This window comes from Eschscholzia californica, unplaced genomic scaffold (assembly GCF_041429995.1).
Source record: "Eschscholzia californica isolate CP2 unplaced genomic scaffold, dmEscCali1.0.p SCAF_2, whole genome shotgun sequence".
Taxonomy (NCBI): Eukaryota; Viridiplantae; Streptophyta; class Magnoliopsida; order Ranunculales; family Papaveraceae; genus Eschscholzia; species Eschscholzia californica.
Window position 1 is genome coordinate 15,886,234 of NW_028238309.1, and position 72,089 is coordinate 15,958,322.

The 72,089-nt window shown below is 37.3% G+C and overlaps 2 protein-coding genes and 1 long non-coding RNA gene across 5 annotated transcripts; 2 read left to right on the top strand and 1 right to left on the bottom strand.

Annotated features, from left to right (window-relative positions):
* Positions 1–16,644: 16,644 nt before the first annotated feature.
* LOC147556514 (RNA-binding (RRM/RBD/RNP motifs) family protein) lies at positions 16,645–20,333 on the top strand. Its single transcript, XM_086664507.1, has 9 exons — positions 16,645–17,207; positions 17,293–17,472; positions 17,568–17,643; positions 17,943–18,081; positions 18,228–18,342; positions 18,938–19,029; positions 19,222–19,291; positions 19,380–19,462; positions 19,905–20,333. The coding sequence occupies exons 1-9, from the start codon at positions 17,109–17,111 to the stop codon at positions 19,996–19,998; spliced, it is 948 nt and encodes a 315-aa protein (XP_086520633.1). The 5' UTR covers positions 16,645–17,108; the 3' UTR covers positions 19,999–20,333.
* A 12,845-nt stretch (positions 20,334–33,178) lies between these two features.
* LOC147556515 (uncharacterized) lies at positions 33,179–35,123 on the top strand. The gene is made up of 2 exons (XR_015235101.1): positions 33,179–33,236; positions 34,007–35,123. It is a non-coding gene; the product is annotated as an uncharacterized LOC147556515 (long non-coding RNA).
* Positions 35,124–36,088: 965 nt separating this feature from the next.
* On the bottom strand, positions 36,089–52,953 carry LOC147556516 (general transcription and DNA repair factor IIH subunit TFB1-1-like). 3 transcript variants are annotated; one of them, XM_086664508.1, is made up of 21 exons: positions 52,671–52,953; positions 51,703–51,813; positions 51,407–51,485; positions 50,894–50,964; positions 50,235–50,298; positions 49,163–49,307; positions 47,872–47,947; positions 47,174–47,269; positions 46,254–46,298; positions 45,758–45,814; positions 44,042–44,197; positions 43,771–43,833; positions 42,691–42,814; positions 42,472–42,528; positions 42,231–42,358; positions 40,032–40,223; positions 39,841–39,954; positions 38,660–38,737; positions 36,995–37,042; positions 36,535–36,603; positions 36,089–36,359 (listed from the first exon to the last, which is right to left on the bottom strand). In XM_086664508.1, exons 2-21 carry the CDS (start codon positions 51,784–51,786, stop codon positions 36,264–36,266), a joined length of 1,842 nt encoding a protein of 613 aa, XP_086520634.1. In that variant the 5' UTR covers positions 51,787–51,813; positions 52,671–52,953; the 3' UTR covers positions 36,089–36,263. The 3 variants fall into 3 exon arrangements, with proteins under 3 accessions (XP_086520634.1, XP_086520635.1, XP_086520636.1); XM_086664509.1 differs by having other exon boundaries at positions 51,703–51,824; positions 52,671–52,938; XM_086664510.1 differs by having other exon boundaries at positions 51,703–51,851; positions 52,671–52,915.
* Positions 52,954–72,089: the final 19,136 nt, after the last annotated feature.

The following is a 72,089-nucleotide window of genomic DNA, read 5'->3' on the forward strand; positions in this document are numbered from 1 at the left end:
ATAAATTTTAGGTCTTATAAACCGAAACAGAGAGCAACATAAAGTTCATATTTAAATCCAAAATCCAACATCCGCTAAAATTGATGAATCTCTAATCTGAACACATTGATTATATAGCCTAGAAGAAAACTTTCATTGAAAACACATGGATTTTTTTCAATCTTTTACAAAACACATCAAATCTAATTATAATAGATATACATGTGATTTTACTAAAAACACATGGATAACAATATATATATATATATATATATATATATATATTTATACGAACGAATATAGGTTGAACATGTTCACGATTAATGAATGGGAACAGGTATTAGGATATTAAAATACAAAATTTAACTTTTTTTTTAAATACATGCCTTTTTGCTACGACCAATTCCATCATAAATAAACAACCAACGATCAATTTCTTCTGAACATTTAGTTATGCTAAAATCTATAGCAAAAGGTTTAAACTAGTAGCTACAGAAAAATATCGTAGCAAAAAATTCGTTACTAAAACATTTTGTGACGGTAATATCAATTTTGAGCCGAAAAATCCTTAGCAAATGTTTAAACTAGTAGCTATGGAAGAATATCGTAGCAAAAAGTTCGTTGTTGAAACCTTTTGTGACGGCAATATCAGTTACGAGACGAAGGCCGTAGAAAAATATCTTTTGTTACGACTACTGTCCGTAGTTAAAGGTCGTCTGTTTTGTAGTGAATGTTAGAGATATTTTTAAATATTAGTACAGAGAGACAAACATGAGGTGTTGCCACGACTATTAATGGCCACAGCTTTTTAAATATTAGTTTGCAAGTTGGAATCCAATGAGAATGAACAAATGAACAGATGATCCAATGAGTTGTTGATTAGTAAAGTAAAGATCCAAGGGTAATTTTTTTTTGAGAGAAAGCCGAATTGCATAAATAAAACCATCACAAGGATAGAAAGTTTACATGAGCATAATAAAATTACAGGGACTAAAATGATTAAAATTGCAAAACTTGGTTTAAAGTCGAATTTGCCAACTCGTGAGGGACCGAATTGGCTTCTCTATAACAGTGGGTTATAGACACGGATCACCTTCCCATTTCGCCACGTAGATTATCAGGATCATGCATTAGCCTCCACGAGCAAGCATCCTGACCGTCCAAAATTAGGTTAACCATTGATAGAGAGTCCCCTTCTAGATCGAAACTATAAAGTCCCATCTTCTCAGCCAAGCATAACCCTAGACCAAAACCCTTGAGTTCACTATATAATGGAGAAACTGGCGAAAAAGCTACTATTAATGAATCAACTATTTCTCCCCTCCAATCTCTTGCCACTGCGGCTGTTGCAGCTCCATTGCTTCTATACGCACCATCCACATTTATTTTAATTCTTCCTGAGCTCGGTGGTTCCCAAATATGTGCCTGCAAAACTGAAGAGAAATGAGAACGAACAAGTAATAATGGGTTTGTCTTAAATCCAAGGTAGTAGTCCTCCAAATTCTTTCCAAATCTACATTTGAAGCTCTGAAATGCAACTCATTACGACCTTTCCACCAATTCCAAAGAAGATAAGTGTATTTGTACCATGTTTCCTTTGATTCATCTCCTTTGTTCAATAGATGTTTAAGATTTTCGATATAGTTCACATTCAGATATAAAAGATCAGGGTCTTGAATCTGTGAAAGAAGTGACCTAAACTTTGAGCATGTCCCAAATAAATGATAAGAGGTTTTAATCTCATCTGTTGAACACATTTGACAAATCTGACTAACATTTGGTAACCTAATCCCAATATTAGATAACGTAGCTATGCCATTATGCACTATCTTCCATATGAATAACTGGATTTTAGGTTCCATCAGGGTCTTTTTCCATAGCTTCGACCATAAGAAGTCTGAAATTTCAGTTGATAAGATCGGTCTCATTTTGATGGTTGAATAGTAAGATTTTGTTGTAAAATTACCTTTATCAGTATTCTTCCATATCAATTTCTCTCTCTCATATGTTGTTGGTATGGAGAGGTTAGTAATAGCTGCGATAGAATCCTGCTTGAAGTATTGTTGTAGGACATAGATATTCCACTTGTTTGTATCTTTGTCAATCAAGTCACCTACCCATGTAATGTTCGCTGGAAGCTCTTGTATTAAAATTGGTTTATGATTTATCATTTCAGGAACTCAAGCATCTTCCATAATCCGAGTGTCTGTCCCGTCTCCTATCATCCAGATAGTATTATTTCTCATGGTGATTCTGGTTTGGAGTAGAGATCTCTAGAAAGGAGAGGCAGGTTTGTTCTGATCTACCGTCCAAAAGTCCCCTGTTTTGATATATTTTGATTTCAATAATTTCATCCAAACTGCCAGCTTGTTTGTTAAAAACCTCCATGCCATTTTAGCTACTAGTGACTCGTTCACTTCATTTAGAGAACGTATGCCAAGACCCCCCATGTTTCTTTGAGCTGGTAATAAGATTTCAGTTAATAAAATGAAGTTTTCTGTCTTCGACTCCATGACCCCACCAAAAGGACCTTTCTTCCTTTTCTAGTTCTTGAATAACACCTTTGGGTACCATTAGATACCTAAAAGGATAGACACAGAGAGGATTTAGTATGGACTTTATTAGGACAGTTCTTCCAGCTTGTGAGACCAGATTTTGTTTCTAACCGATAGTGTTTTCTTAAATTTATCCTTAAACCAATCAAAACTTTAGATTCTATTGCCCTGTTTGAGAAGAAGAACTCCAAGATATTTTGATTGATCAGTCATAATTGGTGCCTGAAGTATTGACATATATTGGTTTTTAATTGTAGGTGGGACTCCAGGGCTGAAGTAAACAGAAGATTTGTCGTAGTTCACTGCATCTCCTGAAAAGCTGGAATAAACCGACATGAACTCAAGAATCGCATTAAGATTATCGTTAGTAGCTTTACCAAACATTATTAAATCATCAGCAAATAATAGATGAGAGATAGAGGGACTCGAGTGATTAATCTTGTAACCCGTAAATAGACACTTTGATTCATAATGAGAAATAAGTAGGGATAGTGCCTGCGACGAGAGGATAAAGAGGTAGGGCGACAAAAGACACCCTTGTCTCAATCCTTGAGAGCCCTTAAAGCTCCCACGTAAGTGGCCATTTACCTGAATTTTAAAAGTTGGAGTGGTAAGGCAAGAACGAATGAGCTGGAGGAGCCTTGCTGAAAGGCTTAATGCTTTAAGGATTAAATCCAAAAATTGCCAGCCATGTCCATTTTGAGTGAAAACCCCCCACTTTTGGCCTTAGCCCCATGCATAGAGTGTAACAACTCTTGTGTGATTACTATATTATCAAGTATTTGTCTGTTTGGCACAAAAGTGTTTTGGGTCCACATAATATTATCTTCTAGAAAAGGTTTTATACGGTTAGCTATTACTTTTGTGATGAATTTGTAAATGGAATTGCAAAGTGATATGGACGAAAATCAGAAGCGCAACTCGGATTCCTGGCCTTACGAATTAAAGCAATGGTTGTAAAATTAAGGGAGGAGTCGATAGAACCAGATCGGAAAATACTTTGAATATAAAGTATTAGTTTGTTTCCAATTTTGTCTCAATTATGTTGAAAATAAGTGCAAGGTAGACCATCTGGTCCTGGACTTTTATTCCCTCCCATGTTCATAACAACTCCTTTAATTTCCTCTGTTGTTGGGATTCTTGAGATGGGGTTGATGTTCTCGTCTGCAATCACTTTATATGCATTGAGAACTTCCATTGGCGGTTGAATACCTGGTTCAGTTGTAAACAAATTCCGAAAATTTTTTGTTAAATCATTAGCTATTTCAGCCTCATTTGAACTAACGTTACCCGATTGGAGTCTCATTTGATGGATTCTGTTTTTTTGACGTCGAATGGACATGGTTGTATGAAAAGCTTTCGTATTGCGATCCTCGTTGTTCACATTTGGTCTTTTCCACTTCTTCCAAATAAATAATCTCTCTGGGATTGAACTTTCTATTTCCAAAGTTGTAGTAGTAGGGTTTAATGCTTGAATATCTAATAATCTCTTATGGAGTGCTTTAAGTCTATCACGAAGCATATTGAAAGATCTTTTGCTCCATGTTAGAAGAGACAATTTAACAGTTTGTGCCTTTCCATAGAAAGAGCCAGTAGCTTGATCCCAATTATTATCAAACGTATCATTATAATCCCGATCCTTTGTCCAGAACATTTCGAATCTATGAACTGTCGGTAATATATAACCTACCACTTTCATTTTGAGTAATATCGGTGCGTGGTCGCTAACATATCTGGCCAAATGAAAACCCCCAACATCAAGGAATTGAATAAGCCAATCTGATGAAGCTAATGCTCGGTCCAATCTTTCTTGGGTTAGATGATAACGATCTCTATTATTTGTCCAAGTGAACGTTGGCCCATTTAATCCTAGGTCAATAAGACCACTTTGTTGAATAAAGGATTGGAAGTGATGCATGAAAGGAGCCGTTTGTGAGCTTCCACGTTTTTCTGAGCTGTTACCTATGGCATTCATATCACTAATGCAAACGAAAGGATTAGTAACATTAGATAATGTCGACTGTAAATTGGTCCAAAATAACTGTCTATCTTGGATTCAAGGAGGACCATATATAGTAAAGAGGTCCCACGAACTATTAAGATCATAATCTTGAACAGTGACATGGATTAAGTTCGAATCAGAATAGTTAATAGACACATTCAATTCATTTGTCCAAAGAAGAGCAAGACCACCCCCTCTACCATTCGAGGGAACCTGATGATTATTATTATTATAGCATAGATTATTAAGAAAAAAAAAATTACATAAATAGGAAAGTTTAGTTTCGGATAAAAAAAACTACTGCAGGCTTAGAGGCCCTTAGGAACTGATGGAGGGCATTCTTTGTCGGATTGTTCACAATTCCCCGACAATTCCACGCGAATACACTCATTCTTCCATCGGCTTTGAGGTAGTCGTGACCTTTTTCATTAGTTTGTCCAAAGTGTCATGCGAGTTTTTGGGTAGATCTTTTACCTTCTTCCTCGACGGTGCGATCTAGGGATAGATCTGTGTTAGTACCACAATTAATATGAGACTCAAACTGAGAAGTATTGGTAGGACCCTTCGAAGAAAAACGAGTTCTCTTTACGTTAGTGATCTGATCCAAAACTGTACCAAAGTTAGAATTAAGAGTAGAACAAGTGCCAGTCCCATATTCATGGTTATCACCGCCAGGGGCCGATCCTAAAATGCCGGAGGAGGGAGAAAAGTTTGTTCCGGTGAAGGAATCTAATTCTCTTCCATTTCCTATAATAGACAGAGGAACTTTAAAATTATCAGGATATTTAGGGTCCATGGCAAATTTAACCAAGGAATATTGTTCCTCGGTTAAGTTTAATTTAAGCATATCCCCGAATTGTAAAATTACAGGGCAAAGTTAATTGTTTGGCCTATACGACCACAAGAAGAACAAAAACGAGGTACCTTTTCAAATCGCAATTTAACCGAGATTAGTTGACTGTTGGACAATTTTAGGTTAACCCTTTACGGTAGTGGATTAGCGATAGGAACTTTAACTCGAACCCTTCCGTAGACAGACTATTTTTGTATATCTTCTGGAGTAGTAGCCTTGTAATTACCGATTGAGGAAGCCAACCTATTAATAGAGGTGTTGAGGTGTCTAATGGGAATTCCATGCATTTGAACCCGAAATCGCACTTTATCGAAGGTACGATCAATCTGGGCTATGGAGGCATTACATTCCTGTAAAATAATAAGTTCATCCATTATAACCCATGGGGATCGATCAATGGCTATTTCGAGTTCCATTCCCGTGGAGAATCGAATAAGAAAGTGATTTTCTTTGGTTTCCGTGAGGGAAAACTTGTTAGGGCCATACAATACTTTCGATAAACAAATCATAGCCTGACTGATGTCAATACGTTTGTCACTACAGAACTTTAGTATGCCATGCTTTATGATCGTAGGTTCCAAACTTAGTAGATCAAAGCTGTCAACTGTTTGAATCGATGGTTCCTCCGTTGTTAATTCCGCAAATTGTTGTAAGAAATCAGAGTTAGTGGCATCCATTGAGAAGGAGAGAATATTGTGGGAGAGAAAAGAGGAGAAAATAAGGATGAAAAGAGACTTAATCGTGCCTAAAAAAACTAATCAGGTAAGGGAGAGAAGAGAATCACGGCAAAACCGACTAAGTAACTGTTTATAACTGCCCGTAACCACCCTATAAAGGTGGCGCCACCTAAAAATCAAATGTCTCCACCAGACTAAAGAATCGCATTGCTCGTCTCTCTCTCTCTCTCTCTCTCTCTCTCTCTCTCTCTTTTTCTCTCTCTCTTCTTGTTGTGTGTAGTTCAACGTTGCGGGGTGGTTGTGATCCAAGGGTAATTACAGAGAGGGAAAGAGAGATATGGTAAAGTTGTTAATTTGTTTTTATTGGAGGTTATTAATGGCCACAGCTTTGGACATTCAAAATATTCTCATGAACATAAAGACCTTGGTCGATTAAAAATTAAATTTTTTTTTTGAGTCTACAAATAAATATGTTTGTTATTTATTTCTTAATCTTTATTTTTATTGTTGCCATGACTGCTTCCATTTATCACCACCACCACACAACCACCACCATAATTATATCTCTCTCCTCCCCTTATTTTATCTCTAAATTCGACGAAGGAGATTTATTTCACTGGAGCCCTGTTACCGATAAAGGAGGCGAATTCTTCCTTCACTAGCGAAGGGGTTAAACCCCCATCTCACAATACGCGAGAACCCTCCTATGAGTTAATCCCATGCATAGGGGGACTCCCTTCTCAGGGGCATGAGTGAGGGAATGCCAAAGATGAGCCGCACAGGGCCTTTCTCACCCTAGGGCCCCTTTTTAGCAAGAGGGAGGTAAACATCAAATAGGTGTGAGCCTATTCATATTTCAAGTTTAAGTAGTTGGCAAGTTGGTATGGGCATGGGTTTAGCATAGCATACGTCATGGATTCGAATCTCATTATCTACATATTTCTATTACATTTTAAATGACAACTCTTTGGCCACTCTAAGCTATTTGGGTCAGGCCCACGATATATGGGCATTCCTCTTACCAAAATCATGGGATATCCTTGCAACGATCTATGTTAACTATTTAATGAAACTTGGGGTTTGGCCTACTTATTAAAGGCCGCGGCTTTGGGGAATAAAGAAAATTCTCCGGGGAATAAATTCTCAAGGGAATCCAGATTCTTTTTAAAATTCTCCGGGGAATAAATTTTTATGGGGAATACAAAATACATTTTTTTGAAAGTTTTCCTCCATCTCATCACCTCTCTCTGCCACCTAACCTTCTCGCCACCTCATCATCATCTTCTCCGGGAAGGTCGCCGGCCGGCGACCTTCAAACATAAAAAAAAAAAAAAAAATTATTTTTTTTCCCTCTCCTCTTTCTCTCTCTAAAAATTTTTTTTTTTTGAAACACTCTTCTCTCTCTCTCTCTAGATCTGGTGAACCAGATCTGGTTCACCAGATCTAGATGGTCTGTGAACAGACCTTGTTGAAGGTCTGTTCGCAGGCCATTAGAGGTCTGCGAACAGACCTCAACAAGGTCTGTTCGCAGGCCATTAGAGGTCTGCGAACAGACCTCAACAAGGTCTGTTCGCAGACCTTTAATGGCCTGCGAACAGACCTTGTTGAGGTCTGTTCGCAGACCTCTAATGGCCTGCGAACAGACCTTCAACAAGGTCTGTTCGCAGGCCATTAAAGGTCTGCGAACAGACCTTGTTGAAGGTCTGTTTGCAGACCTATAATGGTCTGTGAACAGACCTTCAACAAGGTCTGTTCACAGACCATCTAGATCTGGTGAACCAGATCTGGTTCACCAGATCTAGAGAGAGAGAGAGAGAGAGAAGAGTGTTTCAAAAAAAAAAAAAAAATTAGAGAGAGAAAGAGGAGAGGGAAAAAAAATAAATTTTTTTTTTTATGTTTGAAGGTCGCCGGCCGGAAAATTGGCCGGCCGGCGACCTTCCCGGAGAAGATGATGATGAGGTGGCGAGAAGGTTAGGTGGCTGAGAGAGGTGATGAGATGGAGGAGCCTTTTTTATAGCATCTTCTAAAATTAGAAGCCCCTTAGGAATAAAAAGAAACATAAAAAGTCAATCTTATTTGACTAGTTTTAAGAAAAATCTTTATTCCCCGGAGAATTTTCTTTATTCCCCAAAGCCGCGGCCTTATTAAATGCTTATACCTAGTTCTAGCTCAAGGATAACCCAATGTAGAGAGAACAGATGGGGAGGATAGAGAGAAAAAAAGGGAAGGAAAGAGAGATGAAGATAATGAAGTGGTAACGATGGAGATGGCCAGCAAAAGATGGAGATGAAGAAGAAAGGAAGAAGATAGAGAAAGAAAAAAAAAAGGTTATTTCCCAAATAACCCCCAACTTTGTGACCGGTTTCCTGCCTAGCCTCCTACTTTGTCAAAATACCTAGATGGCCCCCTTTTTCAGTTTCCGTTATAACAGCGTTAACAAGTCATCACCTCTCTCTCATCCAACTCATCGCCTCTCTCTGCCACCTCACCTTCTCGCCACCTCATCATCTTCCCCGGCGAAGGTCGTCGGCCAGCCAATTTTCCGGCCGGCGACTTTCAAACATAAAAAAAAAGTTTATCTCTCCTCTCTCTCTAAAAAATATATATATATATATTTTAAAATCTCTCCTTTCTCTCTCTAAAACTCCGACGAAGGGAAACCCCTTCGCCAGTGGTGAGTCTGTTCGTTGAAAATATAAATTTCATATATCAGATACGGATTCAGATATTATTTATCGGATATCTGCTTATCGGATACAGATATACCAATAACCGAACCGATAAATATCTGCATCCGGTAAGTAATATATAAATACAGTAAAATATAAATTTTATTCAGGGTTAATTCTATATTGGCCCCCTAAAGATGACCAACTGACCAAAATGACCCCCTAAAGATGACCAGCTTCCAATATGACCAGCTTCCAATATGACCATCTTTTTCGTTTTTCCTTGTTTTGCTCCGTTAGATGTTAGCGAGCTGACAGTTTCTTACCAGATTTACCCCTGCCCGTATCTACACATGTCTTTGATGACGCAAAAAAAAATCTTTATGGACACAAAGTTGTCAAATCAGTTTTGCTTTTTTTTTTTTTGGTTAAAGAAATTAATTTTACTTTGGATTTAGAACAAGCAAAAGTACCTGGGAATGTATCATAATTAATTACCTCATACAAACCCATTAACACATGATATACCATACTCCTGAACACTTTAATTGGATTCACAACAAGCAAACGTCTCTCTCTTCTCTCACACATCTTGATTTTCTCTCTCTATCTAGTTATCTTACTTAATAGTTGGAGTTAGGTTTAAGATAAACCTTGTTGAGAAGGAAAGGCGGAATTATTAGAAGAGATATTAATCAACATATGGGCCTCCAAGTCTGGCATGAAATCAACTAGATATAGAACCAATTTGACCAAACTCTTACCCCCCCCCCCCCCCCCCCCCCCCCCCAAAAAAAAAAAACATTACACCCTCTATCTCTCATATATATATATGAAAATCTTCTTTGAGTTGTATCATAATTAATTATCTTTGTCTCAACCCAAGTCAATTATTTCCTATTCAAAATCAATACTAAATTTTTCTTTCTCTCTCTCACACATCTTGATTTTCTCTCTCTAAACCCTCTCTCTCTCTCATATATGAATATCTTCTTTGAGTTGTATCATAATCAAATATCTTTGTCGCAATCCAAACCAATTATTTCCTTTTCGAAATACCAAATGTAAGCAACCAAAAAATTTCTTAATTTCGAAATTGATATTCTTACCAAAACCAAAAATCTCTCATTACAGTAACAAATTGTTTATTAACACATTCATCCCATCATAATGATAACCCACCCAACCAGACGCAAAATTCTCTCACTAAACTCTTTTTTACAGAGTAATGATGAAGATGAACAAAGAAAGGAAACAAGTATGGGCGAAAAAATGTCCCAACACGAAAAATTGAAATTAAAACAAACAGACAAGTTACTTTTCAAGGTTTATGATGGTTTTAATGGATATTTTGGGGGTATTTATGGTGAGTAGTTGAAAGTGGTATTCATTGTTATATTTTGGGGTATCAGAATTGAAAGTAAACTTGATTTGACAACATTGGGACCATAAAAAATTTCTGTGCGTCATTAAAGATATGGGTAGAGACGGGTAGGGGTAAATCTGGCAAGAAACTGCCAAGCTCACTAACGTCTAACGGAGCAAAAGACGGAAAAACGAAAAAAAGGGCCATATTGGAAGCTGGTCATCTTTAGGGGGTCATTTTGGTCAGTTGGTCATCTTTAGGGGGCCAAAATGGAATTAACCCTTTTATTAATAACAATATATAAAATGGATGGTTGAGATATATTATTTGGATCTAATGGTTAAAAACTTAAACTTAAAATATAAATTTCCTTTTGGTTTCGGATATCCAATATTATCCGATATTCGTTAACATTATCGGTGTCGGATTCGGAATTGATATATAATATCTGTCGGATAATTATCAAATATCGGATAGCTTATCGAATATGGATATGCCTATATCTGATCCGACAAGCTACCATACAGCTCTTATAAGACTGTCACCACTGTGCGGACCCATTAAGAGACCAGCCTGGGTAGTTGTCCGGGTTGGATTTTTTAGTTTTGTCTCTTACTCTTGTATATCAGATTATCGTATATGTTCTTATCCACGTCTTATATAACACATCAGTGTTATTGGTAAGTTGGTTAAGTTTTTGTAATTAAATGTATCTGTAAGTTGGTTAAGTTTTTGTAATTAAATGTTGAGGTCTTGGGATCAAACCCATTATTTTTCTTTTTCTCTACTTTGAATAGAGGGAAATTGGTCCGGGAAGGTAACCACGAGTTATATCATTCATTGATCGGGACGGTCGAGCATTGAAACTCCCTATTCATTAAGCTCTTGGGCTTAACTAGACGGGTTAGTTTAAAAATTCTAGTGCCCAAAACTCGCCCAAGCCCGTCAAATCTTTCGGGTTTATTGGGCATCGAACGGTCAGGTCTCGGGTTTTCAGTATTCAAGAAAAAGGGCGCTCCAGACACCAATATGTATATTTAAATATGCAAAATTATCAAAGTACATTTAATATCTAAGAATTTATTAATTTATTGTATACATTATTTTGTCGTGTCACTGCCATATTTTGTCACTTTGGTCACCACCACCATACAACCATCACATTCACCATGTACAACCACTGCCGCTGCCACTACCACCACCATACAACTACCACATCCACGATCTACCACCATTGCCACAGCTACCGCCGCCGCCACCACCTATACGTATTAATGTATATGTGTTATTTATAATGAGTATAATATATGTGTTACACATACTATATATATGTATATAAGGTTGGGAAAAAAAAAATCTCAGAACTTGAAACCCGTCATGGACAACTAGAATCTGTTAAACCCCATAAACACTCGGAACTCGAAGGCAGGTTCAACGTGTTCGACCTGATGAAATAAATGGGTCAGACTCCGTTTTTGAAGTGTTATCCAACATCCCACTCGAGCCCGACCCGTTACTATTTGTCTGACAAAACATCACGGTGAGCTGGTAAAAAGATGTATAAAATTATCTAATAAATTCTTAAATATTAAACGTACTTTGAAAATTTTAAATATTAATATACTGAGCCTCGAGGTAGGGGTGGGAATTGGTCTGGGTCTGGGTTGGGTTGGTCGAGCTTATGTCATTCACCGGGTCGGGTCGCCCGGGCTTTGAAAATCCCGATCCATTCGGGCTCTCATGCTTAATCAGATATCAGGTTTTCACTATCCAAGAAAAGGGCACCTCAGGACCAATATATAAGAATTTATTAATTTATTTTACACATCCTTTCAACGAGACACCATATTTTGTCACTTTGGGCACCACCACCACACAACCATCACATCCACGGTCTTCCACCACAACTATATGTAGTAAAGTATATTATTTTGTAGTTGTACTAGGCATAATCCCCGCCCTACGGGCGGGGAAATGCCTTTTAAGCCAAATATAGAAGCGATATTTGAATATTTAACTTTGCTCTTTTTCTCCGCGTTTAATATTTTCTCATTGTAATTTTTAACTTTTCAGATCGTCTAAATATATGTGTAGTATTCTAGAAGTATAAGACGTAATTATCTTAAGGTATTTAAGGTTTAATTTGAGCCTACAAAACCATTTGACGTTCTTAAATCTGTTAAGAAAATATATTTCTTGCTACCGTGATGCTCATTACAACATAAATGATGAAATTTTTCCATACCATTGCTTAACGAACATACTTGATTTACCACGTGCATCTGAATCAACATCAGCCGTGTCCTATCAATCCACCATATACAAGAAAATCACGAAACTGTATCAAACTTATTCAAAAATATGAACAACAATTTACATCGAAGTAAATAGAAATGTTCCTTTTGATCAGATTATCTTGTTTGACATATATTGATATAAGTATGTTAGGATTCTGATTAAAAATTTAAAGATCAAAATACCTGAAATCGAATAACATTTATCCATTTGTTACCTGTGGAGTATTATTTTTTACTAAAAGGGAAAGATAAAATAAGTTTTTCAGCATAAAAGATCGAGTTAACGCAAGATGCTAATTAAATGAAGTTCTTAGACCGATGTTGTTAGTCCTATTTATCCACCCTATAGATGAAAATCACAAATTTTGATCTAATATAAGCAAACTAAGATGCACAACCATGACGATCAAAGTAAACAAAACTATTTGTTGTGTTAAATTATCTTGTTTGACATATATACGCAAACTAATATGAACAACCATGACGATCGAATAAAAACCTAAATCTAATTGTTACTTAATTAGGTTGAACTCCTGAAAGTGTCATATGTTCAACATAAAACAAAACACCAACAACATTTATAGTAGCTTCATTTAACGTTGTTCATGATTCAAAATCTCTTTGTGGTATTTCAACACACAGTTCGTGACATTTACCCATTCACCACAAAATGAGTAATGATTGAAGATAAAATGTTGAATATAAATACTATCATTAAAAATAACCAATTTACGAACATGGGTTTGAATATATTGCACTTGTTTAATACATCTAAAACAACAAAAGGAAATGTATAATTATTAGGAAAAACTGAGTTTTTAAGTATATGGATGTAAATGGTTTTAAGATAATTAGAGTGAGAGAAAGATCGAAAGAAAGAGTTACAAATAAAAACAAGGATAGAACATGAGAAAGATATAAACTACAAATGGAATTATGCAAGAAAGACTTATGAGAAAATATATTTACCTGGTAAGTTGGTTTATCATGAATAAGCTCTATGTAAACCAAAATTACAGTCAACGGTCTAAAGAATGAACAAACTAATTTGTATGTAACATTTAATCAAGGAAATTCCAACCATAAGTTCAAACAAATGGCTAAAAATTGAAGAAGAACACGTACTGAACTTAATTTGTGACAACTCCATAACTAAACTAATTAATTTCTTAGGAGGGGATGGTAATAAGTGAGAGTTTCAGATAAACGAAAAGTAATGAAGAAGCTTGCAGGGAAAGAAAGAAAAAGGTTGCGAAAGGCGATGAATTGAGAAATTACACTGCGGGAGAACCTTGTAGGGGTGTGTTTTAATTTCTTCGCAAGAGATGCACACTCTTGATTAAAGAACAAATGATATCTCTAGTGATCCTCCTATAACAGATGGCTTACCCAGTTTTAGTTTCTACCTTTTACTTGGCAAGCTCCTAATTTTTAAAGTTTCAAGGAATCTAATGCTTGCAACATTTTCAACTTTAACAAGTTAATAGGTCTTGTCAAGATATATTTGAATGTTTCCGTATTTGTTGCTCATTTTGCCAAGGTAATTTTGAATGTTTCCGTATTTGGTGTTCTTTTTGCCTAGACTATATTACAAAACAAAATGGTCTAAAACAACAAGAAGAAAAAGCTTAGTATAAGAAATTTTAGTTGCGTTTGTTGTACATAACAATTTCGCTAAACAAAGAGTCTCACTGACACGGTAAGATGGGTTTAAGATACGACTACCAACCTGGATAAACCTGCAACGATAGGAAAACAATGTTTAGTATAAGGAATTTAAAGTGCAAAAAAACAAAAAAAAAAAAGATCATATCTTCTTTATGCGGCGGCTAAGTTTACCTCTACAAAATTTCAAGTAACTGGCCACACACTCTATCGTCTTCCCGTTGTACATCTTAGTAATTGAATCCTTCTCTACGAGTTAAAGTGGTAAGCCTAGTGGCGGAGGATATTAACAAACATATTTAATCTTTAAGCTAAAAAAATGATAACTCAATTCGAATTGAAAATCTTGATATGTACTTCACTAATAGGATCTCTATTTTTCTTATCTGCATACTTCAACTGTAACAAAACAAGAAGCTGAAGGATTTGGTGCCAAGAAATTCGAAGAAAGAATTGTCATGCATGCAATGAATCAAAGACCAATTTATTTCACGGGAGAAAGGAGAAATAGAAATTGTTCACTTGTTCGTAATTTTTTGTCATTCTAAATTGGCGATGAAGAAAGTTTTGTTAGTGTGACTTTGAATACTTGAAAATTGTGTTTAATTTTGAGGAGAAATGGAGTTGGGTTCCGAACTCTCGGATTTACAGATTTGGGATTCATGAGAGAAAAAAAGGAGGAAAAACCAAAAAATAATGACAACGTGGGAATTTGATTTGTGAGAAATAAAAATTGTTCACCTGTTGGTCATTTTTTGTCATTATAAACTGGTGATGACGACAGTTTTGTTAGTGTAACTTTGACTACTTGAAAATTATGTTTGATTTTGAGGAGAAAGAGAGTTGGGTTTCAAACTGGGATCTACAGATTTGAGATTCATGACGGAGGAGAAGAGGAAAAGATAAAAAACCAAAGAGTTGTGACAACGTGGGAATTTGATTTGTGAGAAGTGGGACATTTGAGAGAAATGAAGGACCTATACGGTTGGATTTTACTCGAGGTGGCGTATTATATGGTATGATTTATGAAAGTGGGAAAATAGAGACATTAGTCTCGCAGCATAAGAGTTAACTCGATCAAACATATATAATTTTTTAAGATTTTTAGTTCATATCATGTTATACATGGAAATCAATTATTATTTCAAGGTTCTTACGAGTTAATTAGTATTAATTGTACGACAACCTCCTAGTATTCTCCTGTAAAATTTTTCACATGAGTTGGAAGCCTTGACCCTATTATCATTATTTGTCCATGCACCAACAATGAAATTTGTAATTCATCGATTAAAAATTCATCTAGATCTTTTGACTCTTCAATATAGCATTCGACATAACAGGGATTTGGAGTTATTGATATAACAACTATCCATCAGAACATATTTAATTTTTTCACTTCGAAATTTTCCCAAGCAGACTGTGCAAAGATAGAAAGATGTAGTGAGAAATTTTGAATGAAGTTTTATATATGAGAAATTTCATATGAAGTTTTATATATTCTAAAATCCAAAGAAACTAAATGGCCGGTGTTTCAAGATTGAAAAAACTAAGGGAGAAATAGACAAATTAGAATAAAATTTGATATATGTGGGAGGAGTAAGTAGATATTAAAATGAGAAATAATTACAGTGAAATTAAACTAAGGGAGAAATAGACAAATTAGGATAAAAATTTGATATAATGTGGGAGGAGTAAGTAGATATTAAAATAAAAAATAATGGAAGAGGGAGAGATAAAGATGGAGGGATAATAATTATTAAGAAATTAAAAGTAATTTAATTCATGTCCTAATCACATAATCACATATCATAGGTCCAATCATATTAATTTTGTCCTAATCACATATCCTAGTCACATTCTTTTGTATTAATTGTGTCCCAGTCACAAGGATCTGTTTTGTATAATAGATATATGTTATACATACACACAATGTACATAGGTATTAATGAGTAAATTAACAACATTAATAAACGGGTTATGTCAGACAAATAATAATGGGTTGGGTTCGGACGGGATGTCATGTAGCACTTCAAAACCCAAGCCCAAACCATTAATTTTACTGGGTCGGTCGGGCTGAACCCGTTTTCGGGTTTCAGGTACCCGCGGGCTCTAAACTTGGATGCCCATGACGGGGGTCGGGTTCTCGATTTGTTCCCTAACCCAAGGTGTCCGTTTTCTGAATAGTGAAAACTCGAGACCCGATAGCCTGATATTTGGTAAACCCGAAAAATTCGGTAGCCTTAGGCAGGTTTTGGACATTAGAAGGTTAAAAATAACCCGCCTTATTTAACCCGAGATCCCGAATGGACATGGTGTGTCAAAGCCCTATCGTCTTTACCCGATGAATTATATCAAACATGGTCACCCGATCAGGACTGATTCTCACCCCTACACATACAAACATACACACATACAAACAATATACATAGGTATTATCGGACAAGTGGAGGATATTACTTTTTTCGGAAGGTTGACTACGCATTCATTACAAATGCATTGATACATCATTAAGATGTGATACGAACAATAACCGCTTGAATTTAAACAATCTAAACTACCAGGTGTAAAGCCCATATAAACTATAGGTCTAAAGCCATCAAACTACTTTATTTATTCTTTAATAACTCAAGTTCAATAAACAATTAATTTCTCCTCCACTAGGAATCGAACTTTGGACCTCCAAAGTTTCAGAGTACATGCCTTACGAACTGAACTATCAGTTGTTGGCAATGAATGACATTGTTAAGTGGGTTATGTTAGAAAAACACTAATGGGTTAGACGGGATGCCGGGTAACCTGTTTATTTCATTGATTTGGTCAGGTTGAACGTGCTTTCGGGGTGTCCGTGGACTGTAACGAACTCGGGTGTCCACGGCAAATTTGGGGTTCTCTTACTTTTTTGGCAGCTGCATTTGGGAGTATAGCCACCCCCAAATCGTTTATAAACTCGGCCGAAAAACACTGTCGCCTTCTTCACAGTTTAAAAAAAAGGACCAAAGCACAAAGGAAACTGTAAAACCCTAAAAGCGATTTTCTTCTACAATAATGGCAGGTCATCCTTATCATCAACCATGGCCACCTCAAGCACCACCTGTTCCTCCTCCAATCTCTCTAGATAACCATAATCGCAACCCCATCGAAGAAGTATTCTTTCTTCTCTTTATTTTATGTGTTCTTTCTCTTTCATGCCCTAATTTTATCACCAGTTATCTCAATTCCCCTTTTTCAGGTCCGTACAATTTTCATATCCGGGCTTCCTGAGGATGTGAAGGAGAGGGAATTACAGAACTTGCTTAGATGGTTACCTGGTTATGAAGCATCTCAGTTGAATTTCAAAGGTGAACAACCAATGGGTTTTGCTTTATTTTCTAATGGGCAACTAGCAATAGCTGCCCGAGATGCTTTACAGGTAATTCTCTCAACTGGCAAGGTCTTAATAATGTTTCTCTCTAGGGTTCCTCTCTAGGGTTTCTTTGGCATTCTGATCTTCTACCTTTCTTGCAGGAAATGGTTTTTGATGCAGAATGTAAGTCTGTTTTGCGTACAGAGATGGCAAAGAAAAACCTTTTTGTTAAAAGAGGTTAGTTTTAAGATATTCTTTTCATAAGCAATATAAATTCCATTAGAATGTTTAATGAACTTATAGTGAACCAAGATTGATAGGAATTTAGTCCGAAGAAACTGAAACAATGACTAATTGACTATGATCCAATAAGTGTCTAAGCACATGCTTAAAAACTGTTAGAATTTATACTACAAAGTTGTTCACTTTTTCCTCAAATGTGTGTAACCATGGACATATGGGTATCGTTATCCGAACGGGTGTATAGTATAATGCACGAGGAATGGCATGTCATTGCTATCTTTTTGGAATTGTAGGTGTTGTAGCCGATTCAAATGCATTTGATCAAAGTAAACGCTTGAGAACTGGTGGTGATTATACACACACAGGTTATCCAAGCCCATCCCCTTTTCATCCTCCCCCTCCTCCTCCTGGTCCTGTTTGGGGACATCAAGGGTAAGAATATATTTTAGGCTTGGAGCATGGATTTTGACATCGAAACTTCTGTTCACAATTTATTAATGATTAACTTGTTATCAAGTATGCAAACTCATTCTAGCTGTTTTCAAGTCTTTATATAACCCTGATGTGATATTTGCCAGGTTCATGGCTCCACCTCCTCCGCCTTATGATCCATATGGAGGATACCCAGTCCCTCCAGTACCGATGCCTGCCCCTGCCCCATTACCACCACCCGGTGGTTATGCCCCTGTTCAGGTGATGGTGTACTCTAGTTCTCACCCCCATGGAAATTGACTTCTTGTCTACTTTCTTTCTTAATATAAGTATGTAATCATCGAAAAAAATGCTTGTATATGTACCATGTTGGACGTGCACAAAGTGTACTCTGTTGTCAAAAAAATGTTTTTCTTGTCAAAGAAATGATATATATATATATATATGTACATATCCAGTGTTCCAAATGAATAATAAACCACAATTAATTTCGCTTTTGCACAAGAGGTGTACACAGATACAGTTTGGTTGAAATCCTGTTTTGCGAGAGATTTTTAACTTGATGTCCTCCGGATCTCACAATGAGAGCTTACACTTTTTAGTCTTGGTCAACTATTTCTACAAACGCTCAAGAGGTTATGATCTTTATGTTCAACTTTCTCTAACTTGGTGATGGATATACATTATATCTTTGTTTTTGTGTCTTCGATTACATTAATTTTAACATATAAATGAAATTACAATGTTTTATTTGTAGATAAAATGAATTTGCATATATTGTTGTGGAAGTTATAAGAAGCTTGTCCATAATGACTTTTTATGTAAAAAGATAGTTAACAGGTCAACTTTCCTGCAGAACACAAAAGACAACCCTCCTTGCAATACACTCTTCATCGGCAATCTTGGAGAAAATATAGTTGAGGAAGAAGTTCGGGGCCTTTTCAGCGTGTATGCTTCTTTTCTTCTCTACTTAAATTACTCTTGAAACCGTGGAATGCTTAAATTAGACTTAAATATTCTAACCACATGATCGGTTAACTTCATTGGACTCCGACATCTCTGACTTGGCCATACAATACTATATCCTCTGATTCTTTAAGTAATCCATTTATCGATGTATTGAACTATCTGGTTTTGCAGACAACCAGGGTTTAAGCAAATGAAAATTTTGAGGCAGGAAAGAAATACTGTTTGTTTCATTGAATTTGATGTGAGTAGTCCTAATTATTCAGTATTATTTGTGTAGAATTATATGTCCAATTGCTACATCTGATGGTTTATTTGGTTGCTCTGCACAGGATGTAGGCAGTGCCACGAATGTCCACCAGAATTTGCAGGGTGCTGTCATCCCGAGCTCCGGACGCGGTGGAATGCGAATACAATATCCTTTTATTTTCTTATTCATTGTTTATTTATTTTATTATTTGTACTATAATCTTTATATCATCTTAATCTCATGTGTCGTGCATTTTATCGTTTCGCTCGTAAGGTACGATAATATTATGGCAGTTATTACCCATAGAATGTGAAGTTATTACCCATAGAATGTGAAGTTAGTACATCTTGAGTCATGTTAATCTGAAATTTGGACGTGCAGTACAAAGAACTGTTCTGAATTGCATTATTTAGAAAACTATTGCAATCATGCTCATATAGTCTCAAATTATTTGGAAAACAATAAGGCCTAATTTTAAAACTAACGTCATATGTTTTTATTTTCGGATTTTTGACAATCATTTCTTTCCTATTTCAGGATTTTGTATGTAATATTTTGGTTACGAAACAATTTTTATTCTTTAATGTTTTCCTTAACCTATGAGAACGTTTTCGAAGAACCCTTACGGGAAACGGAAGGATGGAATTGGAGGGAACATGGGCTTTGAAGCAAATGGAGCGGCTGTTTCCACTTACCATTAGTCGAAAGGGATGCACTCTCTGCCCTTTTATGCTCTCATGGGAAGTAGGGAAAATCATGTTAGATGCATCCCATGCATCACATAATCAAGTCATCACCATCAGCATGTTTATGAGTCATGACGTCGTAATTTATCATCGGTCTTTGTTATGCCGAAGATTATATATTAGTGAAATGCATTTACTGGCATCTGAAAAACCTGGATGAATGAGGCTCATGTTTTATTATTCTGCGTAAAATGGTGCACGTGTAGTTAAGTAGTTGTTTTGTGTGTTTTTATTGAGGTTTTGGGGTTTGTTTATTTACAGTTTGCATCTATGGACATTTTTTAGTTACATATCTCCATGTCCACTCGTTCTCTTTTGGACCTCATTTCATGTCGCATGAAGCTGTCCTATATCTTAGGACATCTAAGAGACTCTAGTAAATTCATGTATTCGATTCCTAGTTTCTTATCACCCATTACAATCATCATCATCATCTCGACCACATTTCCATACCGAATGCATCCATCCATCCATTACTTTGGTGAAGAACTAATGCGATGTTTTTACCATCGAGGCCAGAGAATGTTGTGTTCTTTTGCAGGATCAAAGAATTCTGAGCTGTGAAGCGGGGCTTTTTCTGCGGGTTTCACGTTGTGCAAGTCTACCAAGTCATCGCGATAGATATTTGCCCTTCAAAATTTAAACACATGGTTTGTAGAGCCTAACCTCACTACTTTCTAAAACATCCGTGGATAAGCTTTACTTGCTTTTTCAACAAGTAGTTTGCAAGAATATTTTATCTTTTATCCTCGCGTAACTTAAAGTTCTTACTGTCTTCTTATGTGTCCATATCGTCTTCCTATGTGTCCATACCTTCAAGGAAGTACGAGATGGCTTAAAAAATAAAAGTGTGGTATTCTAGAGATGGCAGTGAGTTTTTCTATATTTATAAATCACCGAATTGTTAAATATGAAGGTATATTATGTAGGATAATAGTTACTGCCTATATTTACGAACAGTGAAAGGTGCAAATCGACTTCAAACATTTGCTTAATTTTACTGGTAATTGTATGGTGAGATATATTTAAGATACTTTAAGAAATTTTTCAAAAAAATATTAGTTGCACATTTTTTATTGTTGATTCGCAGAGAAAGTTGAGAGAATATTGTTTGATAGAGTTCTTGTTCTTGAAGTATTTAGTTAAAATTGGTCTAACAACTAATATGAGAAAGATCTAGCGTTAGAAAATTCCTGAAAAAGAGAACTCTTGAATGTTCATTAGATGAATTCTTATAAGCTACCCTTGCCGAGAAAATTTTATACTAGTGTTCATGTTTTGATATTATAACAATGTAATTTTGTACTCCTGTTGTCTCATTTTGTTTGGGTGTTATTCCTTTTAGGAAGTCCTAGAAGGTTTGTCCACTTACTGTAAATAAGACTCATTTATTACTAGTTTTATTGACGTTTCATAATCTATCTGTACTTTTAATACTAATAAAAAGTTTCAATTGGTTCTACACCACTTCCAATGTAGTTCTTATTGTAATACTTTAGAACAAATATGGGTAATTTAGGAAAAAATAATTAATTAGGAACAATAAATGAAAGAGGAATGAGAAATCCTTAATAAGTTGGAGATCGCAAAAGGTCAAACGAAATGGGACGGTCAAACAAAATGGGACAGAGGGAGTACTATAATGTTCCTATTTTAAAATCATAATGTGAAGATCCAGCTGAGAATTAATTAAGTTCACATTGTTTAAAAATATAAAAATGAAAAAAAGCAAAACCCCAAAACATCGTACCAAAAAGTACATAATAGAGAGAAACAAATTTTTAAGCAGATTTTGTTAGAGATCACACATAAATCGAAAATTGTGAACAAAATAAACGAAAAAGAATACGAATTGATACCCACACAGAGTGAGAGGATGAAATTTTTTTTATTGATACTCATCTTAGCGTATTAGTGAGACCAATTTAAATTATATACTTCAACAAAAAGAATCTATAATGTAGTATTCTCTCACCTTTCTGTGCGAGTAATCATTAAAAATATCTAATAAACTGTTAAAAATTTTTCTCGAAATTTTCAAGCATAGTTATTTTTAAAGCATCTTAAATGTTTCTCATTATACAATATTAGAACAAATTAATCAAATGTTTAAAATGGGTTTTCGTTGTTCGTAAATACATGCAGCATCTTCCAGTGTATAACATAATATGCATCATTTCATGATTTATAATGTACTAGGGTATAGCCCGTGCCTCCGGCACGGAGAACAACATATACAAATATACGAAAATAACATCAAGAAAGAAAAATAAAAATTTCACCTTCATGCACAATGGACAACTCTCGTTAATTATCAAAATAGATAAATCTTTATCTTTTCCTGTCAAAGAGATAGAAAATATCCAACAGGGATGAGAACAAATAGAGCAACAAAAGCTGGTTATTGGAAAGCAACAGTAAAAGATAAAGAAATTTACAATAAAATGAAAGTTGGATGTCTTGTTGGTATTCACCTGTGCCTCTGACACGGGCGCTTTCGTTAAGCATTACATACGATATAAAGTTGTTGACCACCTGTTATCAAAAGACATTCAGTCCGCAAAAATAGACTTTTGTTATCACAATTGTCTGAACCAAATCAAATGTTTGAGAGTATTAAAATATTGAAATTAACTAAAAACTTATAATTGATTGGGACTGTTTTACAGTTTGCAAAAAGTTATTTGTAACTTTCAACAAAAAGAACTCCTAAACACAATTAAAAGGTCATTCAGTTTAGTGCAAATACCACATTTCTCTACTCCTATGGATTGGAGGAAATACCTCAAACTCGCAAACACTAAACTGCATTCTTTGTCATCCTCCTCCAGTTACTCCTAAACACAATTAAAAGGTAAAAAAAGAATCCATACAAGTATATTAAGCCCGTTACCTATGAAGTATGAACCCCAAAATGATCAAAACAGTAAAAGAAATTTATGAAACATCAATGCAAAAACTGCCTAGTTTAACAACCTCCTATCCATTTCTTCCACCACCTGGAAGTCAACTTGAGTTTTGTCACGAAACATCTTAAGATTTCGGAAGCCATCATATAACTCCCCCTAATTTCGACAAAAAAGGGTAACACTTGTCAAGTACCTTTATGTTTGTTACATGGATATTTTAGGTATGGATTTTAGTGTACCAATAGAATAGGAATCTAAAGGCACAATAACAGGGACATGACGGGTAAATTTTTTAGAAAAAAGCTAGCTGTAACTTTTAATTTTCTCTTTCCAAGCCGAGTTCTATAATCAGCTCCAAAAGCAACCCTCTAAATTCTTCTTAGTCACTATATTACTTCATATGTCAAAAAAGAAACCAAGTTTTCTAATTTTTTATTAGATTAACCAATCCAGAAACGTAACTAAAACTAACCTAAGGTCTTATAATGGAACATAAATTCACACCGAACACCTGCACTATGAAATATCATAACATGAATACTCAACATTTAATTTCCTCCAATCTATAGGAGTAGAGAAATGTGGGATCAGTTTTACCTTGCATTAATCAAAGACCAAACTTCCATCATCTTCCGTGGTCTCCACATGAAACTGCACAAGAAAAAAAAAAATGTAAAAACTCATTACCAACTTCATAATGAATTCAAAATATATATAATAAGACCTGAAGTACTAAAATGTAGTTATGAAAGAAATTAAGCTTAATCCAAAAGCTTGGAATCTTCGGAGTTTTGGAGTTCAACTTGAGGTCCTGAAAGGTCTTTCAGGATCATGTTTCCTTCATTCTTTTCGGCTCGAATAAATTCCCAATAGACTTTCACTGATTCATCTATTATCTGTAATAACATAGTACAAGTAATTCCTTCCTTCTCTGTCCTTCCATCTTTATCCTTTGGATCCTGTGCATTTCAATGAAGTTAGCCTTTGAAAAATCGATAAAAATAGTGAAAGCAACCGTAAAATAAACCAAATATTAAGAATCTTAATTTCCTATCTCAGATATAAGCTTTCTCTATGTAATAATAATGAGAAAGACAAAGTTGCCCAATATAAACTACTTTTAAATCATGTTCTAACTCTTTAGTGGTCTTCGTCGTTGACTCCATTTCGAGTCTTTTAGGTTTTGAAAATCAAAAATTTCGTGAAAAAATTGATGTGAGAGTTCGAGTTCCTGATTTTCTTGATGAAGTTTTATGAAATTGATCATTAAGCTGGAGAAAACCTATAAATTATCAACACACTTTAAAGATGAGATAACAAATGATCGAAGTGTCTGAATTAACACTATCCATCGTCAATTCAACACCAAATGAATAATGAGGTCTACGAAAATCATGGATATAGATATAGTTAACAAAGATAAGAACTGAAGAGTAAATATTTTGATGATTGACAGTATTAAATTTTCGCATCCTTTCTTTGTAAATCTTGTAGAATGTGTAGATGGTCGATACGATCTTTGTGGAAGTACATCTCGTTGATCTACTATGGTTTAAAATCTTCAACCATCTTTGGGACTCACACTCTTCTCAGATAATTAGAAGTCTTATTACTCTACTATTCTTGATCTCCATTTTTAGTTACTCTATCAAGTCCCAGCGCTCCCACAATGACTCCAATTCATCCAAGTCCTCGAACTCGGACACTGGTGAATTCTTCGAACACAATCTTGAGACTTATGCTCATAATTAAAAGGATAGTCTTCCTTTTCTTCACTAATTCTTTTATACTCTTGTTCAAATTCATTTCAGTAAAAATTCTCTTCCAATCACACTTGAATCTATAAATCTATCCCTTCAAAACTAAAGAACTTTCGAAGTGTTCATTCAATCCAATCTCCACTATTCTCAGGTTGTCTTCAGCACATGAAGCTTCAAAATTCTCATGAATATCTTCATCTTGCTCTACACTAAGCAATTTCATATCAGAAATATTTTTTCGGTAAAAACTCTTCCTCATTCGAATCCATTATATGATTCATATTTCATATATGAAGGCTTATTAATATTACTAATTGACTCAAAGTCTGCATCAAAACCTGTTACTTCCTGTTTCTGTGATAAGCCTTATAAAACCTTTGTTTCATGAACACTAAATCAAAATCTACGTATACGAAAACTAAAGAATCTCATAAATACCAGCATAATCAGCTAATGACTTATGACATCTGAATTAGATCATATCAAAGCTAATTATTATATTCTCAGAGTTTCTATAATGGATAGAAGAAAATGGACGGTAAAAAATACAAACAATTATTAATGTGAAACCGAAGAATAGTGACAACAAAGGAAATAGAGGGAGAGATCACAAAACCTGGAAATATGAAATCGATCTAGATCATTTGTTCCTATTTCTGTGAACCAAAACCTCCTAATTCAGTTCTCTCTACTTCTCTCTCTGAAATTAAAACTGTAACAATTCATTGTCTAAAAAAGTTAGTATAGCATTAACAATCCATCATGCATAGGCTAAATAAAAGTCAATTGATTATATGAAACCAAATACTAAGTAACCAAAAAATAACTAATCTACTGTAATAGACAGCCTCTTAATCTATTAAAAATAAAAAGCTAAACGGAGTTAGAAGAAGAAGAAAGCCCTAAATTATGAAATCAGTAGTTACAATAGTTAATTTAAGATCCTAAAATCTAACATAAAGAAAGTTAGAAGAAGAAAACCCTAAAATTTTAGATACTTTAAGAAATCATTAGCTACAATAATCAATTTTAAACCCTTAATGACTTATGACATCTGAATTATATAACTAATCTCTGCCGACGTATCCGGAAAACAATATCCTTTTCATGTATTTGTTCATTTAGAACCGGATTGGCTCAATTGAAATAGATGGAATAGAGTAGTAAAGGACTTATTATCACATCAAACAAAAAAAAAACTGAGAGTTGCCGTACAATAGCGAATCTGGTTTGTTAATAATCAAATTCATCACATTTACTTACTATATTGTAAATACTCCATTCATCAAATGTAGGATCAACCCGGTCATTGTCCGTCACAGGGTTAATCCTATAATCACATTCATCACATTTACTTACTATTGTATATAATCCATCCATGTTCATGTTCAAATGGAGGATCAACCAGGTCATTGTTCTCCGTCACAGGGTTAATCCCATACACACTTAAAGAGGTACAATTTTTGCTGGCATTTTACAAGATGATGTTAAACAGAGTGGGACAAAAACTTAAAGAGGTACATTAGTCCTATACACACTTATAGAGGTACAATTTATGCTGGACATTTAAAAGATGAGGTTAAAGGGAGTTGGACAGAAACTTAAAGAGGTACATTATCTATGAGACATTTCATCAAACACCTCATAAGCAGAAACGAAGATCACTAAAATGAATCTAAACTCAATCAAAATTTATGCCTGTTATGCTATACTTGTTGCATTCAAACGAAAAAAAAATTACCAAAATTGAAAGAAACATATTCACAGAATTCAAAAATTGGAAGTAAGAAATTAAAAAATGCACAGAATACAAACAAATTTCAAAGAAACAGAAAGCGATTTATAAGAACATAATACTAACCTTGCCGCGTTTACTGAAATTTCCAAACCAAACCAAGGAAGACAAATAATTTCTGAACCGGAGAATTAACCGTTTTAATGGAGGGAAGTAGAAGATAAAAAAAAAAATTCAAATAAACACAAATTGATTTAGAAGAACAAAATTCTCAGACGAAGCAGAAACAATTCTGAAGCAGAGAATCTTGGTTTTAATGGAGGGAAGTGTGAAGAGAGATGTCCCTGAGAACAGATGCGTCTGTTTGGTAGAAGAGAAGCGCCTATAGGCACTGAGAAGAGATGTTGCTTCAGGGGGCCGGGTGTTGTGAGTGGCTGAATCAGATGGTTGGGATTAGCACTGATGTGGGACGGACGGCTAGATTTATCCAGGGGTTTGTCCCAGTCAGCACCCATCCACCTGTTTTATTATATAGATTTCCCAATGGTTCTTATCGGTTCATGTATGCTTTTTTTAATAAAATTTGGATTTTCGTTCAAAATTTGGCCCCTATCAGTAGTCTAGTCGACCAATTACTCGATAAGAAGTTACTATTGTCAAATGAAGTGGAATCCATGGTTATTGAATTTTACTTATTAAAAGTATATATGATACTAAGTTTGTCGAGCTCTAGACCCTAGTTATTGGGCTTTGCCTATTTAATTATTGATTATCTAACGTAGATCATAACCGATTTCTCAAAAAAAAATTATGATAAAATAAAAATAAACAAAATAGAGATCTAGTCCAATAAACAAATCTATATAAACAAGTTTATCTGCGCTACTATTTTTCTTCTAATTCCCATAATAACCTCCTATACATATATCTAGGTGGCTACCACGCCCCACGGACGCGATAGATCCTTTTTGGCTAAAACCTGAGTGGTAATGTTATTTATTTATAAACCATCAGAGATTATATAGAGACATGTAATTCACATCTTTTATGCGAATCACACGTCTCAGTGTGATCCTAAATGATTATAAATGAATATTGTGTTACATGCACGTCTAGGAGTGAGCACGGCTTCGACATAAAACATCGTTAAGACTTAGTCGACCGCGACAGACCAAAATATTCTTACTCAAAGGCGTTAGCTGGAAAGGATCTATCACGCCTTCCGCGATAGACACCTAGTTGAAGAAAGAAATTAGACTATTGTCTATTCGTGAAATCTTCATTATCATCTATATCTCATAAAAAAGAAGAGTGAAACTTAAAAATCAAACCAATCCTAAGATAACTTAAATTGTAATCTAGTTGATTATAGTATCATGAAATCTTAATGATTAAAGTAAACATACATAAAGATCACACAATCATGAATTGTAGGTTCTTAATCTATGCTTAACCAACAAATAATAAATTCCAATTAATACAATATCAATAACTTTGCTACAATAATATTAAGCAACATAAATCAAGATGTAGTAAAAAACAACTAATATGCTTTTCAGTTCTCTTTCTTCTTTGGTCTGACTTGATTAGGGCCGGGAAAACGGTCTAGAAATTCGAAACCCGGTCTAACCGCCCGGACCGGTGAGACCCGACAACTGAGAAAAATCCGGTTAGGGCGGACCCGACCTGAAATTTCGATCGGAGCGGGCGGGACTCGGGTAAGGTGTGTTACCCGAGTCCCGGCCATTAGGCCCACCCATTAGGCAACCGCTAGCCGCCCGCTGAAAACACACGTAACCCGCCCGACCGAAATATCACGCGACCCCCACCCATATTAATTGCCCTAGACCATTTCAGATTATATGATCCAACGACTGAGATTGAGCAGACATCATCCGCCGTTATATCAAAATATCTCATCTATAAAAAGAGTCCCAAACCTTTATTTCATTCTTTAACTACCCTAATGGCCGACGTTCTACAGCAACCCTAATCCACCGCTCCGCCTCTATCCTTCACCGCACCACCTCCACTCCTCACCACTCACCCCTCACTCTTCATTCTTCACCCCTCACTTCCTCCATTATTCTTTACATACAAGTACACAACTATTTCCACCATTCTTTACACAAAATTCACAACCCTAAAACATACACGTCATTCATTTGAGACCAATCTTTAAACACAACCACCTCTACCAGTCCCCACTCTTTGTAGTCACGGTGAGTCCACTGTCCACAACAAATCACCGAAGAGTTTACGACGACTACATCCTCTTTGTAGTCACGGTGAATCATGTATAATGTATTGTATCTCTGTATATAGTTTTTTTTTATGTTAAATGAAATTAATGTATTGAATCTTTGAAACAGACCCTATCTTAAAGGTTTGTTCGATCAAACAAATCTCCACCTTGGATCTGTTTGATCAAACAAATCTCCACCTTGGATCTGTTTGATCAAACAAATCATGGCTGTTTCAGAGATCCATCATTGTAGATTGTATTCTTTTTCTTTTTTGCTGATGTTATATGATGTAAAAAAAAATTCATGTATTGAATCTCTGAAACGTACCCTATCTTTAATTAAGTTTTTTTTATATATATTATTTTTATTGGCCAGCGCTTTGGGTAAAGCAAAATAGTTTTCGGGGTGTGAAGACTTGGTCAAAAATTGGTCAATTTTAATTGACAATTTTATTTTGTAAGTTGTTAGAGGGAAATAAAAATAAAAAACCCTCCACCTCACCTCACTCTCTCTCCACCTCGCCTTTCTCTCTCTCTCTCAACCTCATCTCCTCTCTCCACCTCATCTTCTCTCTCCCCACCTCATCTTCTCTCTCCCCACCACTCTTTCTCTCTTCTCTGACTAGGTCGCCGACCGAAAAAAATTTCCGCCGACGACCATGACATAAAAAAAAATTTCACTCACTCTCTCTTTCTCTCTCTAGAGACTCCGGCGAAGAGAAACCTCTTTGCCGGAGTTTCGAGAGAGAGAGTGAAATTTTTTTTTAAGGTCGCCGACCGGAAAATTTTCCTGCCGGCGACCTAGTCGGAGAAGAGAGAGAGAGAGGTGAGGTGGAGGGTTTTTTATTTTTATTTTGAAACATATTCCCCATAAAATATATGTTTCCCCAGAAACTTTTCAAAATTTTGCATATCGGGTCCGCCCGAGCCCGTTAGAGTCCTATCGGGTTCTTGGGCAAAGCCGGGTCGTGGCCTCGTGGGCACAAAATTATGCATATGTATCCGGCCCGATCTGCACGATCCGATCGGACACAACACCATAGAACTCGATTGTTCATTGTTACATTCTCTTATAATGTAAAGGAATAGAAAAAAGTTAAAAGTTTGTTACAAATCCAAACTATCATCACATCTTGAAGACTAGACTACACAAACATGAAATGTAGAGAGACAATTAATACAATATCCATAACATGAAATTACGAAGAAAAACTAAAATTAAATAAGATTTTACAGAAAAACGAAAGCAAGAAAAAAATGTATCTGCTTCTTGATTCTCTTTTTTCTTTAGCTTCATTTTTCTAAGAGTTAATTCCTATATGGCCCCCTACTTTGTGACCAGCTTCCTTTATGGCCCCCTTTTTTTCGTAAATTCAAATATGACCCCCTATTTTCAAGTAAATGTCATTACTACCCTTCTTAATTTTAAATTTAAAACATTTAAAAAACATTATTTCCACCTCACCCCTCTCTCTCTCTCCACCTCATCTCTCTCTACAACTCACCCATCTCTCTCTCCAATTCCCCTCTCTATCTTTCCAACTCACCCCTCTCTCTTCCAAGTCACCTCTCTCTCTTCCAAGTCACCTCTCTCTCTTCCAAGTCACCTCTCTCTCTCCCTCCAACTCACCTTCATCTTCCCCGTTTAAGGTCGCCGGCCGGAAAATTTTCCGGCCGGCGACCTCCAAAAAAAAAAAAAAAAAAAAATTTCCTCTCATCTCTCTCTCTCTAAAAACTCCGGCGAAGGGGGTTTCCCTTCGCCGGAGCTCGTGAACAGACCTTTCAAGGTCTGCCGTGAACAGACCAGATCTGGTCTGTTCACGGCAGACCTTGAAAGGTCTATTCGTGAACAGACCGATCTGGTCTGTTCACGAGCAGATCTTTCAAGGTCTGCTCGGGAACTCACGAGCAGACCTTGAAAGGTCTGTTCGTGAACAGACCGATCTGGTCTGTTCACGAGCAGATCTTTCAAGGTCTGCTCGGGAACTCACGAGCAGACCTTGAAAGATCTGCTCGTGAACAGACCAGATCGGTCTGTTCACGAGCAGACCTTTCAAGGTCTGCCGTGAACAGACCAGATCTGGTCTGTTCACGGCAGACCTTGAAAGGTCTGTTCACGAGCTCCGGCGAAGGGAAACCCCCTTCGCCGGAGTTTTTAGAGAGAGAGAGATGAGAGGAAAATTTTTTTTTTTTTTTTTTTTGGAGGTCGCCGGCCGGAAAATTTTCCGGCCGGCGACCTTAAACGGGGAAGATGAAGGTGAGTTGGAGGGAGAGAGAGAGGTGACTTGGAAGAGAGAGAGATGACTTGGAAGAGAGAGAGGTGACTTGGAAAGATAGAGAGGTGAATTGGAGAGAGAGAGATGGGTGAGTTGTAGAGAGAGATGAGGTGGAGAGAGAGAGAGGGGTGAGGTGGAAATAATGTTTTTTAAATGTTTTAAATTTAAAATTAAGAAGGGTAGTAATGACATTTACGTGAAAATAGGGGGTCATATTTGAATTTACGAAAAACAAAGGGGGCCATAAAGGAAGCTGGTCACAAAGTAGGGGGCCATATAGGAATTAACTCTTTTTCTAACTTGGTATTTAATTGATTGTAGCATTCTCCTATAATGTATGTGTAAGGGAATAGAATAAACAGTTAAAACAAATAAAACGAGGAAGAAAGGAGACAATTAATTACAATTACCTTGGGCTTGTGGCCCGATGGTCTCCATCATATTCCTCGTCTGAGAATGAACTTGCCCTTAAGTTAGACTCAACAATGCGATCCTTAAATCCAATTCGAGCGAACGGTTCATTGGGTTCGAAGGACAACCACTTTGACTAAATTAGTAGCTTCAATCTCATATTGCAGAGAATCTCGCAAAAAAAAAAAAAAATTTGAAAAGAAACTTCCAACATATTGCGACATCTCCCGTCATCTTTTAGTTTGACGAAGAAGACCACATAATACTCTATGAAAAAAATCAACCTTGAATTTTTGCATCCAATTCACCACTTTTTCAAAAAAAACTTTAAATACCTTCTCACGTTCATCTTCGTGAAGTTTATAAGCCAAAAATTTGGCAATAATTGGTAATGTAGTTAATCCCCAAAGCAATATATCACAATAGATCATCATGTGCGTTGCAATAGTCCGGTCGTCAAAAGATACTGTAACTAGATAAATTTCTAAGTTGTATCGTGCATCAATCACTCTCCATGTATTAGTACTAGTTCCTTCACAGAATCCGATCAGATATAATATGCCTGTTTTTCTTGTCAAAATATTCAGATTTAGATCATTAGGAATAAGATTGAATGAATTTGGCAACTTCATTTATCTCCGGGTTCCCAAACATATGAAGCTATCAAATAATTTTGTTGATGTTGAAATTTTGTTTACTCCCAATCAAAATTGAAGTCATTGATATTCAACTTATGGACTACGGAAAAGAATCTTCAGATGCAACCTTAGTGGAGATTCTTTGGTGAGGATGAGAAAACCATGTGGTGCAATTAGGGCAGCAGTTCGACCAACATCATAAGGGGTCGAAACCCAAGTTAAGGTCGTCGCATCAGTTGAAGTAGAAACATGTGCAGCCGGATTAGGGTTTGGATCAGGGAATGGCGAATTGTTTCCTTCTTTCTCCATCGGAAAGAATCCATCTATCTTATTGTCGCAAACTTCTCCTTCAACAATAGCGGACGAGAAAATATGTGATGATTGTCTTCTAGAATCAATTTGTGATTTGGGATAAGGCAAATACTCATCCAAATGAAGGAAAGCATACCGGAAAATACTTTTTACTTGCTTCTAATCATTAATGAATGATTTCTTTTAATTGGCAACGTGCCTCAAACCCTTGACCTCTAAAGTGGAAGCCTAAACCTCTTACCACTCCAACCTAGGGTTGTTGGCTTAATGAATGATTTTCCTTGATTAACGAGTCTCCATTGCATCTTGTTGAATTTGTCAGACTCTTTTCGGTAAGTGTTGTTCAATGACAAAACCTTATTTTCGTCAGGAACATCTTGGTTTCTGAATGATTTTTTATCTGTTGAACCTAAAAATTCATATGATATTGACCATCAAATAGAGAAATTTTGGATACGTAACAATCATTTCAATCAACATAAAGTTGTTGTGAATCTCGAAAGGGATCCCAACCTAAACGTGGAAACAACATTCAATATGAGTTGTATACATATAAATATGTTTTCCAATTAGATTGATAGTCGAATTTGTGAGATTGGTGATGAAAATTAGTTAGGAATAATGGCACCCCAATTAACAGGAAGAGGATTGAAACCAGCGTTTGCATATACAGTTGTGTATGTGAAAGATGTAGCAAAACCAATAACACTTTATTGGAAGGCAGTTGGGTATAGTGTCCATTAGCTGGATCTCACAAATGGGGAGAAAAGTGGTCAAACCACTAGCTTTCACATCTACCCATCAGCACGAGACAAATGATATAAATGGACAAGTTGTTAATCCCATTTCACAACATGATAGTCATCAAATTAGATCCCCTATTGAGGTTTGTTATGCTTATGCCAAGGTTGATGCTAGTGGTGTGCAAAAGTAGACCGAACCAATCAAACCAAACCGATCCAAACCGGTCCATTCGGTTTTCAAACCAAACCAAACAACGAGTGGTTTGGTATGGTTGTAGATTTTCAAAAACCAAATGGCTTGGTTCGGTAAGCGGATGTAATTTTTAGGAACCATTAAAACCAAACCGAACCAGTCAAGTTAAATTAATATATATATGTATATATAATTACATATTTACATAATTTTTTCTAGAATATATCTATCATATCTCTATAATTTCATACAAATACATATCTTTCATCAAGTTCTTGCTAGAAACAAGAATAACTACTACCCACACAAAACAACAACACTACTACAATATAATGTTACTAGCTAGTATTAGATTAAAACAGTTCATGTATCATAAATGTTATTAGCTACTATAAAATGTTTAGGTCGGTGGCCTGCGCATGTCTTTAATGTTTCAAATGTTTTTCGATGTATTATGTTAATTTAATTGTTTCTCCAGATTTTTAAGGAGTGTTGTCTTGATTTTATACGTCAATGTATGAAAAAAGTAACTCGATTTGTCGATTTTCATGGAGAACGGGATGTTTTTATGGATGGTTTGGTATCCAGTGGTATCCAAACCGCTTATGAGCGGTTTGGTTATTAACCGAACCAAACCCTGAGCGGTTTGGTAATGGTTTGAAAAATCACTAACCAAACCATGAGTGGTTTGGTAACGGATGACACCAAAATACCGGATACCGAACCAACGAACACCCCTAGTTGATGCTGCTTACAGGGAGGTTATCTCTTTACTCTCTCTCTCTAGATCTCATTCTCTCTCTAGTCTTATGATGTATCTTATGGCCCCTAGGTTTTGTGAGGGAAGAAGATGAAAATGGAAGGAAGAAGATAGAAAAAAAGTCCGTCAAGATCGTTGGTCGGAGCATGCCGACGGCAATTCAAACTTTGGTTGAGGCATTGCCTCTTAAACACACATTGCCTTTAACCAAAATTGGGATTGCCTTTAACAACTATGAACGTTGCCTATAAAATCTCTCACTTATAAATAACTAAACTCTTAGTTTCCTATTCTCACGAACTGGGAAAGAAATTACTAAACACTTAAACTAGACTTATAAAACAAAGAAACTTCTATTTAAACATGGATTTGGACAAGTGGCCCATTATCCTTGGGCGTGAGGCCCATCTAGCCGTGGATGGTCTCCATCACTTTTCTTATCTTCGTTTTGTGTTTGTAACCGTTTGTTCATAGTCTCTGAGTTTTTAGTTCGAGGTATTGAACGTTAGTGGAATTTTGTTGAAGTCAGACCCTCCTTCTAGCAGCAATTTGATGATACTTAAATTGGGCTTTAGGTTAGCAATCAGGATATGAAGATTCACTGCATCAAACTTCGTACTTCTCCTTGCAATTTGAGGGTGAAACCTGCAAAAAACTCGGAGCTCGAAAATTACTCAAAATCAGTAAAGGGTTCTTGCAATTAATTAATTGAGTTTGAAGTTCCAAGGTTTGATATTGAACCTTTAATTGCCTTGATCAGGGTGAACATGTTGCTCTTTAGGCTCGTTTGGCCGACCATTTCTAGACGACTGCGATGGGGCAGTGGTAACTCGACGGCTTAGATTAGACAATGCTTTGATGGATCTAAAATGATAAATTTCCTTGTTTGAGTGGATTTCCTATTTAGATAGATCTTATTTGTGGACTTTGTAGATTTGTGTAAAGAAAATTGCCTTCAATGGACTCTTGTTTTTTAAGTTATTTAGATTGTGGGTATTTATCTGCCCTCAAACCTAAATTAGGGTTTAAGTGAAGGTGCATGTGTATGAACATGTTGACTTTTTATACTATGCGCGTGAGCTATCTATTTTTTGTTTATGCAATAATGATAACATCATGCAGAAAATAATTTATTTGACGAATTTCAAAATATAATGCTATGGAAGAATGATTTGTTTGGGAACTTTCGAATTTTTGAGTAGATTTTGTGTTAATGTTAAGCTCCTGTAATTAAGACCTATTTTTCGGACCTCCGACCCAAAATTTCATCATGTTTTATGATTTTTGGAAGCTTCTTGAAAAATAATTCAACCTCCACCATTTATTATAGCTACTCCGCATACCAGAAATTCAAAGATCTGTTCTCATAGAAATGAGAGTCCAAAACCTATTGAATTTGAATATAAATGTAGAAATAGAAATGTGTTCATTATATATCCATATCATATAGTGATGTAATGATTTTGGAGTCCATGTCAAAAAAGGAAAAAAAAAACTCGACGAGCAGGTAACACCTTTAGAGCATCTCCAATGCAACACTCAAACTCTAAATCTTAGAGTGCCACATATGATTTTTTAGAGATCCTTAACAAGACACTCTAAATTAAATCTCTAAAGTGATGCGGTCAAGATTTATTTTAGAGATCCTTAACAAGACACTCTAAATTTAGAGTGTCCTCTTAAGATTCTCTAAGTCCCACATAAGCAAATCAATTTGTTTTAAATCAAAATATAGACTTTTAGAGTTTCTCGTTAGTGTTGCGTTGGAGAAGGTTTTCAAATAGAGTGTCTCTAAATTGCCAAATAGGAAAGAAACCATTTAGAGATCCATTTTTCACACTTGACATGTAGAATTTTTAGAGTTTTTCTTGAGTCTTGCATTGAAAATGTTCTTAATACCTCCAAAATTCGCTCTCCATGTATGTCCTCGTTATCCCATCAATATTTTTCATAAATCTCCCCCAATTATTCTCAAGTTATGGTAGTGGCCAACTGGTGGCCAACTAAACTCTTTCAAATAATTGCCTTAATGTACGTAGTAGCAACCACAGAAAAGGTTTTCCTTTTAACAAAATCACCTAATATAAATGTTTTTATGAATATGAGTTTATAAAGTATTAAACTATATGTAATACTGAGATTATAGCCAATAATTTTCGATCTTGTGCAAGTTACGTTTGCTACGAATATGAAGGAATAAGAGGTTCACAAGCATAAAAACGAAGGGGTTCAAAAAGATCACTCTACTTGAACAAATCCATTAGATCTCTCCCCAACCTTCATCGATCTTTTCTGTGCTTCCATATCATAATGCGTAAATGCAGCATCCAGAGCCTGTCAAAACATACACATACCATTAATTCATTTCTTGCCGTAAAAAAACAATTATCCCCTTGAATATAACCATGTTGTTTGATGAATCTCAAATTATAATGTCTGGATCAACTAAGACATGGAGAACTATTTTGGCAATCAAACATGTAAAAACTAAAATAGCGGAATCGATTACCTGAAGCATGGGTTGAACTAGAAGAGAAACTTGATGCCTGAAATCTGATTGTGTAGATTCCTTTATTGCCTGGAGAGAAGCAGGAAATCAAGAATTTTAGTAACCAACAGATTGTCAGAGCTTCATTTTATTTTCAGTTTTACTTTTTTTTTTCCTTTCCCGTTTTCTTATTTGTTTTGCTTTCCATTGGTAAAATTGGAAATCAGGTACGGATGCAAGGTTCATCCTACTCTTCTAAACAATGATGTTACTATGAAATTGAAGATAAGGCACGCACAAGTTATCGACATTTTCTTTCTTCTTACAAGTTGCTAAAAGTAGTCACTCGAAGAGATCATGTAGAGGAAGTATAGACATGTAATCACACAATTCCCTTATTTTGCATGGACCCGTAAAAAGGTGGATAGGAGCGTGGAAATTGAATAAGAAGTGGGGAAAAAGTTCCTCTACTAAAGCATACCTGTAGCTTAGGATAGACATCTGACATGGCATCCTTTAATCTGGTTACCTGTTGTAAGATTCATTTGTTAGTTTAGTTACACAACATAAATTCGAATTAAACCTATAGAAGAGGAAACGATTTATGGACATTATCTAAAACCCCGTTACATAATATTAGTATGCTTTCAGCATTTTTGATTTAACTTTCTCTCTAATGTTTTTGGTATATATGGAGGTATAGTCAGTGTCGTTGGCACGGTGAATTTTTTTTTCCTTGGAAAAAGCAGGATTACAAAGTGATACAGAGTCATACATCGCACGCCAATTGGCTTCCATTATCATAAGGATGGTATATGTTCATAACTGCCATGAAACTACCCTAAAGACATGCATACACCCTAAAGGCCATAGCAACTACCCCAACAGGCCAACAACCCTTGGTCGGAGTGGTAAGAGGTTTAGTTATCCACTCTAAATGTCAAGGGTTCGAGGCACGCTGACAATTTCAAAAGAAAAAACTACCCCAACAGCCGTTATTTATATCTTAATAAGACTGAATCAATAAATAATGAATTTCCACCTCCACCCGAGTGTGATAAACTACCACTGGAGCAAGACCCAATTAATGAAATGTCGATTAACACTAAATGAACTCTTCCCCTTAATCCGGAAACAAAACAAATATCATACCCTAACGAAGTTAATAAGAATAATGAAATTAATGGTGTTTGTGGGAGATGAGTGACGAGAGATATTGAGTGGCTGAGAGATATGTGGAAGGTTATCAGAATAGCTGGCAAGTAAAACACATCCGAAAGAGTCAGATATGATGGGGGAGGTTATTACAATAGTGGGTGCGCCTTTAGGATGTGGAGGTTATTAGATGCTGCCTTTGCCAGGAGGATTCTAAATACGCAAATCACCTTTTGTTACATTTTATGATTGTAAAGAAGTGCTCGGACAGTTCATCAAAAGCATTGACATCAACTGGGTTATGCTAACACTTCAAAGGAATGCTTCAAACGACGAGCTGGCTTATCCCGGCACAAGAAAAGAAAGGACTTATGACGGATGATGCCACATGCTATCATGTGGCAATTTGGAAGGAAGGAACAGGGCTATCTTCAAGGACAGAGGCAACGACTCCAGATAACAGAATTGGCAGTGTCAAGGTAACAATCTTTCACCAGAGCAGAAGGAAAGAGTCTGGCAAGTATCGGTCTTATGTAAAGTTGCTTTTAATTGCGGGATGCGATAGACGCAATAATTGCTACTTTGCAATCTTTTGTTTTACGGCAGCCAGCTAACTTTCATGGGAAACAGCAAGCCTGTCCCCTTTGTTAATAAAATCCAAATTTTTCAGTTTCTTTTTAAATAACTTCTAACACAAACGTCAGAACCAAACGAACCCTCGAGCAATTAAAGGATTCCAGTGGGCTTAATCTGTTCTGGTTCTTTACTAAACTGAATGCCGCTTATATACTGGTTCATTTGAGCTACATTATTTCTAATACAGGCCTTAAGTCCTGCTTGCTACTTTGCTAAACTGGTACTGTTTGTGACTGATGCTATGGTTGCTCGAGTTCAGAACCTCGTAAGAACCACCAAAAACAAGATACTACTGAATGCCGCTTATAAAATGTAATAAGTATGTCTCAAATTTGTAACCTGTAGAAAAGATTACCTTGGTGTAAAGATACATTGTTGTAATAGGATAAGATGACCAGAAGTGCTTCAGTAACTCTTGGATAGATATCCAATGCTGAAAATGATAATAATAACAATAATCATTAAAGCAGAAACAAGTAAACCTTATAAAAAGCAATTGCAAAAGCGGTTAGAAGAGCCAAGATTTTCTTTTGCATACTACAGTGTTGCTTATTAAGTTGCAGATCGATGTTAGAAGATGCCAGGTGCGGATGACGGATTTTGGGGCATATTGGTCAAGTAGCTATAAGTTATATGACTTCGATTGGGGAAAATATCGAATGGAAAAACTAAACGCAGAAAAATAAATTCATCTAGAAGTGGAAGAAGTTTGAGGGACTTGTAGGAGGTTTGATGAGTGTTACGACATAGACCCTTGTAACAAGGTTCACAAAACCCACATTCTAACATTCTGAAGGCAGAGTTCCTATTTAATACTTTCTTATTTTAGGATTTGCAGAAAATATTTAATACAGTACTAAATATTTTTATATGTTTTACCAACAAGTGGAATAGATTGAACATCTCTCCCATTTTTGTTGCTTTTGACGAGTGGCACGATTTAGCTAACGGACTATAAAATTGATTACTCTTGACGGTAATCAACATTTATGGTCCAGTTTTAACTTGCACAGGGTATATATGCAAGCCCTGGTGTCAGATTTCTTCCCAGTTGATAAAATTAGAATCAGTCGATGAAACCAAAGTAGCGACTAATATTCTTGGCCAACATCTATTGAGTACTAGGCTTGCGACTGAACAAAAAAGATTGGAAAACCATTTCTGTGGTATAGCTGTGCCTGTAATAACAAGCAAGACTCTTAACATAAATAAAGCAGATGGAGTATAATGAACTTGGCCATGTTGATGACGAAGGTGTAAGATCAGTTAAATTCGAAAAACAAAAAAACAACAATAAAATCGGGAAATTGACTCCACTTGTTTAGTTGGGCGGAGGCAGGATGTTAAGAATTAACAGAACATGAGAAAGAAAGAGAGGAGATAGTGGGGTGGAGATTCTCGAGAACTCCCATCCACTTTCATAGAATACAATATAATATGGGCCACAAAGAAATCCACTCCTAACCATAAACCAAGTTTAGAATTCAGACATGAAAATACTTCAGATGATATTTATAGACTAGGGAGTCAACTCACATGTAAGAGCTCATCTTTGGTTCTGCTAGGAAGTCTATCAAGAATACTCTCCTGCGGATTCTTCCCAAGATTATACTTGGTACTTGACAAGTGCTGAGTCAGTCCGTTTAGAACCTAATCAACAAGATAGAAATCATTTATGTAGCTTTTTCCTACATTAGCTACAATAATATCACAAAACAAAGTCTTACCTTAAGAGCAACTTCTGGCTTAACAACAGGGTTGCTCAATCCAGCTACCTTCATCTGAGAAATCAACTCCCTCAAAGAACCATAGGCTTGCTTAGAGCTCAGGTTGCAGTTGATTGCCTGTGTCCCAACTACTGTATCTCCTAGAGCTTTGAGTGCGTTTGCTTGTTGAGAATCGAAGTACTCTCGTGGGTCCTAAAATAGGTGGAGAAATAAGGTACTAACTATCTAATATCCATGCAAATGTCCAAGGAAGACCCACAGCTCCAGTGCGGTTCCCAAAGACCTATTTTTTCAAAATAAATTGGGACCTTTTTTTCCCGAAAAATTGGGAGTCCTGTCTATCTGGTGTAGCACCTTGTAGAAAAATTATAGTGAACTTGTGGTTGGTCAATCAAACAATTATATTCTACGAGATACTATTATGATATATAAATTATCCGTAAGTAATTTGGGAGTCTCGTCTCTCTGCTGTAGCACCTTATAGAAAAATCATAGTGACCTTGTGTTTGGTCAATCAAATAATTATATTACAAGAGATACTATTATTGATATATAAGTTATCCATTGAGTCAATTAAATTATGTACCTCAGCAGTTAGCCTCGGGGATAGGCTCGGGCCCGAGCTGAGTAACTCTGCCTATTCTCACTTGTTTAGTTTATATGCAACTACTTAATAGTAATGATAATATGAATCTATTGAATCATATTTATAGCAGTACAGCTGCAATGCAATATTTAGAGCATCTTTTTTTGCTGTGCTGTACACGACATTCTTCGCAGCAATTATAGCTTTAACTAAACCAATTAGTGAATCTCTAGAGAGCGAATAAATTGAAAAATATCTAGAGAGAAAGAAAACTAGTGAAACAAAATCCAGCGACTGCTCTCTCAACCTCTAAAATACGTTAGTAAAACAAGGGAGGAATAACAAACATGGTATTAGTGGCAGAAGAGGAAGGAAGCAAGAAAAAGTAAGACCGAAGAAGAAAGAAAGAAGAGGAAATGCAAGTTCAAGCTCTCTCTCTCTCTCTCTCTTAAAAATCTGTTGAAAACTTACCATTGCACATGAAGAAATTGATGATGGAAAATGGAAATATTTTTCTCCCTCTCTATTCTTCTCGTAACCACATATTCAATTTCTTTTACCCTTTCCCTAGGGCAACCACTTGGTGTAAACAAGAAAATTTTCCGCAGTACAAAATTTTGAATAAATTTTTTTGGCCTTTTTTGTGTTCCCCTTTTGTACCCATAACTCCCACCACCATTCCTACTCCACTTCGATAATGACAGCCGGAAAATGGTCATCGCTAGCGACATCTAATTTTTTGTCAAATCTTTCTCTGTTCTCCTCCGACCACCACCACCACAAACCACCATCATTTCTCTCTCCTCCTTCCTCTCTCTCTTCCTTCTCTCTCACTCCTTCCTTTCTATCTGTTAGCTAAAGGGTCGATCCCCTTCATTGGAACCTCGATCTGGTTTTGGGGAAATCCCTAAAACCAGATCGGGATCCCGGCAAAGGGGACCCTCCTCTTCGCCAGAATATATCGAGAGAGAGAGAGTGGGAGAGAGATATAAGTTCAGTGGTGGTGGGGGTAGAGGGGGAAGAAGAGAGAAATGGTGGTGGTGGTGGTCGAAGTTGGTGGCTGGAGATGAGAAAGAAGTTTTGTTGCTTGGATAATTAGACAATACCCACAATTTCCTATTCAAATTTTGTATCCCAGGAAATTTGACAATACCCACCATTTCCCTTCAAAATTTTGTAACCCGGAAATTTTTATTGTTTCCCCAAAACGCCGGCCTTCTCTATCTACTCATTTATTTTTTCTGGAATAAAATTTGAACACTGACTCACAGGGTCAAGCATTAACTCGGATTCACGGTGGACTCGTTTGGACTCGACCAAGTCGACTGAGTTACTCGTGGAACCCCTAGCTCGTGCGCTCGACCATGGATTGGCTCGGGCTACCCCCGAGCAGAGCCAATCCCCGAGTAACTTGGCCGAGTTTAAGTGCCTAATTAAATAACATCTTGTTCGGATCTATATGCTAAGATTTGACATAGCCATATGTTTATTATGCCGCCTCACTTTGCCCTGTCCACTAATTTCAGACTCTTCTGGCTCCTCCCACTTTTCACCTATGACAACCTTGTAACCATGCACTTGCATGAGTATGTAGTTCATGAAAAGAGACACACCTTGATAAACAGAGGTGCAAATGGAAGGTTATGAGGTGCTTGAAGATCTTCAATCTCAGCCATCCGGGAGATCCTCTCTGAACGCACCCTGTCTGCTTTATCCTCGGAAGGTTGAGTTGCTAGCTCAGCTGCAAAGCAGCAGAACACTATTATACTGTTCTGTTAAGTAAACTGAAGAGGACGTGCTATTATATAAAACTGTGAATGAAAAATGGAAGTGAATCAAATAAATATGGCTAACCCTTTTTTGACCTCGCTAGAGCTTCTGCTACAGTTCTTGTGTCTCCTACTTCAATATCTGCATCCATTTAATGAAGAAAAGCCCGTTAGTCTATGATAAACAACGGATCTCAGCTCAGTAGCTAGATAAATAAGGCTAAAAACAGATGGGGCCAATCTAGAAGTGAAACGATCAATTCCTACAACATTAGCAAATAATTGAAAGTTCAGATATTCCTACCTACTGTTCTTCCTTCTAGAACAACTGCAGCGTGCCGGTTAAGATCTTGAGCTATAGTCCTCCTATATTCTTCATACTCCGAGTCAGTAATAACTTCACTTCCGTCACGATGAATTCCATGATCCTACGTTAAGCAAATTTGACCAGAAAACTAGTTAGGAAATGAATACATAACGCAAATGCCAAGTATAAGGACAAAAATGAATATGCAAGAGATTTGAGACATTTAGTATGAGAACGGAATGAAACGAAATATTGTAATGATACAATTCTTTCATTCAGAAACAATCGGCGAGTTTGGGGGCTTTTCTTTCGCATAAGCCTTAAAGTAAAAAATGGTAACACCAAGAACAAAGAAAAGTGGAGAAATACTTTGACGCAATATCATGTTTGAGTTCTGTTTTTTTTCTCCTATTTCACGAAAATTTGGTATCTGCGTTCTGATTCATTGATCCATGTGTTAACTTTCATTCAGAAAAATATGCACCTCAATGTAAAAAGTTAAAATGGGTTATATGCCAGGGCTAGGATGATCAAGTAGTTTTTTTTTCTTGATAGTTGAACCATATCTTTGAAATTGTAATTTAACTAAAAATACCCTAGAAATGAAATTTCAAGACAACATCGAGCAATGAACCTAACTTTTGTCAATGTGCATTTGTCTGGTCATGGCTTGCTTGCATGCCGAAAAAGTCAAGTATGCTTTCATTTCAGGGTACTGTAATAACAGATGGGTAGTGGAATGTTCGAATTCCTTCCCAAGTATAACTCAAATTTACACAGACAAATACAGTTCAAACTTCAGAAGACAACTTATGAAACAAAAAGCCTACTTGAACAATCAATGAAGATTGAAAAAAGAGAGGAAACAAGAAAATTATATTGCCAACAAAATAAAGAACTTCCTTATAAGGGAGAAAAAGAAGAGATCTGTACATTCCTAAACTCCAAAGAACCCCCCCCCCCCCCCCCCCCCCCCCTACCCGAGGCACTGCATATGACAAAAAATATGCCACAGCAACAAGAACCTTCTAAAAATGGTAATAAGATTCCTAGATTACAAAGGGTATTTTGATGTACCGGAAGATTTATACAATCCCCTTCGTCGGCTTCCATGTCTAAAGTTGGATCCACACGTCTGATCTGCAAATCCAAAATTATTCAACATATCAGCACTAATTTATCTGTATCAATCACTATACTATACATATAATAAACCTGGATGATTTGGAAACAAAGAAGCACAGAAAGAAAAGTTTTCTGTTGATAAAGTTAACCAAAGAGATTCATCAAAAAAAAACCAAAGAGAGTAAAATCAGGAGCATATTTGTATTATTGTACGAAATAGAACCTTTCGTCGAGCTTCACGGGCCAATATGTCATCTTGCTTAAGGAAAACAGCAAGCTCTTCATCTTCTGCAGCTTCGGCTGCAGCAGCAACGGCATTTTTTGTTCTATGAAGATATTCTGCCCTACAATATTTTGTCCAGAAATCCTTTTCTGTCATCTAAAAGGCACAAAGCACATGACAATGGTGTCAGGAAGGCATGTGACTACGAACATATTTGTTCGTAAATCTTCTTTTTTTCTTTGAACAATTTGAATCAATTTTAAGAAATCCTTTTTTACAGCCCCACAGTGATGGGTAACCAAAAGGGTTTTAAGCAGATTTTACTCTGCTAATGTGATACAAAAAAGTTGTATGGTTTCTAACATTTCCTTCGAACACAAAGTGAGGTCCAAAAAAGACTACTACATTGCCCATTTATCCCCTCTAGACCAACTATACATAGAAGACTGAAACCCTTCAACAATTTCCTTGATTCTAACTGGTTTGCCTTTGAAGATGGTATTATTCCTCTCCTTCCAAATACCCATACCAGAGCATGATGAATAATATTCCATATTTGCTTATCTACTGCGGATTTGTCTAGCCTCCCATTGCTCAAACACATTAAAGAAATTCTGAGGATACACCAATCAATTTTGAAACTTTTGAAAAAGGGCTGCCACACTTTTGAAGCAATTTCGCAATGCAAAATTAAATTGGTCCATTTCCCTTTTCCTTTTGCACATACTATAGCTGTTGGGACTCGTAGCTCCACTTTTAATAAGTTGATCTTCAGTAAGCAAAATTTCAAGCATAGCTGCCCAAAGGACAGAACTTACTCCTGTTGGAATTCCTTTACACCATAGCTTCTTACTGTTTCTAAGGTTCTCTTCATTGTCATCTATGGTCCTAATGTAATACTTCTTCACTGTCATTGGATCCTCTTTTCTGTTTCTCGATACTAAGACATCATCCACATCTGAGATTCTAACTTGCTCGATCATACTCATTAAAGAGGCTACATCTTCAATCTCCCAGTCATTTAAGCTCCTTCTTAGATGAATATTCCAACTCCCACTTCCTTGGATCTATCACAGTGGTTCTTTACCCATTACTTCCTTATTACGGGCAATAACAAATAGGTTTGCCTGTAAGTATCTCAGGGGTGTCGAAGAGCACCAAGTATCATGCCACAATTTCGCAACTTCTCCATTTCCAATCTTGATCGTGGTATGTTTCTCTAGATTCTCTTCATGTTGTAAATACCCCTCCACACTGAACAACCATAAGCATCCTTAGGTATTTCATAAATTCTCCCATATGGTTGAATACCATATTTCTCCACTATGACTCTTCTTGAAAGAGCAATTGTTTTCTGTCTCAAATCTCAATAGCCATTAGCTAGGAGAGCTTCATTCATTGCCTTCATCTTTCTTACTCACATGAGTTTGCATACTTTCTCCCAAGAGACCTAATGAATATTTTTTCTTCTTCACTGTTATTCCAAAGGAAGTTCTCAATCTTGTGCCTAATTTACTCACAGGCCATCCCTTTCCAGAGATTTGCATACTTTCTCCCAAGAGACCCAACGAATTAATTTTCTTCTTCATTGTTATCTCAAATGAAGTTCTTTATCTTGTGCGTAAATCTATGTCCAGAATGACTATCATTCTGGACAAATATAGAGTAACTGAATTAACTGTCAGAATGACAGTGAAAGAAGACACATTTGCTTACCTTGGTGGGAACAAAACGTAGGTAGGCCTGGTGAACAGCTGGCTTTTCAGTGAAAATCTGCACAAGCAAACTGTGTTTTAACTAATATGCCATGTAAAGTATGGTAAAGTATTATCTCTGATACTCTTACGCAAGAATTGAATGAACAATCTTTTGCATTGACAAACACTAAGATGATGGCAATAAAGCGAACATATGCAGTTATTTAAACATTAGAGAACTAGTTCTTTAACTAAAATTTATCATCATAGTCTTCTGTGATTTTGTTGTCATATCCAAATTGAATGCAATTCAGAAATAGATATTCTCTGCGCATGTGAAATGCGAATGTGAACAAATGCATGTAACAATTTGGTATGCAGGAAGAAATCCAACGATATGAGATTTGGAGCCAATTGGCAGGTACTAATATTCGAGAGGTCAAGCACAACCTGAGAACTTACTGGTGCTCTACCACACTACTATACTTTATTCATTAAGTACGGATCAGTCATACCTGATGAATTATTTCCGGCGTCAAGCTAAATGTGACTTTGTTGGTCTAAAATAAAATAGAAGAAGAAAAACAATTAGTCTTTATAGATATTTCATTGAAATCACAGAATACTTAAAACCAACCCCAGTCCTAACTTGGTCAATCAGATTTAGGTGCACTTCGCTAATAGTTCCCAAGGATCTCAAACTGATTTAATCCCTGACAACATGTTAGCAAACCTCATTTTGGTCTTATTTTCTTTTTTGCTTCCTTCTTTAATGAAGTAAAGAAATTATACAAAAAAATTAGAAAGAATATATGTATAATAAACAACACAACAGTGCTTAATGTTAGAGAATAGAGAGTCTATGAGTATCTTGGATGAATAGACCCACATTAGATGGGCTAATATTGTGACTCTCTTGTAGAACCTATATAAAGGGCCCAAGATGTAATAGCTAAATTAATCTCAATCAAACACTATTCTCCCTCTCATATTATTTATCTAACACTGAATGCGCTGGCTGGAAATATTATTAATATTTTGCAATTGTTCAAGAACTTACTTGATATATAATGTACTAGATTTGGAATCTTTTGTGTAACTTCTATATTCAGGGATACATTGTGTACATAAAACAATTGCTAATAACCAAAAATAGACATTATCAGACTTACTCACTCTCTGAGTCGGCCTAGTAAGCCGGAGCCTCGAACTAGGTTTAGGGTATTGACAGATAGGCTACAGCTACTTACGTAAACAGTATACGAATATCAATACAACAACATATATATATATATATATATATACACAGTAGTTCATGCCTTCATGGAGCACGTGGTATGAAAGTAAACAGCTCTAAAATTTATACACTTTAACTTGAGTTCTAAGATTTCTTAAACAGAAAGAAAAAAATGAAAATGAAGATTTCATGGTGTACCCGACCATCAGTCAATGGCCTAACATCAGCAAGCATGGCAGTTTTGAACCCCACTCGTTGTTTTGACGTCTTGTTGGTATCAACAATAAGCATCTTCTGTAACCAAAGACATCAATAGGAAATGTTACTATTACATACATGGCTTATAAGATACGATTACTCAAAAATATTAACGGCTCAAGTTATATGATGCAAATGATTCTAGAAGATCGCAGAAATTCTCTAGGGTCTGCAGCAGTCAAGTCAATAGTCTAGTTAGTCAAAGAATATTAAATTCTAAATATTAATTAAGTGTCTAGGTAATGTGAGAGTTGTCTAGTTGCTGTCCAGAGAAGAGAAGTGGAAGGGTTGTACCTGGAATGCTAAAAGTAAGGGAGTCTACATTTTTCTGAAATCAAGTAATAGTAAAGGTATTTTCTAGCAAAGGGTTCTCAAAGTCTTTTCCTAGGTTTCAACTCAAGAAATCAGGACTCCGATGGTGCTTGGAGTATTATCCTTCTGATTCTAAGGAAGCAAGTACTAATTTGTTTGCTTTATTATACTACAGCTTTGGTTGTTTAATTGTGAATGTTTACAGCAAGCTTATATGGATTTAACAAGAGTATCATATTTGCAACTTCTGCTAAATTTGAGTGCACTAGCAGTGCATCGGATTGCAGCTTCACTGGCATACCAACACAAAAACCTAAATGTGATACCTTTCTTGTAGCCCAGAACTCTGCTTCTGTCAAGACACCGCCTTTCACGAACTGCTTGTGCAGTTTCTGCAACTCACTATCAAGAAAGAATTTCAAATTCAGCGAAAGCAGAGGGGGAAGAAACAAAAGGTAGTTCTTGTAAGCTCTGGTATTATACGTGTACATTAAGGCCATGTTTGACGTGCGGGAATCGCGTGAGAATGTGATTCCTGGGAATCACATCATGATTACTGTTTGGCTCGCGGGAATGCATGGGGAATCCTATTCAAGGAGGAATAGGATTCCTCTTAAATGGGGTAATAGCAAAACCACGGAGGGAGGTGGGTTTGTGATTCCCGTTCCCGGGAATGCTTTGTTTTGATATTTATGGACCAAATTATCCTTAATAAAACATTAGAATGACTAGTATTAAAATTGTCGTCCACATAATATCACAACTAAAAAATTAAAAACCTGGGGTTAGCGACCACCATAGCAACTCTCTCAATCGAACGTTTCTTTGTCCATCTCTCTAGTTTTTCCTTCTCTCATGTTCATTTTTCATTCCAATCAATTTCATAACGTTTAAAACTAAAAGTTTTTAGTCGAGACCTTTATTTATTTTAAATAAATTTTTAATTACTTCTTAATTGGTGTATCGCGTTACTATTTCTTATCATCAAATTTGAATATGTAATATTGATTAAAATATATAACAAAGTTGACGTTTTATTTATGTAGTTTAAGTAAAAAGGACATATGGGGACTTTTACAAAATTTTACATTGCGAATCCTATACGAACCAAACACCAAGTTAGGAATCTATCAATAATCGAATTCTTATTCCTGGTCAAACCAAACATCAAACTGAATAATCTGGACTACATGTCTCCCGAGGAGGTACTTAGTTGATATTGCCGACATATCCTCGTCCTCGACATATATTGTAAATCACCGACTCGCTGACGCGCGCAAATAGTCGACATTGCTAATGCATTCATCAATATATCATAGATAGATAATGTACCGGTCCTTCACGGCCATCAATATGCACCAAATCTAATTCTAACTACTTAGTTCATTCGAACATGTGAGAAGTGCAAGAATATTGAAGAGTATATCTTAATATTAAGCAATGCACAAGTAGGAATAGAAGATAGCCTATACTTCCATTTTAGTGATTCTGCATACTAACAAATGTACACAGCCATCTCAAAGGTAACTAACATAAATAAAAGAATCCAAAGGGAACCGACCATTATAAACACAAAATATGTCAAATTACTAAGATAAATGCAGAAAGTGAAGTTACCCATTTTCACAAAGTAGCTTCAGCCGAAGCTCCATCTCTTCTGCACTGAGTTGTTCATCATGAACTGTAGCAGCAGGGTTTTCAGAAACTATTTTTGCTTCTTGGGCAGTTGATTGCATAGCTTGGAGCTTTCCAAGGACCTTTGCTGTTTGTAAGCAATAACTACTATACATTCAGGGAACAATCGGTAACCAATACTTGTGATTCGGTTCATGAAGATATCAGATTTAAGTATTTAACCCAACAACTACTTAATGGACAATATGCATCTCACTCTTAGAAAATGAAAAAGGAAATATTGACAAGAGACCACTATGCTTCTTCACTCTTAAAACGATAACTTTAGTACCAATGGAACACGAAGGCATACGACCAAATAGGTCCAATTAGCTCAGTAGGTAGTAAGATACTCGATTTATGCAATATTTCTACAGTGTTCTTCAACCACCTTTCTCGAAACAATGTTAGCTGTGTATTATGGTCCTTCGCGTTAAAATTAAATTTTCTTTCTCATTAAAGATAATTTTTAACTGATGATTCGAAATGAAACAAATTTGTCATACGTAATCTCAAAAAGTGAACTTGTTTGACAATATAGAAACAAACTGACCCACAGTTCACCTCATCTAGCTATTTTGTGCAGAAATATTGATCTAGATACTAATTCTCATCCTGTAAGAAGTTGAAATTTTTTATTGTCTAAACAAAACCAAGAGAAAGTGAGCAACAAAACTAGAGTTATCCCATGAGTTCTCCATATACCAGACTTTCCGAGTCAACTGATTGGTTGATGTAGGTGGAGTTTAGCGTGTCTGTATGCAAGGGAACACTAATGTTATTTTACTCTCATAAGTTGTTATAAGTTTGTTTGTTTGAATGACCATGTACCTAGTTTGAATTAGTACATGTAAGCAGAAATATTGAGAAAAGAGCACTGAGCTTCTTCACTCTAAAACTTACAAAATCGGACCAACCATTAGAGGGTCCAACCATTTATGAACAATTAGTAGCTCAGAATGTGGAATTTAGTGACTCCAACAATCTATACTCAAGCAAAAGAAATGAAACTCACCGACGAAATCTCTACATGCATCACGTTCGGAGAACTTGTCAAACTCAAAAATGTAACCCCCACTCTGAAGCAACCAAGAGGCAGAAACATGTATTCCATTAGTATGCAATATGTAGTCTATGAGTTTCAAGCACTAAGCAAACATGCGAGAGAGTAATAAATGGTTGCTGTAGATTTTCATTTAGAACTACTAAGTACCAATACAATTATTTGAATTCTCTGTAGCAAACATGCTTAAATAGCCCCTAGATTAACAACTCAAAAGAGGATATACAGTAGCTCTAGTAGAAGCCTTTAAACTAGGTTAAAGTTCAGACTAGAGCTAGTGTGCAATAAACAAAACGGTTCTTGAAAACTTAAAGCTTGAAATAACAACCAGAAAGCAGTAACAAGAGCTAAAAGAGTAAAACTCCAAGGATCAACCTAAAGGAAGATAAGTCTCCTCCAAATTTTTCATCCTTCTCGAAAGTGATAAGAATTACACCTCGCGGCCCCGCCTATAAAGAGACCTAAAAGAAAGCTACTAAGACCTATAAGAATTACTCTAATAGACCTACTCGCCACTTAGCAAGAATCTGACTATACTTTGGCTGTAACTACAAGACCCTAAGTCATGGAATTTGGTGCTAAATCACACCAGAGCAGTATTATAATCAAACCTTAGCCCCAGGATCCTGAGTAAGATTTAATAGAGCTTGTTTTTGGCTCCCCTCCTTGGTAAATTTGTGGCCTGAAGTTGAAATGGACAAGACATTAAAAATAGCCAATAAAGAACATAATATGAATTAGTATTTGTATCAAAAAACAGTGTACTACATAAGAAGTGTCGATTATTAGATATTGAATCGGATCTTAATTTATAAATTCGCTAAATTTTTCATTATGTCAGTTCAATAACATTAACATTTACAAATTAACAAAAAAGAAAAATCTTTTCCTTTTGACTGAAGATGCTAAAAGCCCCATGTTTGCAACAATAAGACTCTAAGACCAGGAATAAACATCTAATGAGGTGAAACTATAAGACACCATCTAATGAATATGGGAATCAGAATTAACAGGAAAATAAGAAGAAAAAATAACCCCACAAGGACCATAACAAAACTCATAGAATTACTACCACCCAAATTGTCTCACTTGAGGATGTCAAAGGATTTAGAGGTAAGGATAACCTTTAATTGATCTAAACCCCACATTGAGTTCGGCAGACGGCATACGATCATCAGGTGTGAATACAAACTTATCCTCTGTCTGCAAACAAGTACCAGAAACAATTAATGTGGACAAACCTTAAGCAGTGCCATTAGCATTAATCAATGATGCAACAAAAAATAAGTAAACAAAATTAGAACAATCCTGTTCAATGTTTAACTGCATTTTAAAACCATGTTTTCTTGGTATTACGTAAAACAAGAAGTTAGTGAAGAAAGGGATGAAGTTTATGGAAAAGATAAACAATAGTATTTACCATAATTAGAACTCCTTGGATGCCAGGGCCCTTGACAGAAGTGTTCTTATACCTAGCACGCATAACAACCTGACCACTTGCCATCTTTTAATGTCTCTCAATCTATGTTTTCTGGAAACAAACTTCAGCCGATGAATCAAAGAAGAAAGCTACCGATCAGAAGAAGACAAACAAGAGGATTGAAAATGTTTTCATATCGGACTGGATTGATGGCAGGTTAATCCAGACAAACCCATTTCAGATCACCATTATGAAACTTTCACACCTTTGAATTTCTAACAATCATCAGGTGACAGAAGAAGAAAAGGCTAATGATGCAACAACGCTCAAGTTACTTTTATAACCATTCAGTTCAGTTTAATTGGCACTAAAATTATGCCCCAGATTACTATCATTCCCATTCAATCAATAGTTCTATTTGTACTGGTAACTTGTTGAGTAATCAGATGCAAAATAAAAATTCAAGAAGCAACAATCATTGTAGTTAAAAGAAAGCAAAAAACAGGAAGAAACAGAAAGCCCAACAAAACTATTAATTAAACATTTTCTCAAAAAAGAAACTTAAACTCCCATATATAGATTTCAGTTCTGCAAACTTCGGAAAACCCTTAAGGAGAATATCTCAGTAACAAGAGTTTGAAGAGTGTAATTAAGGTGCAAGTTTAGGCTTAACGAGAGAGCCTATAACGACTCTAATTCAGGTCTGGTATGTAATCATATTATTCACTTTCATAGATGAGAAAACCCTAGCTAAACCATTATAAAACCCTATAAACCCTATTAGATGTGGGTTCCGAAAATACAACAAATCAATAAAAAAATGGAGCGTGTTCAAGATTGTTCAAGATTAGGTTCGATCAAATTAGCAATAAGTTGAAGAAGACAATACATAACCTTTAGAGAAAGAAAAGGAGCCCTACTGAAAAGGAAGCGGAGTTAACTATTTTAGATTCTTGTCAAAGGATTACCTGTAAGATTGTCGAAGGAGAGAGAGAGAGAGAGATGATACAGAGGCCTCCTTGTTCCGCAGTACAGCAATCACAATGATGGTGGTGGTGGTGGTGGTGGTGGTTGGGAGTCGCGGTGGAGAGAGAGAGAGGAAAAGTGAAATTGGGATTAGAGTGTGATAATTCAATTGAATTAATTTCGGGTTGGTATTTGATTCAATTCATCCTTGGGAGAGGGAGAGTGACGTAGCGAAATATTCCAAAAAAGATCTCTGTGTGGGGTTATTCTTTCAGACCTTTTAACAGATCTTCAAAGTTCTTAAGACTTTTGAATAGGGGTGAGCAAAAACCGAACCAAACCAAGTCGAACCGCACCGACCGATTTTTGGGCCGAACCGATCACCGTTCGACTCGGTTCGGCCGAAAAACCGAACAATCCAAATTCGGCTTGGTTTGGCCTCGACTTGAGTTTCTAGAAACCGCCCAAACCGAACCGACCAAACCTTAAGGAAAAATGAAATAATAATTTTGTAAAGTTAGAAAGTGCTAAACTAAAAAGTAAAAAAATTAGAAAACCCCTAATCGAATCTTCCATACTACTATCCGTCCTCCTCCCTAGTTGTTGTTGTCGGCTTCATCAACCACCTATTCAACTTGATCGAAAGGTTTTAAAGGTAAGTCTTCACTAATTTTCTATTTACCACAACCTATTCTTAGTTAATAACTTAAAATTATAGATTTGTATTCGTACTTCTATTTATTTATTTATTTTTGTAATCGTGGAAAAGTACGATGAATTTTTAATTTTTATTTTTAGCATATGTAATGGTGGAAAAGTATGATGAGTTCTTAAATTTTATTTTCGATGTATGCAATGAAATGAATGACATTAGTTTACAATTTTCTCTAAATTGTGATCGGTTAAACCGATCAATCGAACTCAACCGAGCCGAACCAAACCGAGTCGAACCATGTCGGCCGGCCGAATGATCGGCTCGACTTCGGCCGACGATTTAGTCAAACCGTGACTTATTGGTTCGGCTTCGGCTCGAGCCAAAACCGAAAAAAATCGACCGTTGCTCACCCCTACTTTTGAAGTTTGGCGTTATTAGTTTCGGCCTTTTTTTAAGAGCTTCGAAGTTTTGTGTTATTGGTTCAGACTTTTATTTAAGAACTTTAAAGTTTCATGTTATTGGTTCAGATCTTTTTTTAAGAATTTTAAAAGAACGCGTTATTCATTTTTTATGAAAAATTAAAAACTTTTAATCAAAGATCTGGCCCAAGGACTTTTCGAGACAAATTTATTCATAAATTAGTCAAATTCAAAGATCCACCTAAATCTTTGAATTCCTACTTTAGGTGTACCTAAAAATGTTTTTTTTTCTTATCTCTTTAATGTTGTTGATTTCTCCTTATCTCAAATCTCTCTCCCCCTCCCCCTCGAACTCCTAATATAATTTATTTGTCTCCATAGCATCCACCTCTTATAAAAAAAAATATTTTTTCATATAAGCAATTGATTTTTTTTTTTTTTTACTTTTAATTCTTTTTACGCGAGTCGAAGACGTCTATGTGTTTAGTATTTATTTTGGGAGCCTACCTTTTTATTTTCTTCTTAAATTCTAAAATAATACTTTGTACATAGAAATTAAATTTTATTTATCTGGAATATTATAGCTAGTAATATGTGAACGTCCTGAGATTTCATTCTAAAATCAAGTTTAGCTCTTAAAAAAATATAACGTTCATTGTAATATCAAACATTAGTTTGGACGGCTAAGATTTGAAATAATATAATTTGATTTTAACAAAAAAATTCCTGGTTTTCAAAGTTTTTAATAAAAAGGTTTCCCGAACTTAATGATTAAAAACTTTAATGTCCCGGACTTTTAAAAGTTTCAAACTTTAAAGTTTCTGAACCTTTAAAGTTTTGAACATTTATGTGCCAGAACACTTAGAAGTTATGAGATCTTTGGAAGTCTGGAACAAAAAAATCTAGTAAAAAGGTCTGAACTTTTAAAACTAAAAAAAAAGCCTTTACATCTCCTTCTTAAGACTTGTAGAACCGTCAACAGTTGGTAGCTCAAGTGGTTCCAAGGTGCATGGGAATCACCAAACTTTCAGATTTGACCGAAGACTTCATTATGTTACAAAAAAATTTCTGACTGTAATTGTAATGCGAGTCAAACTCCCTTTTCACCCCAAAAACAAACTTGTGAATGGCATGAACATGGAGATTGAAAATTGCGAACTTTGATGATGACTTTTGAATAAAATTACTTGTCAATCCATGCGAAAAAATTTGAGATTCGCAAATTTCTGAGAACGGATCTTCGTATAAAGGAAATTCAATTGCACTAAAGTCTAACTTGCGAAGATTCTCACCTTCTTTTAAATCAACTTCATTTGACTCAATTTTCTGAACCACTTCAATTTCCTGAACAACGTTCTTTGTCTCAATGTCCTGAGCAACTTCCGTTAACTCAATTTTCTTAATAATTCTCTTTGACTCAATTTCTTAAACAACTTCTTTTATCTCAATTTCGTGAATCAATTCTTCAGAAACAATTTTCTCATGGTGTAAATTGATATTAGGAGACTTATCCTGGAATACAATAACGTCGGATTTTGCTTCATGAATAATATTGTTTGAATTTTCTATTATTACAACTTGCGGTGGTTCAACATTCTTTAGAGGAGCTTTTTTTACGTTTCTTGTATTAACGTGGGGTTGTTCTTCCCTCTGAAATCCAAAGTTTCTATAGTCCCCCTCCCCAACTTCAGCTTTTAAGGCCAAGTTGCATGCGTCTTGAATAGTCCATAAATTAACTAACGTCACCTTTTCTCTCAAACTACATCTCAAGCTAAATTTTAATCCGTTCAGAAATCGATCTATTAGAACATTATCAGGTTCTATAATGCTTTCCATACTATTTCTTTGAGCCAATTTTGAGAATTCCTTGTAATATCACTCACTGAACGCAACCCTTGTCTACAATTCTGGTATATTCTGAATAAGTGTTGTTGATAATCAGGAGGTAAGAACCTCTCCCTCAGGTTCTCTTTCATAGACGACCAATTCTGAATTGGAGCCCTTCCTTATCCCACTCTTTGACGTTGTAACTAATCCCACCAAACAACAACACTTCCTTTGAGTCTACAACAATAATCTTTACCATCTGTTTGCCGGAAATAATATATAACATATCCACTTGTAGCTCGACCTTATGTAGCCAATCTAGGAATTCTTCGATTGGCCAATAGCCATTGAAGAGTGATATCTCTGTCTTGATTTTGTATTCATCATAATCTCTACGCAGGTATATGTGATTAAGATAATAATTACCTGTGTTTTCTTGGTTGACAACATTGTTAATGTCGAAAATTGGCTCCCGGTTAAATCAGCATGAAAAAGAGAGTTGATGCATGACAGCCTCCGTTATGATGGTATATTATGTTTAAAGAAGGGAGATTCCTCTGTACAACTCTGCTTCTCTACTCTGCTCCGCTCCTCTGTTTTGCTTCTTTGCTCCTTGCTTCCTGCTTCAGCTCTTGACTCCTTGTCCAGCTCCTGATTCCTTGCTCCAGCTCCTGACTCCTTGCTCCTGTTCGTCTATTCTCGACGGGGGAAAACTTGCAAAGGGTTCGAAAACCGCTCCGACACTCAAGACAGTCAGGGTGCTCTTTGTAGTAAAAGAATGAATATCGATTGATCCTTTTGGGGGGCGAGTTATGAGAACTCTGTTTTGGGGGGTGATCCTTCTGGTATGAAGGGATCTTATGTTTAGGAGAAATGGTGTGTTTCTTCTCCAGAGATCGTGTCCTTTGAAGGACGATGTGGGGGGCCTTTTATAGGCGAAGGTAGGCCGACTGTCCTAAGTGGCGGTGGTGAGGCGGTGGCCGTCAAACTGTAATAGAAGTTACCTCTTCTGCGTATCTAGGGTTTCTCTTCGAGTCTATCCCGGATCTTTCGTAAGTGAAAGTTCCTAAGTTCAAGGATACTTCGTCGATATCTTGCCGGAGTGATAGACTCTAAAGGAGAAGTTTTCTCCTTTAGATACGTGGAGTCCAACCGGGCTTAAATACTTCAAGATGTGTAACCGACTGAGATCTTTCTGGAAAGTTAGGGATTAAGTCATTAGGTTGCGCAGCGCTGATATCTTCCCAGTTCTGGGCGTAAGATATTGGTCGAACCTGTGGAGACCCCCCTTATTGCTTTAGAGATCCCAGGGCTGATCTATCCATGCCAAGGGTATTTTGTGCAGAGCTGGTTTCTTTTGGCCGACCTCCGGTTATGGGAATGTGTGGTGGACCATCAGGGGTTTTAGCTGTCCTGCTTCCTTAAGTCGAGCTGTTCCGAGAGACTTCTGGTCTGATCTTTGACTCTTCAGACGTTAGTCAGCGTCTGGACATTTTATGCATCATCATGAGTCCCGCCACTCCTTAGTTGAAAGTAGAGAGCCTAAGGAGTAGAAGTAACTCGTGTGTTTTACTTTGAAGGCCAGAAGTCGAAAGTATTACCTGTCCCAGAGCTGCATCGTAAAGCTCTTCGGGCCTTACCTGGACTGTAGCTGTTTGGTGAAGTTTTGTCTTACTGTTAGTACTCCAGAGTTGATTGATGTTCATGACTTGGAGATTTTTTTTGACTAAGTGTTGTCTTTACCGGAGCTGACCCAGCTGTGCTCTCGTTTTGACGCGTGGTTTGTTATTCCGAGACACGTTTCGTCTCCTGCGCAAGTAATTAATTCATTTCCATGCGTGATTTTGTGACGTCACAGATTTGTTTCTCTGATTGCCTGTTTTCGGCCCTGATTCCTCTGAATTACTTTTCAGGGCAGCGTTTTTGCCATGCGTGGACACGTGGTATCTTGCTAGTGGGAGAGCGGGTATGCTCCCTAAGGTTCTATTAATTCCTAGCGCTATCTTTGGGCTGATCTGGACCGTCGATTGTCTCTAGCTATTGATTGAAGAGATGTTAGGGTTTTTCCAGTTGTGACTGCTATCGCGTGTCTCTTTCTTATTGGCTTGGTGCACGTTAGCTTAAACCCCCAAGCCGAGTCCTTTTAAGCCTTCGGATTTGCTCATATTTCCTTCTTTTACTTTCTTCGTCTAGTCAGTTCTTCATTTCTTGAGTTGTGTTCTCCTTCCTTCTCTGTTCTGTTTCAAGAAAATGGCAACTTCTTCTCGCGCTGCTGATTTTGCTGGTCAACATCGTTTCTCGAGCCAGATGACTCAAGGTGATCTTGACACTCTTCGAAGTGACCATGCGATTCCCGCTTCCGTTGAACTTCTTTTGCCTTCTCCTAACGATAAGATCTACCTTTTCGATGATCATCGTGTTGGCGTATATGAGGTTTTCTTCAATCTAGGGTTGGTGGTTCCTTTCCCTGCTTTTCTTGTTGATTTTTTGAACTTCTATGGATTGCGACTCTTTCAGATGAGTCCCAACGCCGTTATGACCATCATGGCATTTTACTTCCTTTGTCTTCATCTCGGTGAGAAGGCGAGCTTGTTTGCTTTTGACAAGACTTTTTCCCTCAAATCCAGTGACAAATGTTGGCATTATTTTTCTTCTCGCGTCGGTCCATTTTTCTCCGCTCTGAATATTCCGAAGGTTTATAAAGATAGGTTCTTTTTCGTTCGTCCTTCCCTTGTGACTGCAAAATTTGATTTCCGTTTGCCTGATCCTACCTATACTCGTCCAACTCTTGTTCCTGATGAAGGAGACTTTAAGTGTCTGGCGGCTTTAAATGTTTTAGTTAGGGACAAGGAGGGTCTCATTCCTGAGAGCATTGCTGATCTGCAGGCTCTTTATCAGCAAAAGAAGCTCCCTTCTGTGCCTAGTAAGTTTTGATTGAAGATGTCTCTTTTCCTTTCTTCTTCATTAGTAAGTTTTGGTTTCCTTGATCTCCTTCTTCTTTTTCATCTTTCTTGGGGAAAACGGAGTAGGACTGATGACATGTCGTCCTCTTCTGGTGTGAAAAAGTCTCGTACCAAATCTTCGGGTAAAAGGAGTATGACTGGTATTGTTATTCGGGAACCTGTTGGTCCGGCTTCACCTCTGGTTGCTACTAGTTCTCCTCCTCCAGTTCCTCTTTTGATCAACCGTGGTGCTGTTGCTTCCAGGACCAGGGCGAGTGTTCATTCCTTGGCCGGCAAAGGGAAATCCTCGTCCGACCTAGACTTTTCGGCAAAGGTGTCTTCTCTTCCGAAGGATGTCCATCATCGTGTGTCCCCCTTGATCGATAGTCTTTATTTGTATTTTCAGAACGAGGTACTTCCAGCGCTATTTTTCTGCCTTCTTTTCTTCCTTATGCTCTCTTCCCCAATCTTGCGTTTCTTCTTTCTCTTTTTCAGAGTTATCAGGTTAGTCACAACGTTGCATCTCAGTTATCCTCGATCGAGCGCCTAGAATCCCAACTTGCAAAGGCCGAGAAGGATGCCCTGTCTTACAAAGCTGAAGCTGAGATTTTGGCAATGACGTGAAGATTGTCTCCACTAAACGGGATTCGTGGAAGCTGGAAGCAGAGCAATCCAGGACCAGTGCTGAACTTCGGTCTTCTCAATTTGATGCTGTGTTGCTAGTCTGGAAGGGAGGCTTCAAGCCCTTCAGGAAAAAGATGCTACTCTGATTCAGCAAAGGGACAAAGATAAGGTCGCTCTTCAAATTTCTTATAAGAACATCTTCGAGATGACCGACGTGAGCCGTCAAAGGGCGATAACGACTTTTAAAGAGGGGGATGAGTTCTCGGCGATCTTGAGGCGGCAACGTAAATCCGCGTTTCAGGTTGCCTGGGATGCAGCTCGCCGTTTCTACGTTCCTAAGGAAACTACTCCCCTGCGTCATCTTGATAAAGAGCGAGTCGCCTTGTCCATTAATGCTGTCGTCGTTGATCGAGGGTTGGAGGAAGACTTTCCCTTTAGCGAGGACGAGTGGGACCAGGAGGTCACCAATTCTGTGGTCCACGTGGGTGATGACTCCGACGAAGGCTCTGCTTCCTCCATTCCTGGTCCTGACGGTCATTCTGGTCCTATCCTTTTTGGCGAAGAATTGTAGTTGTTTTTGTTCTTCTTTTGTCTTCTGGATGCTCTTCCTTTTCCTGTCTAAATGGTGACCCTGCTACAATGGCTTTTTTATGTTTTAATCTTCTTCCATATCCAGTTGATGCACATATAAGAACCTCCCAAAGTAGGATATAGTTAGTCCATCCTAACTTACTAATGCAATTTCCTAAGCTTACTACGAATGCTCCGAATGATCGCACCTGTAAGAGAAACAATTTCAGACCTAGTCTAGCATGCCCTAAGCTTACTATTTCCTTCTGCAAAATAGAACCCGAATTAGCCCTGCGTAAAAGGTTTTGAATAGTGTTAGAGTTTTTAGCTCTGCCCCTGGTTGTCTATACCAGAGCTGTCTTTGCATAACTAGTTTTGCCAGGACTTCTCCTTAGGCCTCTGGTCGTGGTTTTCGCTACCAGAGCTGGTTTCGTTGGCTTGAGCGCAACTAGTTTTGCTAGGACTTCTCCTTAGACCTCTGGTCGTGGCTTTCGCTACCAGAGCTGGTTTCGCCAGCTTGAGCTTGGCTAGTTTAACTAGGACTTCTCCTTAACCTCTGGTAGTTGCTTTCGCTACCAAAGTTGGTTTCGTCAGCTTGAGCTCGACTAGTTTAGCTAGGACTTCTCCTTAGACCTCTGGTCGTGGCTTTCGCTACCAGAGCTGGTTTTGCCGGCTTAAGCTCGGCTAGTTTCGCTAGGACTTCTCCTTAGGGCCCTCGGTCGTCGCATAGCTACCAAGGCTGTCCTGTCCCTGTTCGTAGCTTTTGCTAGCAGGGTTGTTTTCGTCGGCTTGAGCTCGACTAGTTTAACTTGGACTTCTCCTTAGATCTCTGGTCGTAGCTTGGTACCAGAGTTAGTTACGTCAGTGTGAACACGACTAGTTTTCGGCGGGACTCCTCCCGTGCCCCCGGTCTTCCTCATTTAAGTTGAATAGTTTCGTAAGGACTTCTCCTTATACCCCCGGTCACCTTCATCGAGGCGGTAGTTTTATCTAGGACTTCTCCTTGGGGATCCACAGGGACCATGTTTTTCTCGAGTAAAGGGTTGAGTTTAGCTAGGACTCCTCCTTGTGAGGCCTCGGGTCGCAGCCGTAGCTACCGGAGCTACCTCCTTTGCCGGCTTGAGCCGATCAGTGTAACTAGGACTTTTCCTTAGGACCTTGGTGAGAGGTCGATTTTTACTCGAGCAAAGTTCAGTTTAACTAGGACTGCTCTTTAGGGCCCTCGGTTGTCGCCGTAGCTACGGAGATTATCTTGTCCCTGATCGTGGCTTTCGCTTAACAGGACTGTTTAAATTAGGGCCCTTGGTCGCTGCTCTCACCTACCAAGGCTGCCTTTAGGTCCCCTGGTCGTGGCTTTCGCTGTCAGGGCCACCTGCTCGATTCAGAGCGAGATGAGTTTAATTAGGACTCCTCCTTTTATAGTGTTTCTGTTTTAAAAATATTTTATTTTGCTAGATAAAATAGGTAGCTAGTTTCTGAAAATATTTTATTTTACTAGTTAAAATATGTAGCGAGCAACGCTACTTTTCTTGCCTAAAGGCTAAAATAATATATATATATATATGTATATAGGTAAAATATGTAGCTAGTAGCACTACTTTTCCAGGCTGGCGGCTAAAATAGTATATATATAGGTACTCTGTGTGAGCAATATTGACCTTGGCGGTGCTATTCTGCATGTTTACGGTGTGATTGAAGTTGGTGATTTTTCCAATGTTTGGAAGGGTGGGAACCACTGCTGGTCGTCGACATTAATGCCGAGCTGAAACGGCGTAACATTCCCTGGCGGCTGCTTGATCCCCTTTTATTGTTCCTACCAGGTTCGCTCCCGGAATTGGGATTTTTAGGGTTAAGTGGTTCAACGAGATCACAGCTCATGATTCTTTCAAGAAGTTTCTTCCCAGGATAATGTTGTACGCGTGTAGTTCGTCGATGATTACAAACTCCATCATTAGTGCTCGGCTGGTCGCTCCTTCTCCGATGAGTATGGGTAGAGTGACCTTTCCCCCAGCTCGTAGTCGATCTCCGCCGAAACCTGTCAAGTAATGATCATAAATCTCGGTGTGATGTGCTCTCACCTGGAGTTTTTGGAGGCATGCTCGGCTTATGATTTCTGTGGAGCTTCCCGTGTCAATTAGGATACGCCCTATTCTTCGATTGGTAACCACTGCTGTTACCACCAGGGGGTCTGCGTGAGGCGCGATTACTCCTCTCAGATCATCATTAGTGAATATTATCGGAGGTGTAGCCTCGTCTCGTACCGTCATGATCCCCGAATTTTTCCGTCGTTGTTTGTTGCTTCTGTCCTCTGTATGAGTTGGTCCTCCAGCTATGACGTTGACACTTTCTTCGCCCTCGGATTCGGACTCCGTTTCTGCCTCGGCGAATATTCCTGCCAGAGTTTCTGATATTTCACCGAGCTCTTTCGCCAGTATTGTCAAGCGCCTGATTGCTGTCACTGATGGGGTCGTGTCTTGAGTTCCCTGGCTATCAGCCTGGCCTTTTCGACTTAAGTTGGCGGCCCTTTCGTCGGAAGGCTTTCCGAACGCATCGAGGAGGGCTTGGGTGAGATTAGTAAAGTTTCTCGTATCTGAGAGCGATCTTATTCCCGAGAATGTAGGACCCCTCAGATCGTCCGCCGTTCTGGCATTTTTACACAGTAGGGATTTCAACCTAGCTTCTGCTATTTCTAGGTTGCTCTGAAGTTTTGTTATTCTCTCTTCTTGTCTTTTCTTTCAACCTTAAGCCGCTCGAGAGATGCTGAGATTCTTATGAGGTATAAAGATCATTCTCGGTCTTCACCGGGTGATCGTTTTTCTGCTGGCATGTCTGCCTGAAGGTCTTTAGGAAAAAGTGATTAGTTCTAAGGAAGTATTAAGTAAGGTTCGGGTTACCGAATCTGATGATTTGCTGGAGAGATCCCCTCCTTCTAGCGCCAAATGCTGATGTCGAAAATTGGCTCCTGGTTAAATCAGCATGAAAAAGGGAGTTGATGCATGACAACCTCCGTTATGATGGTATATTCTGTTTAGTGAGGGGAGATTCCTCTGTAAAGCTCTGCTTCTCTACTCTGCTCCGCTCCTCTGTTCTGCTTCTTTGCTCCTTGCTTCCTACTTCAGCTCCTGACTCTTTGTCCAGCTCCTGACTCCTTGCTCCTGACTCCGTGCTCCTGTTCGTCTGTTCCCGAGGGGGGAAAACCTGCAAAGGGTTCGAAAACAGCTCCGACGCTCAAGACAATCAGGGTGCTCTTTGCAATAAAAGAATGAATATTGATTGATCCTTTTGGGGGGCAAGTTATGAGAACTCTGTTTTGGGAGTGATCCTTCTGGTATGAAGGGATCTTATGTTTAGGAGAGATGGTGTGTTTCTTCTCCAAAGATCGTGTCTTTTGAAGGACGATGTGGGGGGCCTTTTATAGGCGAAGGTAGGCCGACTGTCCTTAGTGGCGGTGGTGAAGCGGTGGCCGTCAAACCGTAACAGAAGTTACCTCTTCTGCGTATCTAGGGTTTCTCTTCGAGTCTGTCCCGGATCTTTGATAAGTGAAAGTTCCTAAGTTTAAGGATACTTCGTCGATATCTTGCCGGAGTGATAGACTCTAAAGGAGAAGTTTCCTCCTTTAGATACGTGGGGTCCAACCGGGCTTAAACACTTCAAGATGTGTAACCGATTGAGATCTTTCTGGAAAATTCGGGATTAAGTCATTAGGTTGCGCAGTGCTGATATCTTCTCAGTTCTGGGCGTAAGATATGGGCCGAACCTGTGGAGACCCCCTTATTGCTTTAGAGATCCCAAGGCTGATCTATCCATGCCAAGGGTATTTTGTGCAGAGCTGGTTTCTTTTGGCCGACCTCCAGTTATGGGAATGTGTGGTGGACCATCAGGGGTTTTAGCTGTCCTGCTTCCTTAAGCCGAGCTGTTCCGAGAGACTTCTGGTCTGATCTTTGACTCTTCAGACGTTAGTCAGCGTCTTGACATTTTATGCATCATCAAACATATTGTTGAAGTGGTTGTGTTCTTCCTTCGTTTCCATTAACAGCTTGGTTATGGGCGAATCCCTCAACACGTTCTCTGTTAATAGGTTGGCTAGGGTTTGTATTGACATTCAGGTTGTTAGTCAACTCCACCACTTGGACTAGTTGATGACTCAAACCGTCAATTTTTGCCCATACAGCATTGTTACCTCGTTCACCGTCGAGGGTTGTGTTTCTAGCCTTGTCTTCTGCCATTAAGAGGATGTTCAGAGTTTTAAAGGTTTCCAGGAGCAGATGCGGGAATCAAAGAAGCAGACTATTGTTGTTAACTGTCGTTATACTGCTTTCTTTTTGTTAAATGAACTTTGTTTTGGATTGACTATCGTTTCTTTCTTCTTTTCCTGGAAGCACATAACAACACTAAGCGAACAAATTTGTTACTGTTAATATAATCCTAAGCTTACTAATGCAATTTTCCTAACTTACTCTTCTTAACTCCGGATGCCTCCTCCTGCACATAAAATTCAAATTTAGACTTATTCTAATCATGCATGACCTAACTTACTAGTTCCTCCTGCAATATAGAACCCTAGCTAGCCCCTATATAGTCGTCTGTAGTTCCTTTATCCAACTCTGTTTTGGAGAAATAAATCTATTTCTCTCCATTGGTAATGGAAACAAGAGAAAAGGAAAGAAAGAGAAAGGGAATGAAATATTCCCATAAATTGGGATCCAATCTTGCACCGTTTAGTTGGTTATTGCAGACCGATAAGGTGCATCGCGGATCATGACAAAAATGCTACCTGCAGCTTCGTGGCCAATGGATTCAATATATGTTTCTGCGACCGTCAGATTCTTGCAGAGTACTGAAGAATTGATGTGCTCGAAACACGCAATCATCTCTGAATAGAAATTTCGAGCGTCGTCCTTATGTGACAGAATGAATCCCGTTATTGATCTCCGCCGCAGATCTGTATCGCGTCTGCCCGCCACGAGTATCAGAGAACTCTGTGTTGACCTGGTCTAATGGTTTTGACTAAAACTTTGACTTCGCCTAAATTGCTCGCCCGGACTCCGATTTGACTCTCGTTTTCACCTACGGATCCTTCTTTGACTCTACATTTCATTCGAGCACTAAAATTTCCAGAATACCTTGACCTCCAAATGACCAAAATGCCCTCAAGTGTGTCTTTACATTAATTTTATCCGTTGTCCGCATTCACTTCTGTAAAGTACTCCTGGACAAAAGAAACACACAATTCATCAGAGTAACTACTCGAATTGGACTAACTGGCCCGAGTTAAGAGATTTAGATGGGACATTTTCATGTCTCATCAAACATCCCCAAACTTAGATTTTGCTAGTCCTCGAGCAAAACAGAAAATAACACTAAGCGCAGTTCACCACTTTCTTAGGAAATCACGATTGCACTTAGCACGTGCAATAAGTCGTTAAACCTCTAGGTTGCCCTAGAGGACGAGTTTTATCTCGTGAGGGTTTGCATTGAATATACCCACAAAATTCAAAAATCTCAAAAATACAAAAGGGTCTAAATATGATATGGACTAAAAATGTTTATCCGGTAGACTTTTGAAAGTTAATAGAGATGAAATCAAAGTCGACCAAACCATACAAATGTTAAAAACTCCTTCACTAGTAATCTAGGCTCGAAGTGCACGTGACCAGCCAATACGAGTATCATTTCGATTCAGAACAGACAAGACTTTGGTTACTTTCTCGATACATTTCGCCTCGACTGTTGCCTCACGATCATACACTCAAAAATTTAAGTCTCTGAGAAATGTTTCACTCAATGTGTGGGTATGAATATGAAAGAAAACTCAACACATGAAAAAGACGGACTATAATTTTTGTGAACGACGGATTTCGTAGGAAGGAAACAACCACTAATACGGAATGGGGAAGCTTACCAACTCTTCTTACCTGATCAACTATCTAACAATGTTTCCTAGAGGTCAATAAACACTAATGCGGAGGTAAACTAGAACTCCTGAGAACTTGACGTCTTCAAATCTTCAAGAACTACTTCAAGGGATAAACACTTAAACACCATTTTTTTTCTTTTCGTTTTTTTTTCATAGGACACATAATACAAAAATCACTTTCTTGGTACTACTCTTTCCTTGGTAATATTCTCTTCATTTTACTTCATGCCTTCTTCTCAGGGTTCTAAATGATGATGAGGTTCCTATCTTCCACTAGTTGACACTGCTTTCAAGTTTCCAGACTACAAGAGAAAGGTTCGCCTCCTGAGGACATCCCTAGTGGTTGTAAAATTTGAACTCAAGAGATCAAATGAGTTCTTTCAATATTGCAAGGTTGGGTAGCTCTTCATTCTACTCAGAATTAGCTCAGAAGAGGTCACTCAAAGAAACAAGAATGGCTCAGAATCTCACATAAGTTAAGTCTCCACTAATGATCGATTAAGTTCTCTCAAAAAAGTCAACTCTCTCTTCACCTATCTAACACTCACATTGTAACACCCCATGTTTTTCGGTTGAATATATAGAATTCTAAGGTTAGACGAGGGACTATATAGTTTCTTCATGATTGATTGTGGGAGGAAAAGAGATATAAAAGGTTAAGTTAGGATTCATAAAGTAATGATGTTATGATGGGGGTTGAATTAGTGAGATATAAATATAAAGGGACTCATTTATGATTTGAATGTAAATGATGGATTTAAAAAGGAATTAATTATATAGCCACTTATTTAAAAGACACGTGGCACCTCAATCTTCTTTTAATTCCCAACACTAAACAGAATACATGCCTCCACGTGACAACCAATTGCCACCATAACCCCACCTACTTTTCCCATTTTCATTTCTCTTTTTTTTTTTTTTAACTATCCTTACATTAATTGGGATAAACGTTATTACAATATTTATTAACTAAAATACAAGGAACATTTTTCCACATTTTGCTTCTATTCTTCTTTCTTGCCCATTTTGCTAGTTTGTCTGCATGCGAGTTGAGTTTTCTTCTAGTGTATTTGAATTGAACTATTTCAAATTCTCTTCTGATTTCTCTAATTCTTCGGATATAGATCAACGATTGCCAGTGTACTGAATGTCTTTTATTATGTATGTGCTTGATGAGATTAAAATTGTCGTTTTCTATGATTATTGACTTGTGATTCTATTCTTTCGCCCATAGTAGACCATTTAAGATGGCCATTGCTTCACTTTCTTCACTATTTCTCGCCCTCGAGGATTTCACTTGAGCTGCTATAAATTTAGAATCTGCATTATGTGCAATTAAGCTAATTCTAGAATTGGATGTTACATTAGTAAAAGATGCATCGACATTTATCTTAATGAAAGGTAATGTTGGCACGGTTGCCATTTTCCCGGAGGTTTTTGATTGATTTTCTCAGGTTTTTTGTTGGTTATTGGAAATGCTTTGATCATTCTGATGATCTTATCAAGATCATTTATCTCATGTTGAAAGCAGTGGTCACATCTCACTTTCCATAAAATCCAAAGGATGCTAACAAAGTGAATATCTTCATTAGTGTAACAATGTTGGTTATTCTCTTGCCACGAGAAGATCCATTATGAGATCGATGTAATGTTTTCAGATATTATATTAAAATTAAACCAAATATTTTTTGCCATTGCACAGTGTAAAAGTGCATGTTCAATTGTTTCGGTATTCATACAATTTGGGCAAGTGAAGTTATTGTCAATGTATTTTCCTATTCTATCTCTCACCGGGAGAGCTTTTGTACAGATTTTCCAGATGAAGATTTTTATTCGCGGAATAGTAGGAAGAGACCAGATGAAATTCCAGTTAGGCGAATTAGCAGAGTGGATGATATTATTAGTGTTAAGATGTTGGTACATCGATTTAACTGTGAAGTTACCTGATTTGGTGAGCTTCCATTTGAGTTGATCTTTACCTTCGTTGTTTACCGGGATAGCTTTGATCAGATTTTGAGTCGTGATATCAAAGTTGTCATTGAGAACCTCATTGTTCCAGTTGTTGTTCGTAATAAGCTGAGCCACCTTGTTCAGACTGGATTGATTGTTGTTCGGCACTGATCCGTTGACCTCAGGGATCCAGTTGTCGTCCCATATGTTGATATCTTCACCAGAGTGCACTTCCCAAGTGGTCAGATCATCAATGAGATTGTAGTGCTTCCTGATTGTTTTCCAACTCCAAGAGTGATGGGGTTTCGCTGGATGGACCAGGTTTATCAGAGTGGGAGCAGTATACCTTTCGACTTACCCCACCAAAATGTCCTTTGAACGGACTTGATGCGTTTGCTCACTCCTTTTGGAATAGCGAAACACTGCATCTGGTATCGGGGTACAGTTGCAGCAATGGCCGAGATGACCACTTTGCGACCAGCTTGGGAGAAAAAGGAGTGATTCCATTTATTGAGCTTATTCTTGATTTGATCGAGGATATCATTGAAAACTATGGTTTTATGAGCTCCAATAAACAGTTGGGCACCCAGGTATTTCTCGAAGGTGGAAGCATATTTGACTTTGAGGGTACGCATGATGAGGCGTTTGAATTTAGGGTGAGAGTTCTTGGAGTAGAAGATATTGGATTTGGTGTAGTTAATCATTTGCCCCGAGGTCTCACAGAATTCTTTGAGGAAATCTCAAGATCAGAGTTGTTAGTAGGAAATCCCAAGAAGCTGTTATGACTATTATTCGACATTAGCTTACGACTAATGCCTTCCATAGCAATCGTGAAGAGGAAATGGGAGAGCGGATCGCCTTGTCTAATACCTCTGGAGGGGTAGAAAACATTACCTGGACGACCATTAACAAGGACTGACATTGAGGAAGAAGAGATGCACGTATGAATCATCCTAATCCAATGCTCGTCATAGCCCAACCGTCTCATGAGAAACTTCCATTCAATTCTGTCAAAAGCCTTTGAAATATCTAACTTAAGACCGAAGTATCCCACTGCTCCTTTCATCTTTTTGAAAGATTGGATGATTTCTTGACCCATGATGATGTTGTCGGTAATCGGTCTACCAGGGACATAAGAAGCTTGGAACGGCGTGATGATGGGGTTCAAAGTGTGTTTAAGTTTGTCGGTCAGCAGCTTGGTGATGATTTTATAGGTTGTGTTGAGAAGGCTGATGGGACTAGGGGTGGGAATCGGGCGGGCGCGGACGGGTTCGGGCTACAAAGTGCCGGGCTCGGGCGGATCGGGCTCGGATAAGCCGAGCCCGAGGTAGTGAGCCGGGCGGATCGGGCCGGGCGAATCACGGAATTGAAGTGGTTGTAGCCCGTCCGAGCCCGGCTACCCGAACGGGTTTCAACGGGCTCGGGTCGGACGGGCTCGGGTTTTAAAGAATTAAAAAAATATTAAATAAACAATAACTTAATAAAAAAACAATAATTTAATAAAAAAATAATAATTAATTAAAATACCAACCATTTTATATATGATTATCAGATTATATGATAAACAAAATTACATAATCATGAAAAAACCCATGCTAATAACGAAAAGTACCAAAAGGTCCAAAATATAAACAAAAAGTTACATTTCCCTCCTTCATTAATCGAGCAATTGAACTTGAGACATGCTAGGACTAGGAGTTGGTTCGGGAAACCCGTCGTTTAACAGATCAAACTCCTTCAAAGTAACATTAAGCTCATGTTTCCACCAATCCTTAAGACAAACACAACACTCTAACATTTCCGGAATTAGGCTACTTCGATAGTGCCCCAAAATTCTTTTACCTAAAGAGAAAGCCGACTCGAAAGCAATAGCCAAAATCGGGACAGCAAGAACATCACGTGCTATTCGGGACAAAATCGGATACCTCTTTTTGTTCTCACTCCACCAACCCAAAACATCAAACTTTTCAATATTATCAATCGAGGGATCCGGGTCCGACTCATATCTAGATATTTCTTCGGAAGCAGTAGCTATAGGGTCCTTTTGGACTCTCTTAATACTTCTCCAAAAAGCACCACGCCTAGACGATCCATCGGGCTCACTCTCGGGTTGATCAACAATAGACGATGAAGAAACGGATGTAGGTACACTCAAATCAGCCGTATACTCTTTAAATAATTCGCGTAATTTGCCGATCATGGTGATAGATTGCTGAGTAGAACACTTGATAACATGAGACGAACTTTCGAAACAGTTCTCAAGTTCAGTTTAGAGCATATCAACTTTCATTTACATCCTTGGATCTAAAATACATGCAATACCGAACAATACGGGAGTTTCACCCCAATACTTGCAAAATTTAGCTTCCATCGAATGAATAATGCCCGAGAACATAGGATCATCTCGATTATCCAAAAATACCATCCCAATATCAACCAAATACTCCAAGACGGAGTTAGAAGTCACATAATCAACACTAGAAAAGAAGTTGGTTGCCTCATAAAAAGGCTTCATAAACTTGTACAACAAAGTGGCGTGCTGTCAATCACTACTCGATAAGACACAAGGTGGAGATCGATCAGATAAAAACGAGTCAATCCGATCCTTAAACGGAATGGCACTTCTCAACATAAGATAAGTTGTGTTCCAACGATGTTTTACATCCAACTGCAATTTTGTAGGAGAATAATTCTTTGATTCACAATGTGTTCGAAATTGTGCATTTCGAGTCTCCGATGCAGCGATATATTCAAGACAACCTTTCAGCCGTGTAAGCATTTCTTTAAACTGAGGAACTTTAAAACCATCGTGAACAACTAAGTTCAAGATATGACAGCAACATCGAACATGAAATAATTCGCCTCTCAATGATAAATGAGGCATTAACTCGATTAATCGAGAAACAGACACAGTATTTGCACTGGCATTATCCATTAACAGGAAAAACACTTTGCCAGATATCATCCAATCATTATTTAACTTATCATACAAAACATTGGCAATGTGTTCGCCAGTATGAGACTTGTCCAACAGAATGTAAGAGATGATTCTCTTTTGGACACACCAAATCTCATCGATGTAATGCGCTGTTATGCACATGTTACTAAGCCTCTGGTTCGAAGACCAGATATCAGAAGTAAGAGCAATTCGACCACGAGCACTAAGTAAAGCATTTCTAAGTGCATCTTTTTCTTCCTTAAAATATTTAAGGATATGATTTCTAACTGTGCTTCTGGAAAATGACTTGAACCCAGGATGGAAGGAATCAGTAATATAAAACTCAAAGAAAGGGTCCTCCACAAATTGCATTGGCAACTCGCGAAGGATTAAAAGCTTGATCGTGTTTTTGCAAGCTCTCGCTTGACTAAACTGAAATGAACCCATATTTCCACTCTTTGGATCTTGTACCAACTTTGATTGAGATAAGTCGATTCTTAGTTTGGCAGCACACTTAAAGGTATGTCTTTTGAAATGGGTTGTCCCATTAGAAGATTTCGAATTTCGAGAAACACCACAAAAGTTGCATTTGGCCATCTTAATGATCTTGCCTTCATTTTTAGGATCAGGAGCATCATGAAAGGAATAAAAGTCCCAAACCTTAGAAATTCTATCTCTCGTACAGGTTGATTTTCCAGTCGGCACATCTACTTCGCCTGCGGGAGAACCAGCAGGAGCAGATACACCAGGAACAGGAGGATCAGCAGTACCAGCAGGAGATATTTCTCCATGAGCACCACTCTGACTCTCCGTCAAATCAACCTAAGGTTGTGTTTGATAGTAATTTGGGAAAAGGAAAAAAAATAGGGTAAATTTTTCTCGGAAAAACTTTTTCTCCGAGAATCAATTTCTCCATAAATATTTTCATATTTTCCACCGTTTGGTTCGCCAAGAGAATAATTTTTTTTAAGTATCGAACTCAATTTACCAATTATTAAGACCAAAAACCCATCTCAAAAAATTATATTGTTGTTATGGAAGATTTCTGTTCGGATAAAAAGAAGATGATTATATTTATATCGTTCTTGTCTATTAACCTCATTTTTATTGTTGTTATGGAAGATTTCTGTTCGGATAAAAAGAAAGGAAGAATTCTGTTGTAGTAGCCATGAAAGGATGTTGTGAGCCATAAGTACATAACATAAGAGTCTAGAGAGAGAAAGAGAATGAAAAAAGAATGAATAAAAAGAGGAAGACAAGATGAAAGATGGGTATTTAACTATTGGATTTGGTTTATGAGAGATCATAGTATCTAATAAAGAATGTTTAGAACCAAGCAGAGATGCTACTGAAATACAACTTTTGTCTTTAAACTAGTTACTTATCATCTTCTTTTCTCTTTCTTCAAGCAAAACAAGAAAAACCTAGAGAGAGAAATGTATGTAGAGAGAGAAAGTTAGACTTTAAGCTAGAGTTGTCACACATTAAGGGTAATGAAAAGAGTACCATCATTGCAAGAAAGAATAAATTTCTAGAGCTTCAAATGTATTATGACCTTTCACATTGAAAACAAAATGGA

What these genes read in the sequence shown, in the direction of transcription:
- LOC147556514 (XM_086664507.1), top strand. Translation starts at nt 17,109, where the DNA reads ATGGCAGGTCATCCTTATCATCAACCATGGCCACCTCAAGCACCACCT. An exon ending in GTGGTTATGCCCCTGTTCAG is followed by an intron (nt 18,343 to 18,937) that starts GTGATGGTGTAC and finishes ACTTTCCTGCAG; the next exon opens with AACACAAAAGACAACCCTCC. An exon ending in TTTGTTTCATTGAATTTGAT is followed by an intron (nt 19,292 to 19,379) that starts GTGAGTAGTCCT and finishes TGCTCTGCACAG; the next exon opens with GATGTAGGCAGTGCCACGAA.
- LOC147556516 (XM_086664508.1), bottom strand. Translation starts at nt 51,786, where the DNA reads ATGGCAAGTGGTCAGGTTGTTATGCGTGCTAGGTATAAGAACACTTCT. An exon ending in CCCGTGAAGCTCGACGAAAG is followed by an intron (nt 43,834 to 44,041) that starts GTTCTATTTCGT and finishes TTGGATTTGCAG; the next exon opens with ATCAGACGTGTGGATCCAAC. An exon ending in AGCCAGAAGTTGCTCTTAAG is followed by an intron (nt 39,955 to 40,031) that starts GTAAGACTTTGT and finishes CTTGTTGATTAG; the next exon opens with GTTCTAAACGGACTGACTCA.